General features: G+C 34.1%; 2 protein-coding genes and 1 pseudogene across 2 annotated transcripts; all 3 read right to left on the minus strand.

Annotated features, from left to right (window-relative positions):
• Positions 1-31,467: 31,467 nt before the first annotated feature.
• On the minus strand, positions 31,468-32,053 carry LOC105793180 (uncharacterized). Its single transcript, XM_012622107.1, has 2 exons — positions 31,792-32,053; positions 31,468-31,607 (listed from the first exon to the last, which is right to left on the minus strand). Exons 1-2 carry the CDS (start codon positions 32,051-32,053, stop codon positions 31,468-31,470), a joined length of 402 nt encoding a protein of 133 aa, XP_012477561.1.
• A 3,452-nt stretch (positions 32,054-35,505) lies between these two features.
• Positions 35,506-43,215, minus strand: LOC105793181 (protein REVEILLE 7-like; annotated as a pseudogene).
• A 3,903-nt stretch (positions 43,216-47,118) lies between these two features.
• Positions 47,119-55,634, minus strand: LOC105790976 (E3 ubiquitin-protein ligase XBAT32). The gene is made up of 10 exons (XM_012618794.2): positions 54,692-55,634; positions 54,545-54,604; positions 54,294-54,365; positions 54,004-54,179; positions 53,756-53,916; positions 53,002-53,060; positions 52,813-52,859; positions 50,682-50,822; positions 48,263-48,354; positions 47,119-47,739 (listed from the first exon to the last, which is right to left on the minus strand). The coding sequence occupies exons 1-10, from the start codon at positions 54,884-54,886 to the stop codon at positions 47,249-47,251; spliced, it is 1,494 nt and encodes a 497-aa protein (XP_012474248.1). The 5' UTR covers positions 54,887-55,634; the 3' UTR covers positions 47,119-47,248.
• Positions 55,635-72,089: the final 16,455 nt, after the last annotated feature.

Genomic DNA, 72,089 nt, shown 5'->3' on the forward strand with positions numbered 1-72,089 from the left:
CTAAAAGCACCTAATTGTTGTTGTCTTTTTAAATGGGAGGTTTAAATATGAAATTAGACCAAAAATCAAGATAGTGGGTGGCTAAGGACTAATATAACCTTAGTATATATATTTTGTTTATTAACTATTAAAGGTTATGTAGTAAATTAATAAATAAATAATATATGTTAAGTTATTGCATAAATTGTTAAGTTAAAAAAAAAGTTGATATTATCTTCCTTCCTTGGCCGAAACTAGCAAAGAAGAAAACCATAAAAACATACTTAGGGTTCGGCAATCTTCAAGCTTGGTTTAAGGTTAGTTTTGTTTCGATTTTTTATAATTTTTATGTTTTTGAGATCATTGCTGTTAAGTATGACTCCTATTTTTAGTCAAATTTGATAAATAATCTTTTAGTTAAACTCTGTTTATTTGTTTCAATCAAATACTGATTAGTTTAGATTATTTTATTATTATTTGACATATGAATTTAGCCTATAAATAGCCTCTTTTACAACCTTAGATAATACACCCATTAGAGATTAGAACTCATAACACATTTAGAAAATTTTGTGTTTACGTTTTGAGAGTTCTTTATTTTTGAGTTTTCGGGGTTTAGTTTTTATCTCCATCTTTTGTACTATTCGTTCTTTTGTCATTATAGTAAAATTATATTTGCCCGTGGTTTTTTATCTTCTTTGGAGGGGTTTTTCCACATTAAATTTGTGTGTTCAATTTCTCAATTTATTCCGCTATTTTTTGTTACTTGTTGCTTAATCGGGTCGATTCCTAACAAATGGTATCAGAACTAGTTCAATTTTCATAAACCAGCCCATTCAAATATGGCAACAACAAGGTTTGAAATTGAGAAGTTCGATGGTGAGACAAATTTCAATCTGTGGCAAGTTCGGATGATGGCAATTCTAGTTCAATTCGGTTTGAAAAAGGTTGTTACCGGGAAAAAGCCTGAGAGTCTAAATAAAATAGAATGGGAAGGGCTTGATGAAAAGGCCTTGTCTACAATCCAGTTGTGCCTCATGAATATGGTATTGCAGAGGTATTGATAGAGAAGACCTCATCCGCCTTGTGGAAAAGGTTAGAAACTCTTTATGCGACTAAGTCTCTGGCTAACCGTTTAGTGTTGAAACAACGTCTATTTACGTTTCACATGAATGAAGGTGAGCTTCTTAGAGATCACATCAGTCAATTCATTACTCTTTTAAATGATTTAAAGAACGTTGAGGTTCATATTGATGATGAAGATCAAACTATGCTATTATTGTGCTCTTTACCCCTTTCATACAAGTCTTTCAGGGAGACCCTGATTTATGGCAGAGAAAAAATATCGTTCGAAGATGTGAAGGGTCATTTGTTGAGTAGACACAAACTCGACAATGAGCTTCATTTGGATAGCAAGGCAAATAGGCAAGCTTCCGTTTTAGTAGCATCAAAGAAACGAGACAAAAGGTGTCGCTATTGTAAAAAGTTAGGTCACGTCAAAGTAGATTGTTATAAACTGCGAAATAAAATAGTTGTTGAGAGTAACGAGGAAGATGTAGCTGGTGCTAATTTGGCCGATAAAAGCGGTGATGATTTCTTGTTATGTCAACGAGCGATAAATCCAAGCTCACGTCCAAGTGGATCCTAGATTTGGGATGCTCTTTCCACATGTGTCCCAATAGAAAATGGTTCTCTACATACAGTTTGGTTGAAGATGGAGTTGTGCGCATGGGAAACGATTCATCTAGTAAGGTAGTTGGTATTGGAACTGTTAAAATCAGGACACACGATGGGACAATTAGAACACTCTCAGATGTCAGGTATGTACCTGATTTACGAAAGAATCTCATCTCCTTGAGTATTCTAGACTTGAAAGGATGCAGAATCAACATCGAGTCGAGCGGTATTAAAGTATCTCGTGGAGCTCTCGTTTTGTTAAAAGGTAAAAGAACTGGCAGTCTTTATATTCTGGAAGGTTCTACAGTGACCGGTAAAATCAGACGTCCCTCATCTATTATAGAGTCGAAGTCAACTCGTTTGGAGCGGAGGCAACTTGGTCATAGTTGGAAAAATGTATGGCCGTTTCATTGAAGAGAGGTTCTCTTTTGGATGCAGGTTTTGAAAAGTTAGGGCACTGTGTTCATGAAAATCAGACTCGGGTTAGTTTTGATTTGGCAGTGTACAAGTCGAAGGCTAGAAGTCTTCCAGTTTCTAAGCATAGATTTGACTCAGTTAATTCCCTGCATAGTTCAAGATAGGCTTGTGGCGGGCTTTGGCAAAGATGGCGTTGTAGAAATATGAGTCAAGGTGGAGATTTGTTAAGTATGACTCCTAGTTTTAGTCAAATTTGATAAATAATCTTTTAGTTAAACTCTGTTTATTTGTTTCAATCAAATACTGATTAATTTAGATTATTTTATTATTATTTGACATATGAATTTAGCCTATAAATAGGCTCTTTTACAACCTTAGATAATACACCCATTAGAGATTAGAACTCATAACACATTTAGAGAATTTTGTGTTTACGTTTTGAGAGTTCTTTATTTTCGGGTTTTCGGGGTTTAGTTTTTATCTCCATCTTTTGTACTCTTCGTTATTTGGCCATTATAGTAAAATTATCTTTGCCCGTGGTTTTTTATCCTCTTTGGAGTGGTTGCTCCACTTTAAATTTGTGTGTTCAATTTCTCAATTTATTCCGCTATTTTTTGTTACTTGTTGCTTAATCGAGTCGATTCCTAACAATTGCTTCGAATACTTCAAAACCCATGTCTTAATTTTGTGAATTGTTGATGATTTTGAAATGTGTCATTGGTGAATGTTTGAGCTTTGTGATGTTAGTTGATAAAATATGAAAGATAGGTGTTAGATTAACATGTTTTGTCTTTGAATTTTTGGTGAAATTAAGTAAATAGAACTAAATTGTGAAAATAAATTTTTGAGGGACTAAAATGTGAAATAAATGAAATGAGTGGACTTGTATGAAGTCTATGAACATTCGGCCCTAGCATAGTGTGGGAAAATTTTTTATATTTTGTGTTTTATGCAATAGGGACTAAATTGAAAAAAATGTAAATGTTAGGGGCAAAATGGTAATTTTCCCATTTATGTGTTTTTGGACTAAATTGAATGTGATAATATTTAAATTAGCTCATTTTGAATATATTTAGATCAAGAACCAAAGAAAAGGGAGTTAGATCGGGGAAAAGCTAAAGTCGTCGAATAATCGTCCGATTTCGATTTTTCATCATCCGAGGTAAGTCTATTAGCAATCTAATGTTATTAAAATAGCATATTTACATGTATATTTATTGTATTCTTAATGTGCTGTGATAAAAAGTATATAGATACAACTTGATTAAAGTGTGAATGTTATACTTATATCTATACATAATGTTCAAACACATATATAGGTTATTGAATTTGGTTGAGTATGGAAAGTTATAAATATATATAAAGGTCCTAATATGTATATGTATATATATTTGTACAAATTCTTGGAATTGATTTAAAGGTACATATGTTATAACGTATCGTGAATTTGAATATATATATATGTATATACATATATAGGTTATTGAATTTGGTTAAGGTATGGAAGATTATATATATATAAATGTGAGTGGTTCGAATGGATCGAATATATATGTAATTACTTGAAAAAAAATTAAAAGTATAATTTATTTTAAATACCTATATAGTTCGAATATGATTTGCATATTCCTTGAAGTCAGGTTGATGTTATATGAATTATTCATAAACGTTTCGAACATGTGTATTGTTAGTAAGAATTACGTGAGGAATTATATTCGTATTTGTGATAATCAGGTTCTGTTTCTAGCAGGCTTATTGCCAGTGAAATTTTCACACTTAATGTCTAGTAGGCTTAATGCCGATGTCCTAATTCAGGCTTCAAGCCTAGTAAGCTATATGTTGGTGATTCAGTTAAAATATGTGTTTAGTAAGTTCTTTATCAAAGGAACAACTAATGAATTATATACATTTGGTTATACACATATGATGTGTATATGTGTTCTGTTAATTGTATTAATGAATATATGCATACAACCAGTTAATTGCATTGATTTACTTAATATTTGGTTATCAAATGATCTTAGGATAGCGATTGTTAAGTAGAAATTTTTTTGTGATATTATGATTTCAATTAAAAATTTAATTAGAAATTGTTATAATTTATATATATTAGTTATGCTAAAGATTTACTAAGCTATACATAAGCTTACTTTGTTTGTTTATGTCTCTCTGTTTTATAGACTAAAAAAACTCAAGCTACAAGCTCGGGGGTCGTTAACAAAGCTCATCACACTATCTATTGTTTCGGTATTTAAAAATTTAAACTCAACTTATGGCATGTATATGCTGGTCGATGTTTTAAATGTTAATCTTGAATTTTGTACATGTATATAATGGCCATGTGAAAGTGGTCTATAAGTTTATGGTTGAATTTGGTTTAAATACATATATGTTTTAAATGACCAAAAACAAAAATATATATAAAATGAATTATATGTTTATATTAAATTATGTGAATTATATGGTTAAGTCATAAATGTAACTTGTATTCGGTTTTGGTATTTATATGCATTTAATCGTTAAATCCAATTATAGTGTTTTTATTATATTATGCTTGTAATTTTAGCATATAGTTAAATGGATGAGTTTGGTATTATTGAAATTTGTATTTTAGAAGGTTATAAATTTGTGAATATATATATGTGTTTGGTTTTAATATAAGTTGATGATAAGTTATTCGATTATAAAATGAAGTTATTGGTAGTTACATTATGACCATTTAATGAGGAAGTAGGAATGAGTGTTTTACTTTAAACTATTTGATCTTAGATGAACAAGTATTGAATCTGTGATTTTAATTTGTGTGTGTCTTAATTTAAAATATGTTTGAACTATATAAGTATTTGAACATATTGTATATATATTTAGGGTATATTGAAATATGTTTAATTCAATTATGCATGTGGTATCGAGAGTTGATTTGTAACTTGTTTTATTAATATATATGTAATCGGTCTCAATTGATATGTCGATGTTTTTGAGAAATGTTTAAGATTTGCTATGAGAGGTATCAGAGCTATGGTTTAGTCAGTTCTAGGACTAACGTAGCCCGTGTGAGTCTTGCTATACATGCGATATATTATAGTTCGATAGTGTGATGACTTCTGGCATTTGAAAATATGTTTTCATATAGTAATGGATCTCGATTGAGCTGAAGCTGATGACGTTGAAAGTATAGCGCCTGCTCCTGCACAAGGGGCAATGCCAGTTGACTCTCGGCCTACCTCGAGTAGCCAAGAGGGGGAGGCAAAACAAGCTTCCTACGAAATGATGAATGATTGGTTTACACAATATATTCGAACCAATCCTGCTGTGCAACAACTCTCATCTCAGAATAATCCATCTCCTATACCTGTGATACCTTCGATGATTGATCCAATGAGGTTAAGTAGGCCCCCTGTTCATAAAATTAGAAAATACGAGGCTGAAGAGTTTAGGGCCACAGTTAATGATGATGCTGAACAGGCTAAATTTTGCTTTATAACACTATCCGTGTAATTGAAGAACTGTCATGTACACTCGAAGAATGTTTGAAATGTGCTATATCCTTATTACGTGACTCTGCTTATCATTGGTGGAATACTCTAGGGTCTGTAGTACTGAGAGATCGTGTTCCCTGGGAATTCTTTCAGATGGAGTTTCGCAAGAAATATATCAGTCAGAGAATCATTGATCAGAAACGTAAAGAATTTCTTGAACTTAAACAGGGTCATATGTCTGTTACTGAATATGAGCGGGAATTTGTGCGACTTAGTAGATATGCCCAAGAGTGTGTGTTGATTGAAGCTGTTATGTGTAAGAGATTTGAAGATGGGCTGAATGAAAACATTAAATTATTAGTTGGTATACTTGAGATAAAAGAGTTGTTGTCGTTTTTGAACGAGCTTGCAAAGCCGAAGAACTCGGGAAAGAAAAGAGGAAGGCTAACTTTGAAGCTAGAGATTCTCGTAAAAGAACATCCAGTAAATCATTTCAGTCAACTTCAAAGAAATTCAAAGAAGATCACAGCCGATCTAAAGCTACTGTAGGGTTTTCTAGACGGGATCCAGATCGACCTCCTATGAGTTCACAAGCTACTTCAGTTGCTAGTGTTGGTAATGTTTGACAAAATAGATCAGAGTGCAAGCATTATGGTAAATGGCATCCTAGAGATTGCAGATTACATGACCGGTCTTATTTTAAATGTGGATCAAAGGATCATTTTATTCGAGAGTGTTCGATGATGACTGAGCAAAACACTGTTCAGAGTACAAGACCGAGTAATGTACCAGTGCGAGGTAGACCACCTAGATATGCAGGTAATGTAAGTGGCAGTCAGAGAGGGACAAAAGACACAACAGTTCGATCTGAGGCTCATGCACCTGCCAGAGCATATGCCATCCACGCTCATGAGGAGCCTTCTTCCCCAGATGCATTATTGGTACTTTCACTCTCCATTGATTGACCCTGGTTCGACTCATTCATATGTGTGTAAGACTTTAGTATCCAGTAAGACTTTGCCTGTTGAGTCTACTGAGTTTGTGATTAGAGTATCAAACCCCCTGGGCTGGTGTGTTTTGGTTGACAAAGTGTGTAAGAATTGTCCGTTGATGATTCGAGATTTGTGTTTTCCAGCTGATTTGATGTTGTTGCCATTTGACGAGTTCGATATAATTTTGGGTATGGACTGGTTAATTTCACACGATGCTTGGTTAATTGTAAAAGAAAGACTATTAATTTAAGATGCCAGAATGACGAGATTATTCGGATTGAATCTAATGATCTGAATGGTTTATCGGCAGTGATATCCTCGATGTTGGCTCAGAAGTATGTAAGAAAAGGTTGTGAAGCTTACTTTGCATATGTTCTTGATAGTAAAGTGACTGAAAGAATATTGAATTCGTACCAGTTTTCATGGATTTGATGAATCCAATCTTTAGACAGTAGCTGGATCGGTTTGTGGTAGTATTCATTGATGACATTTTGATTTACTCCCGTGATGAGACTGAGCATGTCGAGCATTTGAGACTTGTGTTACAGATTTTACGGGCTAAACAATTATATGTAAAGTTCAGTAAATGTGAGTTCTGGTTACGTGAAGTCAGTTTTCTGGGCCATGTTGTATCAGCATCGGGTATTCGGGTTGATCCGAGTAAAATTTTAGCTATACTTGATTGGAAAGGTCCGAGAAATGTCTCTGAAGTTCGAAGCTTTATAGGGATCGCTGGTTACTATAGATGATTTGTGAAAGGATTCTTTATGATTGCAACCCCGATGATGAAGTTATTACAAAAAGATGTTAAGTTCGAGTGGTCAGAAAAGTGTCAGAAAAGCTTTGATTAGTTGAAAGCCCTTTTGACCGAAGCTCCGGTACTAGTTCAGCCAGAGACGGGTAAAGAATTTGTTATTTTTAGCGATGCATATTTGAACGGTTTAAGCTGTGTTTTGATGCAGAAAGGCAAATTTTTAGCTTATTCCTTGAGACAGTTAAAGCCACATGAAAAGAACTATCTGACAAATGATCTCGAATTGGCCACTATTGTGTTTGCTTTCAAAATATGGTGCCACTATTTATTCGGTGAAAAATGTCATGTTTATTCTGATCACAAAAGCCTGAAATATTTGATTACTCAGATGGATCTGAATTTGAGACAGCGACGGTGGTTAGAGTTGCTAAAAGATTACGAACTTGTGATTGATTATCATCCGAGAAAGGCTAATGTTGTTGCTGATGCCCTAAGTCAAAAATCACTGTTTGCTTTGCGTGCAATAAACATGCATATAGCTATGTCTAATGATGGTGCGATAGTAGCTGAGTTAATAGCAAAACCGTTATTTGTGAAGCTCAGATTTGTGGCATGTATAGGCTGGTCAATGTTTTGAATGTTAATCATGAATTTTGTACATGTATATAGTGGCCATGCGAAAATGGTCTATAAGTTTATGGTTGAATTTGGTTTAAATACATATATGTTTTAAATGACTAAAAACAAAAATATATATAAAATGAATTATATGTTTATATTAAATTATGTGAATTATATTGTTAAGTCATAAATGTAACTTGTATTCGGTTTTGGTATGTATATTCATTTAATCGTTAAATTCGATTATAGTGTTTTTATTATATTATGCTTGTAATTTTAGCATATAGTTAAATGGATGAGTTTGGTATTATTGAAATTTGTATTTTAGAAGGTTATAAAGTTGTGAATATATATATGTGGTTGGTTTTAATATAAGTTGATGATAAGTTATTCGATTATAAAATGAAGTTATTGGTAGTTACATTATGACCATTTAATGAGGAAGTAGGAATGAGTGTTTTACTTTAACTATTTGATCTTAGATGAACAAGTATTGAATCTGTGATTTTAATTTGTGGGTGTCTTAATTTAAAATATGTTTGAACTATATAAGTATTTGAACATATTGTATATATATTTAGGGTGTATTGAAATATGTTTAATTCAATTATGCATGTGGTATCGAGAGTTGATTTGTATCTTGTTTTATTCATATATATTTAATTGGTCTCAATTGATATAGCAATGTTTTTGAGAAATGTTTAAGATTTGCTATGATAGGTAATGCCTCGTAGTCCTTAATTCGGCAACGAACATGGGTTAGCGGTGTTACAAAAGGCATACTCAAGAAGGTAGTTTACCCAAACCGACGAGATTGATCCAAAAGACTGGATGATGCTTTATGGGGCTACAGGACAGCATACAAGACACCTTTAGGGATGTCACCCTATAGGTTGATCTTTAGGAAAGCCTGTCATCTACCCTTGGAGTTAGAGCACAAAGCTTACTGGCCTCTCCAACAACTCAACTTGGATCTTAAGCTTGCTAAACAGAAACGGATGCTTCAACTCAACGAGACGAGAATGTCAAATTACTCAAGGAAAGACTTAAGAGATGGCATGACAAGTACCTTTGAGTTCGAGAATTTGAAGTAGGTCAGCAAGTCTTGTTATTCAATTCCAAATTAAGGTTCTTTTTAGGTAAGTTAAAATCACGTTGGTCTGCTTCATTTACAATTCACCAAGTTTATCCATACGGAGTTGTCGAACTTCAAAGTAAGGGAGGTAATTTTCGAGTCAATGCTTAGTGCTTAAAATATTACTGGGGAGATAAAATTGAACGGGATCAGATCTCGTTCATTTTATTAGATATTTAATTTTTCTTGTTTTTCTTTTTCAATAAATGATTTCGGGTATATTTTTTATATTAGTATGTTTAAATAAATTCTGTCTAGGAGATTGGAACTTAAGCGGGACCGCTTGTGACCCCTCCAATATTTCTTGGGAATTGATTTTAACATAATCTTCCAAGAAATTATTCCCTAAATGGAAAACTAAATTTTTAAATTTATTTTCTCCCATCTTCAGGAATGTGTCCCAAGACAACACCTCGACCACACTCCCACTGTCCACAAGTATTCTTTTAAATTTGAAACCTGCAACTGTCACCGAAACAACTATCGGATCATTGCCCTCTTCATCATAAATTAACACCTTATCATCACTATCGAATTCCACACTCTACTTTTCCTACTGACTCGACCTATTGGGGGCAGTGACTGACATCATACTTCTATTGTGCGCCCTCCTCTCTGCTTGGAATTCGTCTTTTCTTCATCCATGCCTACAATAACGTGGATGGTACCTCAAACTTGTTGCTTGCCCTTAGGATCATTACGTGAGCCTTGACCCTATTAAGGACCACTCTGGTTTACAAACTCTACGAACTCACTGTTTCGCACTGCTTCTTCTATAACATCCTTTAGCCTGAATAAATCCTTGGTTTTGTGCTCCATGTCATCGTGGAAGGCACTCTTGTCCCTTGAATTCAATCTTCTCGCGGTGCTTCACATCAGGGGTGACTTGGTTAAGATACCAAGGCTCTTGATTTGGCTAAGAATGTAGGTATGGGTGGCATTTAAAGGGGTGTAAGCTTCAAACCTACTCTAAGGTGTACCTCCTAGTGTGATATGGCTGAGATCCTTGCGGGGCCCTGAGAGGGTTACCTTAAGCCTATCCTCTTTGTTTCCTATCATTTCTAACTCGCAATGATTGGTTAGGAGGGCCCTGCCTACTGTGACGCCCTTCCCTATTTCTTAACTATCCATCCTCTTTCTGAAAGGTGCCACGTGACGCAATCTTTATTTCTTCTACTTTCACGAACTTGTGGGCTTGCTCGTATAAGTCAGCCAGACTTTGTGATCTGTTATCGGTAAAGGAGTACTGCACGTAGTCATTTCCAACTCCCATTACAAAGGTATCTAAGGCCCATTGGTCCTTTTATGTTGAAGGTCGCTACATGGAATCTCTTCACGTAGTCCTAGAAGGACTCACCCTCTATCTGCTTTACCAACATTAACCCAAAAGGTGTGTTCATGATTGTTCGGTGGGCCCTAAATATTCCCAAAAACATCTGCCATAATTATGAGAAGCTCCTAACCAAGCTCTAGGGAAGGGACAAATACCGATCCTTGGCATTACCCTTAAGAGTCATTGAGAAGGCCTTGCACTTTAATGCGTCTAATGTCCCTAGTACATTCATATAGTCATTGTACTACATCAAATATGCTCGCAAGTCCCTCCTTCCCTCAAACATATCCTTTGGGACCGTGAAGTCACGCAGCAAGTTCTCTGCTGCAGTTTTAGGAGCCAATGGGTTGTTCAAGAAGAATAACCAATCCATGTCCCAAGATTTATGGTGCAACAGCCTCACATCTCTTCGTAGCTCACCCATCTTATTCTGCCATTCTTTCGCATGTACACCAGGGGCCTTGTCCTGCATGGTTATGTTGTCTTGAGAACCAGAGTTGTCAAAATGGAGCTTCTTCCTCAACTTATCATTTTACTTCAATAGCTCTTGCTGGAAAACCTGTTGTTGCTTGAATCACGCCTCTTGAGTGACCCTCTTCTCCTTCATGAGTCTCATTTTTTCTTGACGGGAAAAGAGTTGCTACTAGGGTGCCGCTTGGGCAGGAGGAAACAATAACCTCGAGGGTGCCGCTTAGGCAGGAGGAAACAACAACCCTTGGCCGGCAAAAAGATTCAGGTCTAGAGGGTCAAACACTCCTTCCTTAAATACATTGTCGAAGTTCTGTAGTCTATCTACAAACCACCTGACAAAAAAGTCTACTTTGTTAAGCTGATCATTAGAGATTAAGGCTTTGGCCTATCCTCACGAAAGGTTGAAAGGGAGGTTCTCATTTGAGTGAGCCTTTTTTATTCAAACACTAAAGAGAAGAAAATAAAACTTGTTGAAATCTGATTTCCGGAAGTCTGTCCACATTCACCACACCAATTGTTGAGTAATTTTGTGTTTTGTCTTCTCTCTTATTAATGGAGTATTCGAGTATTTATACATGCTATTACAGCTCACAATATGACCCCCACTATTTTGTCTTCACTCCGCCATTCCTAATATTTGCATTCCGTGTGGGCTTCAGACCTGTTAGAGTCTTGTCTCACTCTAGGTCACCTATGGAGCACGCGGTCCCTTTTGTTCCTAGTACTAATATTCTGTATAGGCTTCAGGCATGCTAGACACGTGTTTCATCCTAAGTCTGTAACACTCCTAACCCGTATCCGTTGTCAGAATAGGATTATGAAGCATTGCCGAATAAACGTCACCTAAAATCATTCACTTTCAAACATTTCATTAAATATAGCATTATCCATTTATAAACATGCATATCATCCCTTAATCGAGCCCTCAAGGCCTTAGAATCACTTTAGAAATAATTTGGGACTAAATCAAGATCATTTGAATCATTGATGAAAAAGATTAAAATTTTTAAACTGCAGGGGTCACACGGGCCATGTGGCCAAGCCGTGTGACACATACGGCTAAGACACACCGTGTAACAATCGAAATTGGGACACACAACCATGTCCCAGCCCATGCCTGTGCCCGTGTAACTCTTTGAATTGGGTCACACGGCCAAGCCACACGCTCGTGTGTCAAGTCGTGTAACACTCGGAATGGCCCCTCACGCCCTTATGCCAGACCATGTGCTAGGCCATGTAACTGCCTGACTTGCAACCTTTAAAACATACAGGTGACACACAGCCATGTGTCACACACAACTAAGACACACACATGTGTCTTATCCAGTGTGGACAAGAAATTGGCCACAATCAAGCCATTCCTTTTACCCAATTCAAGCATGTCCCTAAACACAATATGCATATATGACCAAGACATTAAAACATGCCTAAAACATGCATAAAATGACCAATTCACTATACCATTAATCCATACACCCAATATGCCAATAAGGCACCTCAATCACAAACCATCCAACATATCTAAACTTATGCATTACTGCACTAAAAACATACACTACTAATTCAATATCATCTTAAAGCATACCACAATTAAGATCACAAGCAACTTAACATAACTTGCCATTTTAATAAACTAAAAACAATCAACCAATGTTCCTTCATAGACACCACAATTAAATTCAACATGAACATCTAAAACATATAAACCTTGATCCATTTCTATCATAACACATAATTCACTTACAAGTGTGCAATTTCATACCATTCAAACTATACAAAAAGATACCTATCAACTTGGTTACGATATTTTCATATTGTACCAAAACAACCTACATAACCACATATACATGCCACGACCCTAAGGGACACAAGAACTACCAACATCAAAAGATAGTGTGAGCCGTGGATACGATTTATCCAAACATCAGCAACAACGATCTACAAAACAATTCACAAAACGAATAGACTTATAGAGCTTAGTAAGAGCATATTTTATAATTAAACTTAACAAAAATTGAATACAACTCATATTTTACTCGATTCAAAGTTACCGGAGTGTAAACAGACATGTAGGTGCTGTTTAGGGTACCAAAGTATAGACAAGAGCACGTATCTGCAATTCAGGGAATAATTAAGTATAAGCAATTAATTACATAACTATATTGTACATATACAAGTAGAAATTCAATTATGTACAAAAATACTATGAACTTACCTTGATAGTTAGAGCGTAAAAGTACAATCGAGCTAATTCGTGATTTTTGCCTTTCCTCGGTTTAGATCCGGTTGAGATTTATCATGATCTAAATAAATAATTATATTTAATTCAATGTTTCAATCAATCTCATACATTCAATTAAATCCATAATCCACATTTATACATAATTACATTTCTACCCCTAACACTTTTACCTTAAACTCGTAAATTGAAATCTAAGCATTTTCATCCCTAACTCATGCTAGTTGAATTTGTTATGAACCCATATCAACTCATACAAATCATCATTTCACAATTTAACCATGATATGTTTCTACTTTTGCAAATAAATCCCTAAATGACATTTTCATCAAAAATGACTTTACAAAACTTGTTTATTTAACAACAAGGACTCATAATCTTTCATTAAACTTCATGAAACATGCAAACATGTTCATGGTAAATCTCTAAACCTTTAACATTTTTGCAAATTAGTCCCTGGGCTAGGTAGATTCAGCTACAACGATCCCAAAAACATAAAAATCATTAAAAACGGGATAAACTTCACTTACATGCAAGCATTAGAAGTTGTTGAACCAAGAACCCTAGCTATGGCCTTTCTCTCCTTTAATTTTCGGTGGAAATTTCACTTGAAGAAGATGATACATTGTCTTTTACATATTTTACTTTACTTATTTATCAAATTACTTAATTGGCCTTTACTTAAACTAATTAAAACATCTATCTCATACCCATCTTTGTCCAGTACTGATAATAATGGTCTAATTACCATTTAAATCCACTCATTTTAAAATTTCATAGCAATTTAACACCTTTAACTTATAAAACTCTACTTTTGCACCTTTTTCGATGTAGTCCTTTTCACTTAATTAAGCATGCAAACATCCAACATTATTAATAAAATTTTTATACAACCTTAATAACATACCGTAAACATTAAAATAATAATAAAATAATATTTACTCATCGTATTTATGGTTCTAAAACCACTATTTTGATTTCACTGAAAACAAGTTATTACATCTCTCCCCCTAAAGGAATTTTTATCCCTGAAAATCTTACTAGAAAAATGGTTCGGGTATTGCACTTTCATGGTTTCTTCCGATTCCCAGGTGGCTTCTTCTATATCATGATGTTGCCACAGAACTTTTACTAAAGCTATACTTTTATTTCTCAATTCTTTAACGTCTTGAGATATAATTTTGATCGATTTTTCATTCTGGCTATATCTTGATATCTAAAGGTGAAATCACGTGTGAAGGATCTAATCGATATCGTCGTAACATCGATACGTGAAAAACATTGTGAATCTTTTCTAACTTAGACTACAAAGCTAATCTGTAAGCTACTAGCCCAATTCTCTCAATGATCTCGTACGACTCTATAAACCACAGACTTTGCTTTCCTTTACGACCAAACTGAAAAACTTTCTTCCAGGGCGGTACCTTCAAAAACACTTTGTCACCGACTCAAAATTCTATGTCTTTTCTTTTCAAATCTGCATAAGATTTCTGTCGATCTGGAGCTACTTTCAAGCTCTCTCACATTACTTTAACCTTTTATTCAGTTTCTCGTATCAAATCAATACCAAACAACTTTTTCTCATTGAGCTCGGTCCAGTACAACAGAGTTCTACACTTTCATCCATACAAAGCTTCGTACAGGGTCATTTTAATGCTCGATTGATAACTATAGTTTTATCCAAATTCAACCAATGACAAAAATCTTTCCCAATTACCTTCTAACTCCAAAACACAACATCGAAGCATGTCTTTGAGTATCTGAATTACTCGCTTAGATTGACCGTCGGTCTGAGAATGAAATGTGTTACTAAAGTGCAAACGAGTACCTAGAGCTTCATGTAACTTGCTCTAGAATCGAGATGTAAACAGCCGATCCCTATCAGAAATAATAGAAACTAGCACCCCGTGCAATCTGACAATCTCAGCAACATATAACTCTGCCAATCTCTCGAGTGAATAATCTGTACGCACTGGAATGAAATGCGTGAATTTCTTCAAATGATCAAAAATAACCCAAACGACATCTTTCTTTCTTTGAGATAAAGGCAATCTGGATACAAAGTCCATCGTGACACGTTCCCACCTCCACTTTAGAATCATTACTAGTTGTAATAAACCAGAAGGTACCTGATGCTCGGCTTTCACTTGCTGACAAACTAAACATCTTGACACAAACTCTGAAATTTCTCGTTTCATGTCTGACCACCAATACATCTATTTCAAATCATCGTACATTTTATACCAAGGTGGAAAGAAAAACTACCACAATGAGCTTCCTATAAAATCTTCTGAATGAGATCAGAATTTCTTGGAACACAAATTCTGCCTTTGAAGTACAAACTACCATCAGAACAACATGAAAATCTAAATCAGGTGTCGTTTAAATCTATTTTCGTTTAGCTATCAATATACCGTCACATTTCTGAGCTTTGTATATTTGTTTTAAAAATATCAGTCTAGCTTTTAACTCAGCTAAAATCAAACCATCATCAATCAACGTCAATCTCGTATTCAAAGTTCACAAAGCAAATAGAGACTTTCTACTCAAAGCATCAGAAACAACATTAGTCTTAACCAGATGATAATCAATGATCAAATCGTAGTCTTTCAATAACTCGAGCCATCTGCGCTGTCTCAAATTCAAATCTTTCTGTGACATCAAGTACTTCAGACTTTTATAATCTGTGAAGATATGATATTTTTCCCCGTACAAATGGTGTCACCAAATCTTCAAAGCAAATACAATCGCTGCAAGCTCTAAATTGTGCGTTAGATAATTCTTTTCATGCGATTTCAATTATCTAGAGGCATATGCTACACCTTGCCCTCAAGCATCACTATAAATCACAAATTTTTTACCCGACTCTGGCTGGAATAACACATGTGACTCAGTTAGGAATGCTTTCAATTGAATAAAGCTTTGCTGACATTTCTTAAACCACTCAAACTTAACATCTTTTTGCAACAATCTCGTCAATGGTGTAGCAATCATCGGGAATCCCTTAATGAATCTCCTATAATATCCCGCTAAACTCAAAAAACTTTTAACTTCAGATACTTTTCTCAAAGGCTTCCAATCTACGACAGCTAAATTTTTTCTTAGATCAAACCTAATGCCATCAACCGATACAACATGTCTCAGAAATCTAACTTTCCAAAGCCAAAACTCACATTTGCTAAACTTTGTGAATAATTATTTTTCGCGCAAAGTTTGCAAAACATTTTTCAAATGATCAGCATGCTCTGTCTCATCTCATAAGTAAACCAGAATATCGTCAATGAATACCACAACAAATCTATCTAAATACGGTCTGAAGATTCTATTCATTAAATCCATAAATACAATAGGTGCGTTAGTCAAACTAAATGGCATCACAAGAAATTCATAATGTCCATACCTGGTCTTGAGCATAGTTTTCGGCACATCTGAGCCTTTAACTCGTAGCTGATAATAACCAGAACGAAGATCAATCTTTGAAAACATTGTTGCACCTTTCAACTGATCAAACATATCATGAATATGTGGCAATTGATACTTGTTGTTGATCGTCACCTTGTTGAGCTATCTATAATCTATACATAACAGCATAGATCCATCATTTTCCTTAACAAATAACACAGAAAGACCCCAATGAGAAAAACTGGGCCGAGCAAAGCACCTATCTATCAACTCTTGCAACTGTGCTTCAACTCTTTCAATTCTGTAGGTGCCATTCTGTATGGAGCTATCGATATCGAGGATGTTCCTGGTAACAATTCGATAGCAAACTCAACCTGTCAGGTTAGAGGTGACTTTGGTAACTTCTTTAGAAACACATCTGAGAACTCACATACAATCAAAAGTGATTCTAATTTTAATTCTGAAACCCTGGAATCAACTATGTAAGTGAGATACACTTCACACCCTTTTCTAACATGTTTCTGTGCTGACATAGTTGATATAACATTAGATATACTATCCAGTCTATCTGACTCAATATGAAGCTTTTCACCATTCTGACATTTCAACACAATATGCTTTCGTTTATAGTTCACAACAGCATCGTACAAAATTAACCAATCCATATCCAAAATCACATCAAACTCATCAAAGGGTAACAACACCAAACTAGCGGGGAATTTGTAACCCTTAATTTTCAGTGGACAAGATCTACATAACTGATTAACTAGAACACACTGACCCAATGGATTTGTAACTTTAATAGTATACTCAGTGAATTCGACAGGCATTTTCTTATTGTTTACTAATGTAGTGCAGATATACGAATGACTTGATCCAAGAACAATCAAACCATATACATTAATATCAAAGAGAGAAAAAGTACCCGCAATAACATCTGGAGTAGTAGCTTTCTCTCAAGCTCGGATTGCATAAGCCCTAGCTGGTGTTCTAGCTTCAGACTTTTCATTCATCTCGCTGTTCTTTCTTTGATCAGGAGTACTATTTCTAATGTTTCCAGATCGTCTACCCCTCTAAAAAGTTGCTTCAGGCTTATTTGATTGATTTCCAAAATCATTTTACTTTTTAGATAGTTATGAAGAAAATGGTCAATAGACCCACAATGGAAACAAGCTCCCAATTTTGATTGACACCCCTCAAAATGTCTTTTATTACATTCATCACACACTGGAACGTTTCTCTCCATATTTCTTACACTTTCAACACTCATCGTTGGATAATAGACTGACTGGAAATTACTTTGGCTCAATTTCTCTCTATTAACAAACTCTAAAGGAGCAGTTGATCGACTGGTGTCACTTCTAAATTTCTTCGAAGGAGATGTTTGAGCAGGCTTAAATGACCCTCTCTTGTTATAATCTCTAAATCTCAAATTTTACTGTCGTTTGCTTTTACAAATCTCTTCAACCTTTTGAACCTGCTCTGAAAGTTCTATAAATTCCCGTAACTTTAAAGTTGCTAGAGTCATACAGATCTCATCATTCAACCCATCTTCAAATCTGCTACACATTTCTTCCTCATTTGATACAATATTATGAGTATACTTGCTTAACTACACAAACTCACATTCATATTCAGCTACAGTCTGATTTCTTTATTTTAACTCAAGAAACTCTTTCTTTTTTCGATCAATGAACAACTGACTAACATACTTTTTCTTGAATTCATTCTAAAAGAAGTCCCAATTAACCCTATCATCTGATACCATCATGGTCAAAGTATCCCACCATAGATAAGCCTCTTCTTTCAGTAAGGACACCGTACACCTCAAGCAATCTTCAAGAGTGGACAATAACTTCGCAAAAACTCTCCTTGCGTTCAATAACCAATACTCGACTTTTGAAAGATCATCATCTACTGTACCTTTAAACTGTTCCACTCCACATTTCAGAATTTTGTCTATAAATACCCGGGTAACCGTTATAAGTACAGGGTTTGGAGTATTCAAGGGTACCAAAGAAGGTACAACAGGGGGTGGAGGTGGCGGAGTTGCAAGATTGGCTTGTTTAAAATCGTTGAACCATTGGTTCATCATTCCAACAATACATTTTTCATCTCATCACCCACGGATTGTGGAATAGGCATATTGTTGCTTCCATCAAGATTCAAAGCTTAAACATTACTTTTAGCTTCATTAACTATAGCTCGATTTGATTCAGCTGACATGTTCAATCTATAAGAATTAAAATGTTAGATTAGATCAAAAGCATCACACTATCACAGGGTATATGTGGCATGTATATACTAAACCTTACTTTGCTACGTTAGTTCTGTTAGAGTATGCCCAAAGATCACTCATGAGATGGTTGTAATAACATACTTGATTTATCATGTTTATTAATATAAAGCGTTACCATTATTATTTCAGTTTCTTTTCTGTGTGTATAAATAAACTGTTTTATAATAATGTCCTAAGAATAATATGATTATTCTTAAAAGGTCCTTAGTCAAGTATTATTGTTGGATAGGACAACGATAATGCATTAAGACTAACGTGTAGTTGATTGATGATAAAGAGTTGTCATTGATATGGAATGTCAGAATCGATGCATGAATATGTGTGTTAGAGAAAAACATATTGGACTGACCCGTTATGAGTATGTTTCTTGGATTATTATGTAATTGTCACGACATTACTCATAGTGATTAATATGTATATAATCCTCAGACTTGAGATCATCATAATCCCAACATCGTGAGTTGTATATTTTGATATAGTCAAATGTACACCGTAACTGGTTGTTCTATAAAGGATGATGCTGGATATACCACAATCTATGTAGAGGGATATGGTTGATCGATATAGGATAAGTCGCTCCTATATAATGGGAGTAATATCTTAGGCCACTTGATTGAGTGAGACTAGAAATGCATGGCCATGCTCAAATAAGCTGATATGAGATGTCATACTTATTTGTATATCATAGTCTACTTAAGATATCAAGGAACATGGAATGGACTATACAAGTGTGACTATTCCATGACTTGTGTTCAATCCAGAGATAAATGACTTAAGGATTAGTGCATGAAAAGATTAACCATAAAAAGGTTATGTTGAATCATGATTTCTTGTGACTTAGGTAGCAATGATGCATTACTAGGTGCCACTCATTGTTTGTAACATTGGAATCGTTCTAACATTACTGCTAACATTACAAAAACCTACAGGGTCACACCCTATAGTTGAAATGAACGGAATAAAACATAATTGGTATGGTGTTTGGTTGTCACATGAATTAAATTAATTATAGAATTAATTTAATTGGGTAATCAAATATTGAACATATTATATGTACAAGGTTATTGTACACATAATGAGAATATGATTTTGGTTCGTATATAAATAAATATAGTTTACCGAAATCTTTATTATAATTAATGTAATTATAATTTTTGGTTTTTTAAACATTATTATATTTATTTAATTTTGAGAAACCCTAAAAAATAATAAGATATAGAATCTCATTTTTCCTTGCTTGGTGAGTCTAGTAGCCGTCAAAGCAAAGTCTTCTCCAAAACTGTTTGGGGATTCCTTCCGTTCATAGTCAACTGGGTGGATTACGTAGAGGTCGGAGTCATCAAAAATTGTGGTTTGGTTCGATAGTAGATCAAATTACTCATTGCCGAGGCGTCGCTGTCTACTCAAAATCACCATTCGGTAATTTCGAAACCCTTTTTTACCCTGATTCGTTCCTCACACATGGATCCATGGTTAGGATCGCCGGGTGTTTTATTTTTTCGCTGCACTGTAGGGGTGCCGACATTCCAACAAGTTATAAAATTGACTAAATCGCAGCTCTGATACCACTAAATGTAACACCCTTGACCCATATCTATTGCCAAAATAGGGTTACAGAGCCTTACCAAATAAACGTAACCTAAAATCATTCAATTTCAAACATTTCATTGAACATAGCATTATCCATTTATAAACATGCATATCGTCCCTTAATCGAGCCCTCGAGGCCTTAGAATCATTTTAGAAATAATTCGAGACTAAACCGAGATCATTTAAAACATTAATGAAAAAGTTAGAAATTTTTAAACTGAAGGGGTCACACGGCCGTGTGGCTAGGCCGTGTGACTCACACAACTAAGAGCATGTTTGGTTTGGTGTAATGGATTAGCCATTACACCCCTATTCTGTGGGCCCTACTAATCCCCACTTAATCCCGTGTTTGGTTTGATGTATTGCCTATTACAGGCCTATTACAACACAGATGTATTCCTCATTTTCTCTGCTTCAACAACGATTAGCCATTCCGTTCCAAAAGTAAGGATTAGCTAATCGTTTACATTTTACCCTCCCACCAAAATCTGCTGCTCCACCCCACCCTCTCCTCCCAACATCAACAGCAGTTTCTTGAACCAAATCACCACCGTCTTAGATCGCTGTGAGTAATCCCAACAGCGTTGCCGGTGAAAATTGCCCTTTCTTCAAAAACCCATTTCTAAATCCTTCTCCTCTTTCAATACTCCATTCGAGCAGGTTGTGGCAACAAAGAACCGAATGTAGACCATATCACGAGAATAAAATCCGGAAGAGTTACGTGTTTTCGAGGGGAAGCTTCACGGTCCTCTTAGGCAACTTCAAATAGATTTGAGAAAATTGATGCTTCCTTATCTTGCTCTCAAACTCAAGGTAATTCCTTTCCCTCTTTTTGTTTAAAAAATGAAATTTTGTTGTTTTATAAGTTGTCCCTTTAACTAGATTTATTGTTTGTCGTTGTTTAATGGTTACGGGAGAAGAAAAGGAACAATCTGAAAGACTTTTGAATGTTGCGGGGCCAATGGGTGTAACCCATTTCCTCGTTTATCTAAAATCGAAACTTTGCTCGTCCTTAGGGTTGCAAAGACCCTCAAGGCCCTACTCTCAATTGCGCCCTAGTTGCCCGTAGGATCTTTTCAAGAATCCTCCTTCGTAATTTCTTCTACTCACACTTGTCTCAAATGGAACTTGTTAGGTTATTGTAATTCTTAGTGCTTGTATAACTTAGAAATGGATGTCTTTTTATGAGCCAAATATTGTGGTGTTTTTGTATTAAAACATAACTAAAGAGAGATTGAAACCTCGTGCTTTCTTTGAGTTTATGCCTTAACTTGTATGGAACCTTCATGGTAGTAATTCTAAATATATCTTTGGGCGATTGTTCTGCTTTGGTTTCTGAGCAGCAGATGAACAATTAAGGCTCACGACTATGGTGTTCAAGAACATCTTTCCGGATATTGATATCAACACTTTGTGAGTTCACTTAGACAGTTAAATTATAGTATCCAAAGTGATCTCATTTCTTTTCTTCTTCCCTCTTTAACATTGTTTGGACATGAAATGTTACAGGTTAAACTTTCTTCTTGCCAAAGGATTGTGTTGCTTAACTACAATAAAAAGGTTTCCTCCCTTCATGTATATTCAAGAAATATTTGCTATTCCATTCAAGTTTATGCATACTGAATTGGAGCTATCTTTTTCTCTCTTAGTTTCAAAGATATGTCGTCTATCAACAACACATGATGCCCTTTTTCTGTCTTGATGTTTATAGTTTAGTGTTAATATCTAAAATATGGACTTGAAAGATCGTAGTGTTGGAGAGCGGGGACATCGCATTATTGGATGATTCATGGTTTTCTTCGATAGCTTTACTGCCTTTGCTTTTGCAAGGTAGTTTCATGATTTTTAGATGTGTAGTTGTGTTGTTGATTGTTAGTATGATTATTTTTCCTTGAAATAGTTGAAACCTGCATCTTTTGTCAAGTTCGGCATTTAGTTAGAAATAGGATCACCGACTTATTGTTTCATTTGTACCTAACTTTAAATTAACCATTTTTAGTAACATTAGCCTACACCAAAATTGATAAGTAGTTTGATGGTGGAATCACGAGATTTCTTTTCGTTAGTGCAAGATGCTTGATTGTTGATGGAAATCTTCTCTCATGGGTATGTGTTCTAAGCCTGGCTTTTCTACGTTTCAATTCTTACCAATTTTATACTTGCCAAAACATGTTACGAACTAGGAAGGTTTTTACACTTCACCTATTTCTTCCGTATAGTTATCCCTTTCCTTTTTTTTTCCTCCTCTTAAAAGGAGTCAATGGTGACAAATGGAGACTAGGCTTATTATTCATATAGTACTTTTTATCTTCAATCTTTAACTAATTAAACCTGATTGTTAGATATAAAGACCGCTGAACTATGTGTATATGAAAACCCTTAAAATCCTTGGGTGATTTGGCTAGTATCGATGGGAGAATGTGGATGACTTTTAGTCCCTGCAATTATTTATTTGCAAGCGGCGGTATAAGTAAATTATGTGAAGTGAAAATCCACGAGTTTCAATATATGTGAATTTTGCAGACAAGGAAATTAAAAGAGTCGCTTGAAAATAGTTTAGGATGGGAGTTCCAGCAGAAAAGTGCAGTTGATGGAATCTACTTTGAAGAGAATGATGAGGTCTCTCTCGATTTTTCATCTCCATGAACTTCAATCTCTCTCTATATATATGTATATAAACAATATCATCCCTCACCATTCTTGCTTTTAACTTGTGCGGTATGCTCTGTGGTTGAGATGTTGGATGGTAGAAGCGGTAGCGAACCCACATCTTAGATAGTTACATCATGTCTTATTATTTTTGTTAATACATTAACTATTGTGAGGTAGTTTTCAACTTTGGAAATAGCAAGTCTATGGTATATCGACCTATAGGATCGAGGTAAACAACACTTGAAATTAATTCTATGTATAAATCAATTATCTAAACTACAATGAACTTCCAATCTTATCTCAAAATTGTGTGATCATGGATGGGACATATGCTTAATTTAAGCCACGAAATGCGATGTTCGATAGATCTGACTATTTTTTACTTGCTGTTCTTTTGTTCCATTCTGTTTATCCCGCTTTGGTTAGAGAACTAGACAAGGGTGATGCATTTATGATGAACTCCTTTCTCAAAATAAAAATTGTCTAAAATTCAAGACAATATTAGGAAGATAATAGTAATGGTTATTGAATTTATGTTTATTAAAAATTAATCAATAATTGAGTTAAAGTAAACCGTGAAATGCTTACAAATAAATATTCTTTTAAGTTTGGATTCAATCTTTAAAATTGCATATAAAAATACCAAAAGATGAGAACACCGTTATATAAATATTTAATTATTTTATTAAAATAATTAACTTAGAAACAAATATTATATTTTTGTTCATGTAAATAATTCTTAAATTTGAATCTAGATAATTATTTTAAATTTTATTAAATCATATATTTTAATTAAAATATATTTAATATTAATTATTTTAAATTATATTTTATAGTATCATATATTATGATTTTAGTAAATTCATATAAGAATATTGATTATTAGAATTTTATTAAATTATATATTTTAATTAAAATATATTTAATAATAATTATGTTAAATTATCTTTTATAGTATCATATATTATGATTTGAGTAAATTCATATAAGATTATTAATTATTAAGAATTTTATTAAATTATAGATTTTAATTATAACATATTTAATAATAATTATGTTAATTTATATTTTATAGTATCATATATTATGATTTGAGTAAATTCATATAAGAATATTGACTATTAAGAATTTTATTAAATTATATATTTTAATTATAATATATTTAATAATAATTATGTTTAAATATGATTAAATTATTTATTATTGATATTAACAATCTTATTAAAATTTAGATAACAATAACAATAATCATTTACCCAAACAAATTTATGCTAAGGGTATTCTAGTCATTTTAGTTTTTTCCATTATGCTATTACACCTCTATTCCATTCAACCAAACACAAGATTACTATTACGCCTCTATTCCATTACATTTAACCAAACAATTGATTTGCTATTACGCATCTATTCCATTACGCCTCTATTCTAATACAGCGAACCAAACGTGCTGTAAGACACACGCCCGTGTGGCACGTCGTGTAACAATCAAAATAGGGACACACGGTCGTGTCTCAACCCGTGTTCATGCCCGTGTAACTCTCTGACTTGGGTCACATGGCCAAGCCACACACCCATGTGCCAGGCCGTGTAACACTCGAAATGGTTTCACACACTATTGTACTATGCCCTGTGCTAGGCCGTGTACTTGTGTAACTTGCAACCTTTAAAACCTACAGGGGACACATAGTCGTGTGTCACACATGGCTGAGACACATGCTCGTGTCATAGCCCGTGTGGACAAGAAATTAGCCAAAATCAAGCCATTCCTTTCACCCAATTCAAGCATGTACCTAAACACAATTTGCATATATGACCAAGACATTAAAATATGCCCAAAACATGAATAAAATGACCAATTAACTATACCATTAATCCATACAACCAATACTCCAATAAGACACCTCAATCACAAATTATCCAACATATCTAAACTTATGTATTACTACACTAAAAACATACACTACTAATTCAATATCATCTTAAAGCATACCACAATTGAGACCACAAACAACTTAACATAACTTACCATTTTAATGATCTAAAAACAATCAACCAATGTGCCTTCACAGACAGCACAATTAAATTCAACATGAACATCTAAAACATATAAACCTTGATCCAATTCTATCATATCACTGAATTCACTCACAAACCAAAACAATTTACAAGTGTACAATTTCATACCCTTCAAACTACACAAAAAGATACCTATCAACTTGGTTAGGATGTTGTCATATTGTACCAAAACAACCTATATAGCCACATATACATGTCATGACCCTAAGGGACACAAGAAATACCAACATCGAAGGATAGTGTAAGCCATAGATTCGATCCGTCCAAACGTCAGCAGCAACGATCTACAAAACAATTCACAAAACAAATAAGCTTATAGAGCTTAGTAAGAGCATAGTTTACCATTAAACTTAACAACAATTGAATACAAATCATATTTTACTTGATTCAAAGTTACCGAAGTGTAAGTCGGCATGTGAGTGCTATTCAGGGGTACTGAAGAACAAACAGGGGACGTATGTGTAATTCAGGGGTATCGAAGTACAAACAGGGGCACGTATGTGTAATTTAAGGGTACTGAAGTACAAATAAGGGCACGTATGTGTAATTTAGGGAATAATTAAGTATAATCAATTAATTCCATAATTATATTGTACATATGCAAGTAGAAATTCAATTATGTACAGAAATACTATGAACTTAATTTGACAACTAGAGCATAAAAGTATGATCTAGCTAATCAATGATTTTCATCTTTCTCCAGTTTAGATCCGGTTGAGATTTTTCTTGATCTAAATAAATAATTATATTCAATTAAGTGTTTCAATCAATCTCAAACATTCTATTCAATCCATAATCTATATTTATACATAATTACAATTTTACCCTAACACTTTACCCTTTTTACAATTTAATCCTTAAACTCGTAAATTGAAATCTAAGCATTTTCATCCCTAACTCATGCTAGCCGAATTTATTATGAACCCATATCAACTGGTACAAATCATCATTTCACAATTTAACCATGATATTTTACTACTTTTGCAAATAATCCCTAAATGACATTTTCATAAAAAATGACTTTACAAAACTTGTTTATTTAACAACAATGACTCATAATCTTTCATTAAACTTTAAGAAGCATGTAAACATGTTCATGCTAAAACTCTAAACCTTTAACATTTTTTCAAATTAGTCCCTGGGCTAGCTAGGCTAAGCTACAATGATCCCGAAAACATAAAAATCATTAAAAATGAGACAAATTTCACTTACATGCAAGCGTTAGAAGTTGTCAAACCTAAAACCCTAGCAATGGCCTTTCTCTCCTCTAATTTTCGGTGAAAAATTCACTTGAAGAAGATGATACCTTGTCTTTTACATATTTTACTTTACTTATTTATCAAATTACTTAACTAACCTTTACTTAAACTAATTAAAACATCTATCTCATGCCCATCTTTGTCCACTACTAATAATAATGGTCTAATTACCATTTAATTCCACTCATTTAAAAATTCATAACAATTTGACGCCTTTAACTTATAGAACTCTACTTTTGCACCTTTTTCGATTTAGTCCTTTTCACTTAATTAAGCATGCAAACGTCTAAAAATCTTAACGAAATTTTTATACAACATTACTAACATACCATAGACATTAAAATAATAATAAAATAATAATTTCCTCATAAAATTTGTGGTCCCGAAACCACTGTTCTAATTTCACTGAAAATGGGTTGTTATACCCGCCTACAGAGCACGTGGTCTCCTTTCTGCGAGCTTCTTGAACGCATGTGAACTGAGACCGTGGCCTTCTCTTGGTTCAAGTGAGGTAGATCCGTGAGCTGGGTCTGTGAACTCCCTTTTTTGTCCTTTCGTGGTTTACGTCGCACTCAACCATCTAATAGGACCTATCCGGGTCGTGGGTAGCTGACCCGGATCCTATCTTAGACTCGGGTTGGTGATCACTGATGTATAACAAGTTTAACATCTTCTCCTTGGCATCGACTCTTTTTTAAAAAAATTATATTTATATTCTATGTTTGTTTTTAACTCACAAGAATTCTGTAAATAAAAAATAATATTGCGTGAGGATGATAGTCCACAGTCTATTTCCTTAAAATCACAACATTGGCAAAAAAATAACAAAAATATATAATATTGCATTTCTTCACATACATTCCCCTAAATATGCGAATAATTACAAGAATGTCACATCTTATCAAATATCAATCAAACAATATTGTGAGAGAGATTCGGTCTCGGTTTACATTATAAACATAACACAACCTGGCTCTGATACTAATTGTTGGAAAGATTCTGATTTGAAAACAGTTTTCCTGTATAGTAGAAAATTATAATTTCTAAAACTGACTTGATTTGTGATATTTATAGCAATAAACCCAAACGATCTTCTCCACTATTCTCATACCACAAATTGCTTCAAGTGTGGGTTCGAACAAATTGAATCGAAACACAGATCTAGAAAAAGTTTTCTCTCCTTCTAGGGTGAAAACAAAAATTCTCTCTTCTTAATAGAAACCAATAGAATTGTTATTCTAGAAAAATATATGTAATAGTTAAGAATAAATTCTCTCTATTTTTCAGCAGAATAACAATCTCTCAAAGTTGTGTTAATAGCTCTATCGGTGCCTTCTATTTATAGGAAGAAAAGGTAAAACCCTTGTTGAGTAGTGGTTTATTTCAAATAGAAAAACAGCTTACTTAGAATAGGACTTCAATGGACGACACCTGCTTAGAATCCATGAGGGGTTTTTTGGCCTTTCTCACATCGAGTACAATTATGAGTACTACCTGGGACTTTTGGACCCAATACTCTGTAATGTTACCTGACTCGATTCAGTATTTCTATTTCCAAAAATAAACTTTAATATTTAAATATAAAAAATTTTCTCATCCCTATTTTACCCAAAATAAAATTTTGATGATTTTACCCCTAGTAAAATTTTGACAATTTTAACCATGATAAATTTTCAGGAAAATATGTTCAATAATTCACAAATCAACATATTCACTATGACCAAATGATTTGTTTTCATTTTCGAGCATCAAAACAATCGAAAAACATAAACTCATTCTTTCGATCATATTTTATGTAGTCCATATATGATTGCAAATGGATCATTTTCATTTCCATTTCTATTTTGGAAACCTACATTTATTTCCAAATGATTCCATTTTTCCATTTCAGAGGAAACCATAGTCATTCCTAAATTTTTCCCATTTTTCTTTTCCTATTCATTCCGTTCATTTCTATTCAAACACACAATTCATTTCTGGTTTCAACGAGATAGCGGAGGGACTGATTGGACATATGTAGTTAAGGCTCAAATGATTTATAATTAAGTTTAAGCTTTTTTCCTATTAATTATAAACTCATTTAGTCACGAATTCATTCCACTATAGTATGTGACTGACCTTTCCCCAACGACATACCATTATGAAAGCAACTATCAGTGCTTGTCCAATGACCTTGTCATAAGTGTGTTACCCTCATAGGATATCATTGATCTCTTTTGGATAATATTCGTTCTCCCAATATGATCCTATTTTATCTCATGGTAACCATTACATCTTCTGTCGATTGTGAATATGATGTGCGAATTGTGGAAGTGTACACGTCGAATCAAGTAATAAAGTGATTAGTGATTATTATTCCCATGAAGATTGGATTACTGCTCTTTTTCTAAGTTATCACAATTGAATAGAAAAGATAAATGTATCAAGTGATGTTTAATGAAATTAAAATGGGATTAACACATTAGAAGTGAGAGTAATGAAGTATACTAGCAGAGATTACCATTACAACAAATCAAACAAAAGTACTAAGGACTTCAGCAAGGTTGGAATACTGGTTATGAAGGTTAGGATTACTAAGGGATCTATTCTAAGCCGTGAACAATGCCGTCGAAAAACTATGATAAACTTACTGTTCGATATGGTACTACTGTGGTTTACCTCTGTTGAAAGCAAGACCTAGGGTTAATCACCCCTAATGCACTATATGTCTATAGGCTTGGGATTAGAAACTACTATTGAAGCTCAACCCTCTAAATTGTATAAGGTAAGGCTCTATGTTTAGCATTTACATGAGTATTTCACTCAACACTCACTTATATTACCCAACTTTCGTCCAAGTAACCTAATCTTGTCGGTGTCAAGCTACCTTAAGACTTATTAAGCATTCATCAACACTTTCTTAAGCATTTAAACAAAAACAACCATTGGGTAAAGTAGTACAATGAACCATATTAATCCATAAGCATTAATCAAAGTTAAAACATCATCCAAAGCAAACCCCAACTATATTAAGTTGGCTCATGGCTGGGCTATACAAATTCAAGTTGTTTCTGTATCATCCATATCCCAAACTAGCAGTTTAGAACAGAAGAATTGGAACAAAATGTAGAGGAAGAAATCTGGGTTTCAAAACTCCAATCCCCTAACTCGGTGTCTTGTTGCTCATCTTCACCAAAGTTCACAGTCAGCTCAACTTAGCCTTTTGCCACAATGAGACCTCTATTCAAGCTCAGAAAAATTTCCTTCCTTGTTTCCCCCTTTTTATTTCCTTTTATACTTGGGTTGTCCTCTAGGGTAAAAGGCGTCAGCCAATGATTGTTTTTTTCCATAATTTTGAGGTGAATATTCTCCATTACACGTGCATATGGGAGACCAAATGCTGAGTGCTCTCATTACAAACTGGGTGTTTCTTGTTTTCTTCACCAGCATTGTCATGGCAACCAGTCATAATGCCTCGACAAACCTCTATCCTCTACTATCCTTCTCCCTTCTCCCTTAGACCTGCCATTTAGCCATAACAAGACCATTCCACAAGCAATTAAAAGTAAAGATGCAATAAAGTAATCACCATCTCATGTTCTTAGATGCACTGCTCGATTGACTAGAAATGATCATGCAATTACCTAAAATAAAGCTAATTTTACTTAAGTAAAAAAATTAATTAAGTCTAAACGAGTGAATTATAACTATTTTCAAGAGTTATCACCCCCAAACCTTAATTATTGATTTTCCTCAAGCAATGCAATGCAACCTAACAACTAATGCATGCTCTAATGCACTTCATTGACTGCATTTATTCTATTGAGTTGACTAAACATTGCCAAATTTAAGTCTTCAGAATACCCTACACTCAAGAAAATGTGCATTCTGTCCAATAAAAACTCATCAAATCCATAAATGCAAGAACCTTTCCCTAAAATCAGAATTTCCTAAAGTGCAACTGTGTGCATTCAATTGTATATAGTCAATTCTTAAACAACTTAAGAATTCTTAGTCTAACTCACTTATTGTGGCGCTCAACTTGACTTTAGCTAATACTTCTCCCATTTATTGCTTCACTCTTTGTTTTTGGAAATTCATCTCATCACACATGCCTTTCTAGTTGGAGTTGCAGATGGAGCACACACGAAACTCCCAAGCTACTTAGCATAACCATGATTTGAAGTTATTTTCTTCACTCATGTTTCCAAACACCTTTCTACTTAAAAGTGAAGATGGAGCAAACACCAAACTCCCAAGCTACTTAATAGTCTTCTACAATGAAGTGTCCCAAAATTACTTTATGGTACTCTTATTAGAAACTTTTTTTGACCCAAACACCAAACTCTTGTGTTGCTTAATGAGCAGAACTTGGAGTCTTTATACAAAACTTAGCTTACCAATTTATGCTTTTGGGAGTTTAAATTTAGCCTTTCATTTGCTACATTTGTGCATTTCAGCTTAATGATTTTTATAAGAAACTGTGAGTTTTAGTCCAAAAATTCCTAAGCTCATTAAGGATTGAATGAATACAATATAAGTGTCATAGATATGATAGAGAATCCTAACATTAGGAGTCGATTCTATTCGTTTCCTTTCTATATCTTGCAAAAAAAAATTAATGACTATTTTCATCATTAGAGTTCACTAAATTAGCTATCATGCAATCAACTCAATAATGCTATAACAAACTATTATTTATTCCAGAATGCATGAAATGTTATGGTAATTAAGTATGTCTATAAGGATAAGATATAACAACAAATGATGCAATGTGAAACTAAAATCTAAAATACGTGCTACACCCCCAAACCTAAGGGATGTATTGTCCTCAATGCATGAGACTTAAATTTAAAAAAATGCAGTGTAATTTATTTATTTAACAGAGGGTAAAAGAAACTCACTAACAGCTTGTGGTGATGGTATTTCACTGCCTGTGGGTTGATTTTCTTGCTATACGCTTGTATCTTAGCTTTATTTCAAATGATTAAATAGGTGGTTCCTTTTCTTCCTTGTCAAACTTGGTAATCTTATCAATGATTCGATGGATTTCACAGTCTTATTCGGGCAGGGCTTCTAATGGCAGAGATGGGATAGCTTCAGTACTATCCTTTTATGGTACAAGTGTAGGGGTGGTTCCATTTTGTTCTTCTTCCTTGCCTCCAGTATTCACTGACTTTGTTTTCTCTGGTTCCTCCTCAACTGCTTTCCCTTTTTCAGGATTTTCTTTGTAATTCTTGTAAAATCTGTAAACTAATAAAAAATAACCAGAATTGGAAATAACATCAAGTAATTAAAGATGAAAACTATGAAAACAAAATTAAAGTAAAGCAACTAAAGAAAATAAAGACATGAAAGAGATGTTGAGCTTAAACATTTTTAAGGTCAATGGATTATTTGTCTCGATTTACATGAGCACCCCAATAGTGCTTTTAACGTTGTCCACTGACTTTAAGTGTGATCCCCGTCTGTATATCCTTGACATCCACTGCTCCATGAGGGTATACTTTGGCTACTTCAAAGGAACCTGACCAACAAGATTTCAGTTTGCTAGGGAATATTTTCAACCTTGAGTTGAAAAACAACACATGTTGTCCTGGTTCAAATTGTCGTGGCATAATTCTCTTATCATGCCAACACTTGGTCTTCTCCTTATAAAGTTTAGCACTCTCATACGTTTGTGCCCTGAATTCTTCCATTACATTTAATTCAAGCATTCTTCTAGTACTAGCAGCTTTTCAAATCATGTTCAATTGCTTTACAGCCCAGTATGCCCTATGCTCTGACTCAACCAAGAAATGGCTTGGTTTTCCGTAGACGAGCTTGAATGGTGACATTCCTAATGGGGTTTTGTAAGAAGTGAGATACACCCATAAAACTTCATCCACTCTTAAGGACCAATCCTTATGATTTGGATTAATAACTTTCTCTCTGGTTAATTTCCCTGTTGGAAATTTCAACTTGCACGTTCATTTATGGATGATATGTCGTGGAAATCTTTTGTTTTACTCAGTACCTTTTTAGGGCATTGGCAACTAGCTTGCAATTGAAGTGAGATCCCTCATCACTAATGATGGCTCTAGGCGTACCGAATCTCATGAAGAGGTTCTTGTGTAGGAACTTCATCACTGACCTGGCATCATTTCTAAGTAGAGCTATGGTTTCTACCTATTTGGAGACATAATCTACTACCATAAGTATGTATAAATTATCGAACGAGGGTGGAAACAGACCCATAAATTCTATCTCCCAAACATCGAACAACTCAATTTCCATAATATTTTACAGTGGCATTTCATGTCTCCTTGATAGGTTGCATGTTCTCGGACAACGATTGCATGTCTTATAAAATCCATGGGCGTCTTTGAACAAATTCAGCTAATAGAACCCAGATTGGAGTACCTTTGCTACGGTTCTTACTCCTCCAAAATACCCTTTATACGTTGCTGAATCACAATGTTGTAATACACTATTCATTTCTTCATTAGGAATACATCTTTGAATTATTTGATCAATACATTGCTTATATAGATAAGGCTCATCCCAATAGTAGAATCTTCCATCATTCAAGAATTTTCATTTGCCCTAGCTATTCAGATTAGGTGGAAACAGTCCACTAACTAAGAAGTTTACAATATCGATACCAAGGCAATGTCATGCCAATTAACAACTGCTCGTCTGGGAAATCGTCCTTAGTAAGCTTGATATTACCGTCTTCATTTCTATCTTTTAATCTTATAGATGATCTGTCACTTGATTTTCAGTTCCCTTTTTGTCTCGAATCTCCAAATCAAACTCTTGCAGCAAGAGTATCCACCGAATCAGTCTTGGCTTTACATCTTTCTTAGTTACTAAATACTTAATGGCAGAATGGTCTGTGTAAACCGTGACTTTGATACCAGGTAAATATGACCATAATTTATTGAATGCAAATACCACAACCAAGAATTCCTTTTTCAATGGTGGTGCAATTAAGCTACGCATCAGTTAGAGTCTGACTGGCATAATAGATTGCATGAAATATTTTTTCTTTCCTTTGCCCCAATACTACTCCCACAGCATAATCACTGGCATCACACATGAGCTCGAATGACAATGTCCACTTAGGAGCTATTACAATTGGTGCAGCCACCAGTCACTTTTTTAACTCCTCGAAAGCTAACAGACAAGGTTCACCAAAGATGAAAGGTTTATTTTGTTCCAACAAGGCACAGAAGGGTTTAGAGATCTTAGAAAACTCTTTCATAAGTCTCTTATAGAATCCAACATGCCCTAAGAAACTCCCCATTCCCTTAACACTCATTGGAGGTAGCAGCTTCTCAATCACTTCGATTTTTGCCTTATCAACTTCGTTTCCTTTATGGGAAACCTTATACCCTAGGACAATGCCTTCTCTTACCATAAAATGACACTTCTCCCAGTTTAAGACGAGGTTAGTCTTCTCGCAGTTTTGAAGTACCAATTATAAGTTGTGCAAACAACCTTCAAAGTCATTCCCAAATACCGAGAAATCATCTATAAACACTTTGAAGAAATTCTAAACCATATCCGAGAATATGGAAATCATGCACCATTGGAATGTTGCTAGTGCATTACATAGACCAAAAGGCATTCTTCTGAAGGTGAATGTACTATATGGATAGGTGAATGTTGTCTTTTCTTGATCCTCTAGGGAAATTGTAATCTAATTGTACCTAGAGTATACATCTAAGAAATGGTAGAAGTCCTTTCCAGCTAATTGGTCTAACATTTGGTCATTGAAGGGTAGTGGGAAATGGTCCTTCCTTGTGGCTTTGTTGAGCTGGTGATAGTCCATGCAGACTCACCATCTTGTGTCAGTTCATGTAGGTATAAGCTCATTATTGTCATTATTGACCATGGTGACACCTCCCTTCTTTGGCATACATTAGACTGGACTCACCGAAGAGCTGTAGAGATTGGGTAGATAATGCCAACATTCAACCATTGATTATCTCCTTCTTCACCCCCTCTATCATAATGGGTTCAACCTCTTTTGCTGCTCAATAAAATCGCCATGGCAGTCTTCCAGCAGAATTTTAAGCATGCAGAGTGTGGGGCTGATTCCTTTAATATCTGTAATTGTCCAACCTAATGTCTTTCTAAATTTCTTATGCATGGCTAACAACTTAACCTCTTACACATCAGTCAACCTAGCAGCCACAACCACGGGTAGCGTGTTATCCTTTCCTAAATATGCGTACTTTAACTATGAAGGTAGATGTTTTAACTCTAAGGTAGGTGGTTCTTCTATGGACAATTTAGAAAGGCTGAAAGTTCGAACAGATAAATCTATCACTACAGCAAAATAGGTTTTTAGTGGCCTTTTTTTGGGCTTATAGCGGCGCTTATAAGCGCCTCTAAAACAATTTGCGCTGTTTTAATAAGCGCCGTAAAAAATGTTGCTATAGATAATGCAACTAAATTTTATGCCATTTATGTGGAAAAATGCCGCTAAAGAACATGACCTTTAGAGGTGCTTTCCCCACAAACGTCGCTAAAGAACAGGACCTTTAGCGGCGCGTTCCCCACAAACGCCACTAAAGAACATGACATTTAGCGGTGCTTTCCCCACAAACGCCGCTAAATTACATGTTCTTTAGCAGTGCTTTTCCTAAAAATGCCAGTAAAGGTCAACGGCATTTGTGGTAAAAGCGCCGCTAAAAGTCAAATTCTGTTGCGACATTTATGGAAAAACACCACTAACTTCTTTGCTGTTTGAAGTGGGATATCCACCACTATCTAGTTGCTTCTTTGCTTTTAACGTTCTTTCATATTTTACATTGAATGTTCCTCATAATTTGTAGTTCTGGTGATTTTTCTTCATCATTTACCTTTACTTTTTGTTCGTATAGTAATATCAACTGTAGCACTCCCTATGAAATTAGTTTTGTTTATAAGAATTATAAATAATGTGTTGAAATTCAATTTATTATGACAGTTTAAATAAAATTCAGTTTAAAATTTTTCTACCAATCAAAAACAGCAAACAGTAAATACCAACTTTCTTCCTTTCACTGAAAAATGATGTTCAAAATTGTTACATTGAACTAAAAAAATGCAAATCTCATATATCACCAGGATCTTAAGGATTTTTAAATAATTAATCAACAACGAAAATAAGCATTCTACTCTAAACAGGTTCATCATTGCTACGATGGAGATTTGATACCTTATTCGGTTTCCCTTCAACATCTGCTTCAGTAGCTGTATCCTAACATAATCAACGAACCCGACATATTAGCATACAAAATATAAAGAACAAGAAAGTGTTCCATTACTAATACTAGTGGTAAATTTTATGCACTTATGGAAGGTTTAGGGGAATCTTTCACCTGAACTATTTTCCCAAAAAGCTTAATACTTGTGGAAGGTATAACAGGTGTTGCATTGCCTTCACCAAAAACAAAGTCCTTGAAATCTGCATTGAGGTTATGGATCATACATGAAAGAAAAAGAAATTAGAGTCATAAAGGTTAGAAATAGTAGTTTACAAAATAAAGGCAGAGATTTAACCCTATAATTTTACCATGGACAGAATGTTCTCCGCATCTGATTGACCAAATATTTTCATAGATGACAAAAAGGGTTTCTCTTCTTCAACAGCCAAGTTAGAGGTTGCATAGTCAGTTTCCTTTTTAAAGGGGATGTATTGATTGACTGCAAATTCGTAGTACAAGAAGTTGGAAAAGAACATCCTTTCTGTTGCTCCAAGGCAGAAGACCCCATTGCATCAGATAAAACTGACGTTGGTGATTTGTTATCTTGTTCTCTAAAAAATTGGTTAGGGGATGGAGATCTCTCTGGTTGAGATGCTGGTGGCTTTCCTTTCACCAAATCCACAGATTTGAGGGGATATGGATGTACTGGCTTTCTTTTAGGACGAGGAGGCGGTATCACTATTGGTTTAATGGAACCATCAAAGCCACCATTTGACTATCGGACAACCTAGAACCACAATCAGAAAGTACGCATATGAGAAACAGACTGACTAGGAGAACCTGCCTATGATTATACACTTTGCAAGGTAATAAAACATACAATGCATTTTCTTAATCAAGATATAAAACATTTACTTAATCAAGGAAATCTTGTAATGAACTCAAAGCAATGAACCTTAGAGAAAAACTTTTGAGCATAGCTTCAAATTTGAACTGCAGATTTGGTGCCTACATGCTCTGGATGAAAATAAGAGTAACTTAAACTGTTCAAACCATAGTGAACATGACAAATATAAGTAAATCAGTTCAACTCATTGTGCACTTACCTTCTATTTGGTGCCAGCCACAACCATACAACCTTAAAGCTTCAAGAAACCTCTAATGCTCTTCCTCAGTCCATTTCTCATTTTGTTTAGTTATAGTGTAGGGTTTTCTACCTTATTTTAACAGGAAAGAATGAATGTGAGATATGAGTATATATCCATGAAAAGACTAACAATAATATGTTGGAAGTAGTCTTGAAAGGAAAGTATAATTAAACAGGTAACATGAAGAATGGAACCTTGGGTGTGTGCTCATGATTAAATGTGTATAACTCCTGCAACTGGTTCAATATCTTAGATTAGGCGCATATGCCAAATTTAAAAGCATTGGGCGATGTTTTGTCTTCAATTTGGTCCTACATCAGAATTTCCAATAGTAATTAAACAAGGAAAGATCTCACTTTCAAGTAACAATTTTTTGTACTAAAACCTATGATAATTCACATTGAACCATATTCACTTCTACAAAGATATATTTACGTATAAAAAAGAAAACACACCATTCAAAAGAACAGGAAAATCATGTGATTCCAAAACTTGCAATAATCCATAAAACATGGAGCAGTTCCATTACTAATCATGTTAGATTCAGAAGTGCAAACCTGAATTATCCATGGGGTTCCTAACAAGCACGGGCTCGGGTTCCTTTATTTCCATAACCACACAATCGGACATCAAGAATGTCTTGGCCACTGATGTTGCATGCTCCAAGCAACATCTGGCTACCTATAACAAGAAAAATATAATCATCAAAAACTGGGATTTGAACACAAATCCTTTCCTTGAATTCCCTCTAGGCTTCCTTTTTACCGAATATTCTTGCAATCCATGGATATAAAAATTTTATTTTAGTCCCACTAGCTTTAAAAACACTAGGGGTTAAAATTGTAAACTAGGGACAAAGGTATTTGGCAGGCGAGCATTCAATTAAAATGGAGCCAAGCACTTAACAAGGGAACTAACCTTGGTTTAGGGTTATTGACCTTAACTTTTATTGACCTTAGGGACTGAATGAGGCCTAAGGGTGAGCTAATGAACTTTATAAGTGTATAGGAGACCATGAAAAGGCATACTAAATATATACCGATCGCTATGTCGCAACATAAGGAGCAGAATAGAGAAATCATGAAACTGCCTTCGATGTCGTGACACAGCCTAAGGGTGTCGCAACATACCCATAAAGATATTCCAAACAGGAGTATACTGACTCCTATGTTGCGACACAGGTCTTGGTGTTTCGTGACATCGACTCTGAACGATAAATAATACGAGCCAAGGGGCATTTTGGTTCGCACAATCAAACTTAAAGCTCAAGAATGTCAGCTAAACTTAGGGTTAAGCAAGACGGCCACCTAAGATCTATAAATAGGCTCATTTTTCACTTGTAAAAGACACCAATTACTTAGCTTACTTTTCTGCTTTTAATTTCAGTTTAGCTTTTCTTCCTTTTTAGGTTTTAGATTTATTTTTCAAGTTGTTCTCATTTATCTTGAGATATCTGATTTGTGGAGAAAGTCAAACTTTATGGATTCGATTAATTCTTAATACAAATCAGGCATTTTCTTAAATTCTACACTTCAATTCATTTATCATGTTTTCTCTTTACATCAATTTCATATTGTTTATGAAAACCATGAGGAACTAATCCTTCTATGGGGAATTAACGAGTAGAGGTATGATCCATTAACTGTTTTGTAGGTTTACTCAATGTATCTTCTATTTGGGAAAGGAAAAACTTAAAAACATAAGCCTGACAACCCTAGGAAGTAATCAAGGTAGGAATTAATCCAAAATTGGTATGGCCTATCCATGAACACCTTCACCCCAAATTGAGTGGAAGATCGGAAGGTCCTGTTGGGATAGCAGCTAGTTGATTGATGAGGAACTCAGAGCGACAGTTGATGGGAAATACCGGAGCAAGCTAATCACCCATAATCAGATTTGATTTATCCTATTTTTTGGTCTCTTGAATTTTACTTGTTTATGTTATTTTTTTTTATTATTATAAAAATCTTAAAAACTCTCTTTTATTACCATCATACTATAACTAAATTAAAGTACAAATTAGATCTTTCGGTGTTTAGGTTAAAATTAATCTAGCACTTGCCTCCCTTAGGTACGGTCCTCGGAGTACTCACCTACTCTGTTGTAACTATATTATAACTGGACCCGTATACTTGCAAATACCATCTTATATATCTATATCTTTTGCTGTAGTATTCACACTCTAGAGCTTAGTACGTCCGAAGGTAGTCAATGATCTATTATGCTTGGGTCATGTCTAATGTACTGTTAGTCCAGTCAACCACATCTATGTCTCTATCTTCTTGGAATCATTCACTCCGATGCCCAAGACAATACATCTCCCCAATTGCAATTGATAGACAACATATTAAACTTTCAATCGCTTTGCTCAATTTTGATTAGACTAAGGACATTTTTAGGTTCGTCTATTAATACAAGTTGTATTTCTGTACTACGATCTGACCACGTAATACTGCTTAGTATTAGTTAAACATTTAAATGAGCAACATTTGTTTCTATTTTGCTTTACATGCAAAAACTATGTGAGGACAATAATACAAAGTATATTAATTTAATTCATGAATAATTTTATTAATCAATCAATTCAAAAAAATTACAAGTTTACAAAAGAATATACTACACTAACGTCACCAGATCCAACAACCAGAGGCAAAATAAGGTAGAAGGAAAGGAAGGAAGATCCCCTACACAACAATAGTCTCACCAATATTTATAGCTCATATCTCTGATAATAACTTGCACGTGGCTATCATGCAAAGCTGACTCACCACCTTATTATGGCCAACATAATAATTTCTAGACAAATCCTACATTAAATATCCATTGCACTTTAGTTAACTTTTAACTAGATCTTAATAAGAAACTAACTAAAACTGTACAATATACTCACGTGCTCATACAAAAGACTATCAGATCCACAACCTATCAATCCGTCAATGGCAGATACTAGCATGAAGGTCACACACAAAACATACCCAGAGAATCTGCTGATTGGTGGTTCCCTATTTCAACCACGCCAAGACATAAAGACATGAAACCTATACTTTACCAAAAGACAGATCCTTCATCCAAGTTATTACAGACCTACTTGGTTAGCTAAATAGTTTGCCAATCATGGCACGACAACAAAAACTTAACACAACACTAGTGGATAGGGTATAAATCAGCCATCTCTGGCTTATACTTAGCCAAAAATCCACCACAACAAAGACTACACTGGGCAGGATGCTAAACCCTCCCACCCTCAAAAAGAATCTCATCCACGGAATTTTGACCATCAAGCATAACATCTTCAAGAATTCTCAAATCACAAGCATTGATCGATACTCTCGAGCCGATCTTAGCAAAATTTATACTTGGAATTCCTTAGGCAGATTTCTTTCTTACAGTAGCCCTTGCTCTCACATCACGTTGATTCCTACTAATTACTTGAACTAATCGTTCAAATTGGCCTCCAATCCTTGCTAGACAATCTCAAGCTAAATGGTCAAACGACCCATATTCATAATAGAATTTTTTCTCATTCCAGCAAATTCCCACATGGTTTCTTTCACAAGTATTACAAACAAGGGTCTTCATCTTTTTCGACCCACTAAAACTTGCCTTAGATGTAGTTTGATATTCATTACTACTATAGTGAATTCCCATCATTTGAGACTCTCTTACTGGCTCATGGGAGAAATTTCTCATATCTATAGGTTTCTTAAAACTTGTAATAGAGAGCGGTTCAACATTTTCACACTCATTTCTTTCTCTCTCCTACCTTGAACAATCGTTTCCATCTTGTGAATACTTATCCAACAATCCACCCACACATAACACCAACAAGGACTAAGCTGAATAGGATTTTACACGAATAGTCTCTTGCCTAGCTTCGTCAGTCATATAAAACTTCTTCTCAGCAAATTGTTGAGCTCTCAGGGACTATCTCTACATGGGAGTCTAAATACAAATCCTTGGGGACCCGAGTAAAGGAATTGGAAGAGACAGTTCACCAGTTAAACTCCATAGAGAAGTAGTACCTAACTAATATAGAACATATTTAGATGGAGAATGCTAAAGCCTTGAAGAAGTATAAGGTGGACACTCAGCAAGGCATTCAGGACTTTCTCCCTAGGTTAAGAGCTAATCAGATCCTGCACACACAGGTCGTTCCGGGTCCCCTTAATTTAAGCCAAGTGGACTTCAATTGCCTGTGCCAGTTTACCAACACAACCCTTGGCTTCGATATTTACAACCTTTTAGGAGTTAACTAGGAGGGACTTCAGAGGGAGTGGAGGGAATTTGGAGAACTCATTCATGCTCAAAACTTAGAAGCATCTGGTCTGGAGCCTCAAAAAGGATTCACTCCAGGGGAAAGTTAATTGTTCTTATATTTTGTAAAAATCTTTCTATTCTTTTCAATAAAGTTTTTCCTTATTCTATTTCTTCATATTTTACGCTCCGCCTTGCTTATCCTTCCTTAGACTATAGCACTCCCAATATCGACTTAATGATTCACACGTCTGCATCTACACGTCTGCATCCATTTCCATAATACATATTAATTTTATATAATAACCTGAGGGACTAAGCCAAACCTTTCATTACATGCCTATAGGGGTTTTCCATAACTTCTTATGTCTAGAGGATCAGCTAAATTGCAGCTCTAATACTTACTAAATTTGTAGCACCCTATACTTGACCCAATCCATGGGTTTGGGTACCAAATGTCACAAACCACGTATAATTCAATAAACTCTTTAACTTTTGTAGTTACATATTTTGGTTTCAACATTTCTCAAAATGTAAAATCATTTCTAATCTACTTCAAACAAACTTTTAGAATTCTTACAATTTCACTATGATGGTAAATTCCTGACATTATTCGGCATTTTGATTTATGTCTACTACTTTAATACATCTGATCCAGCTTTTGAGGCGTAGCCTCTAAGGAGTGCCCTTTTAGACACATGAACGATAATCATGCCCTTCTCACAATATGATGATGTCTGGTTTGGTCCCTCCACTTGATTCTCAAGCCAAAGCTTTATCATGTGAAGAAGTAGTAAATTTGTAAGTTCAAATGAACTTAATGAGAATCTACATGACTGGACTATAGTAATAATTCAAAAACTTTAAGGAACAAGTTTTAAGCAGATATTTCAACTCCCTAATCATCCTTGGCCTTCCCCAAATTCACTGGCGAGGTTGATGTCTCCCACTTTCCCCACAGCTTACCGTTAACGGTCTACTTCTCTATCTGATACATGGACATGTTCGTTTATGGTGACTGTCCTCTTTTAGTAAAGACCTAATTTTGCCTCATCCCAACTTCCTTTACTACCTAACAAACTCATCTTCCCTTATTCTCAAAACCTTTTATGTGAATTCCACTATTTACCATTGGTTGTCATCCATTCAATACCTCAGAATTCAATTCTTTATCCTCCGATATTCTTGAAGGTTCATCTGTCCCCGATTTGTCCCTACCGAACACTCATCTTGTTAGTTCCACACGGCCTATTCGGTATTATTTAGTCTTGGTCAAACATCCTTCATTTCTATAGGTTTAGATAAACTTTACCAGTCAGACCATTGTGCTATCGTTGTTCCCAAGTGAAACCCTAATAGACTTATCCGTCCAAGCAGACTTTTGCCCACGGACCCCTTAGACTTAAGTTTCACTTTATCTAGTTTCACCCTTGACTCGAGTTTACTTGCCAATACATGCAAAGTCATAAGTTCATACTCGTTTTTCTTAACTTTCTAATTTGGCAGATCCTTGGGCTATCCCATCTACCCGCATTCTTGGATAAGTTGTATTCATCCTTTTGTGTTACTCTCCAAGTAGATCATACTTCGATCTCTCTCTTACCTTGTACTATCATTTTTCCTTGACAAACGTTCTAGAAAACTTCACCTAACACCATAGCCAAGCTATGGCTTACCCAATCTGAATTCATGTTTAATGTCCTAGTGAACTTCCCCGTGTTTATTATCCTGGCAAGCTACCCCGTGTTTACTACCCTGACGGGCTACCCCGTGTTTACTATCCCAGTGGACTCTCCATTGGTTGCCATAGTCGAGCTATGTTCTTACACTTTATAGCTTTCTTGAAGTGTCGCCCCGAAGGGCCTTACCGTCATCGCGATGTTGCCCCATAGAGCCTGCTAACCACTGTCGCGATGTTGCTCTCTAGAACCTAAATACCGTCATCACGATGTTTCCTCTAAAAACTAGTCAATATCATTCCTTTTCACATTTTACCTTGATCCTCGAACACCGAAGTGTCCCTCCCCTCTCCCTTCCCGGAAGGCCCAGAGCTTCGCACATCACGGTTTGCACTAAGCAACCTTGTACGGCAGTATCATAACTATTCATCTACCCATTCTTCCATTTCGTCATTCCTATACCTTGATACTCCAACACCGTAGTGTCCCCTTTACAAGGCCCGAATCTTCGCACATCACAGTTTGCACTCAGCAACACCATATGGTGGTATCTAATAGAAACTCCCATTCCCCAAATCCTAGCTACATCTATCCCATCCATACTTTTCCCTTCATGCCCCAAATTTCATAAACACGCAGGCTTGGTCAAGTAATTTATCATTTAACATTCATCATGCACATTAACTAATCATCAATAATCAACCATTAACGGCGTCAATCATCTAGCAAGAGTTCACACAATTGTTGTATAAACATAACCTACTCTTTCACCTAGCACTCACAAATTATGAACTCAGGCCATCTTAATACATTTTCTGTTAGAGTATGCCCAAAGACCAGTCATGAGATGATTGTAACAACATAATTATTTTAACTCGTTTATTAATATAAGGCATAGCCATTATTATTTCAGTTTATTTTCTGTGTATATAAATAAATTATTTTATAATAATGTCTTGAAAATAATATGATTATTCTTAAAATTTCCTTAGTCGAGTATTATTGTGGGCTTGGACAACAATAATGCATTAAGACTAACGTGTACTTGATTGATGACAAAGTGTTGTCATTGATATAAGATGTAAAAATCAATACATGAGTATGTGTGTTAGAGAACAACATATTAGACTGACTCACTATGAGTATGTTTCTTGAATTATTATGTAATAGTCACAACATTACTCATAGTGACTACTATGTATACGATCCTCAAACTTGAGATCATCATTATCCGACATCGTGAGTCGTATATTTCGATACAGTCAAATGTTCACCGTAACTGGTTGTTCTATAAAAGCTGATGTTGGATATGCCATAATCTATGTAGTAGGATATGGTTGATCAATATAAAATTTGTCCCTCCTACGTAATGGGAGCAATATCCTAGGCCACTTGATTGAGTGAGACTAGAAATGCATGGCTATGGTCGAATAAGTTGATATTAGTTATCATACTTGCTTTTCATAGTCTACACAGGATATCAATAAACATTAGATGGACTATGCAAGTGTTACTATTCCATGACTTGTGCCCATTCCAGATATAAAGGACAAAAGGATTTAATACATGAAGGGTTAATCACAGAGAGGTTATGTCGAATCATGACTTCTTGTAACTTAGGTAGCAATGATGCATTACTAGATGCCACTCATTGTTTGTAATATTAGAGTTGTTCTAGTATTACTGCTAATATTACAAGAATCTACAAGGTCACACCCTATGGTTGAAACAAACAGAATCCAAACATAGTTGGTATTGTGTTTAGCTATCACACGAATTAAATTGATTATAGAATTAATTTAATTGGGTAGTTAAATATCGAACGAATTATGTGTATATGTTGTACACATAATGAAAAATATGGCTAAATTAATATATGAATTTGATTCGTATAAAATTTAACTAAAAATAATTTCCGAAATCCTTGTTATAATTATTGTAATTATAATTTAGGATTGAATATTATTATAATTATTGTAATTGTAATTTTGGTCAAACATTATTATAATTATGGTAATTATAATTATTATATTTAGTTAATTATTATAATTTGATTTATATAAAAATATCAATTATTCCCGAATTAGGAAATATAGGATTTTTAGAAAAAACCTAATATACCCTAAATAAGGTGTGTGTGAGGTCTAATAGTCGTTAAGAGATTTTTCTCTCTCTGAAAAAGTTTTAGAGAGAGCTTACCATTCGTTGTCATACTGGATGGATTACGTAGAGGTCGAAATGTTTCCTGGCGGCTTGGAATCGACATACAATTGTGTAATCTATTTCTTCGATTCTTTAAACGATTAAAAGTAATCATTCATACCCTTTTCACCCTAATTCGTTCCTTGCACATGGATCCCTGGATGTGATTGCCAAACTTAATTTTTTGCTACGCGGGGTGTATCGATGATCCAACATTTTCAATGTGGTTCATGTAAGCAACATAACAACACTTTATCACCCAAAAGCAAGGTACAGAAACTCACCTCGCTTCCTTTTTCCTTAACAACTCAGCTTGTCCGAATGCCAAAGCCTTCCTCGTCCTAACAGCTAAGCATGACAACCAATTATTCGTTAACCTAATGGTGGTAAGCCTTTAGAAACCCATAAGCTTTAAATTTTACAAAAGCTTTGAGAGTCCTTAGTTTACTCCTTCCTCTAATCCATGAGTACAGAGGGATAGGAAGCTTACCATTTTCTCCCAATTTCCCCACTTCCAGACCTCAATTCATACAACAACTACAACATGTAAAGCATCCTTCAGCTATGAAGAGAAAAATTTGTAAACAGAATTGAGAAAATTCTGTCTCGACACATACACATATATATACTCCTTTAGCATGATCTTCACCGACCGTCATAACCATTCATCCTTAATCATTTTGTCTCCCACATGGAACCAACTAGTTCCATCCTAACCGAACTAGAATTGAGATCCAACTAATCGCAATTCAGTTGTTAAAATTTTTGAATCTCCCAGCGGAGTCCGACAATTTGCCAATCCTTTCAATTTAATCCTAAATATTTGTAAATTTCGGGTCAATTAAGATAACAGGGTGTTACATCGGTAAGGAGGTCACGTAAATGACTAATGTGATGTTTCGAATTCCGGTCAGTTTGTCTCGGCCGGGTTTGGGGTGCCTCAGGATCAAAATTTATTCCAATAATATAATATCTCACTATTTAATATTTCCAATATAATTTTCATGTGAAATGACCAAAATGCTCTTTTTTGCGAAAAAACTACACTTTAGCCCCTTATTACTTATTACCTTTCGCTAATTCCATTTTCGGCACTTACCTTTTGCTAATTCCATTTTCGGCACTTAGTACTTGAAAATTTTCATAATCCACACTTATCATTCTCAATCATTAATGGTTCGTGCAAAAATTTACATTTATGAACTTTCTCGATAAAATATAAAAAATTATAATTTAATCCCTATGCCATTTACTTCAATTCAATATAACTCAATTGGAAACTCCTTAACCTTAATACACACTCATCATCATTTCCATGACAAATAATCATTATTATCAAAAACAATTTGTTTGTTCAAATTTCATTTTGTCCCTATACTTTTCTATCCTTTTCAATTTAGTCATATTTTCAATATTTCAAGTTCCGCTCATACTTATTAAAAATTGAATTAACTCTACTAATATTCATTTAATATCTCCTTTTGGGTTTCCTCAAATTTTGTTGTGTACTTTCTTGAAATAGTACTATTCAGCTTACCAAAATTTTGGGACGTTACAACCACAATTAGACATCAAGGTAAAAAAAGATGTCATTACCTTAAATAAATAAGAAAATTTGTATATTCTAATTTACAAAAATCGATGCCTCTAAGTTTGAGTGGTAATTGGGAGACAAGATTAAATTGAATTGAGATGAATCAATTGCATTGATCATAGGGTCATTAGGATTGACCTTAGTAGGAGGAGCAACTATAGGAGATATGGATTTCTTGACCAATTTGAAAAGGAAAAAGGAAAAAGGACGGATATTATATAAAAAAGGTCATTTTTTAAAAATTGTTAACAATGAGGCAAATTGAAAATAATGTTTCAAAATTAAATCTAAGCTATGATTCTATATAAAATAACAAAATGATGAAAAGAAGTGCTTTCTATTATTGAATTGCATCAAATAATTTATACAAGCGATATGAAAAGGATAGCTCTAATACCATAATAGGAAACAAACTCAAATAATAAGATAGCTAGAAATTAAAAATTGGAAATAAGAATAAAGTAATAGAAATATATTGCAACAAAGCCACACGGAGAAGTCTAGCTCTCAAACATTGCACTGTAATTAATTATTTCTTCGATACATATAAACACCGTCAATTGAAGTTGGGATATAAAAATTATGTTTTTTCTTTATCCCTAATTTTTCTTAAGATTAAAAAAGAAAACATTTCCAAATTACATAGCATGTCCTTGCCAAGGGCATAACCAGGGGGGCTGGCAGGTAACATGCCCTCCCCCTTTAAAATTTTCTAGCTCTTTACACAACCAAGAATCATTATAAACATGAAATTTCAATTACAATTATGGGCAAAATTAGAGGGGGCAATCAACCATATCAGATAGGAAAAGAACGGAGGAGAAAAGCACAAAAAATGTCAGCAACCATTGCCTGTAGTTACACATTGATTAAGAGTTGAGAACCATGATCTTCTGCCCTCTGTAGCCGAGCGTCTTAAGCCGCGCAAATTCTGGTCGGCAGGGCAGCGAGTTAAAGGACTAGAATTCGGAACACCAATGCAAAGGCTAGAGTGGATTTTCATCGACAGGGAACTCTGACCACTTATGCTGCAGAATGAAGATCCAGGGGGAGAAATGCGAGCGCAATGGACCACAGGCTTGCAAAGCGGGGTTGTCATTGAAGTTGGCTCCAACATCTCACTAGAACATGTGCAGAAAGACAGGGACAAACTTGTTCTTGCAACAGCCTTAACTATTGGTTTTGCTCCAGGGAGCTTGACAAATGATACTATTCCGTGCCGACAAAGAGGACAGGCAATTGAGCCAGTTGGACCTTTAGCTACATTTGTTGTGTGATTTGTAGAACAGAGGTATAAGGCACAGTGTGTGCAGAACTCATGATCACAACCTGCACCATGGGCAATATATCTGTGAATTCTGATTTTCGTAACATCTAGTCACATATATCCCATGATCATCAATGTCAAACATGAATTCCTACACTTTGTGATGAAAATTCAGGGTGTGGATATAATGAAGAAACGGATTTTGAGGTATGCATATACGTATCAAAATGCCCATAACAGAAGGAATTTTATTGTATTATTAGCACTTCTAACCTGATTTAGAACATCTCAAAATCGGCACTTATTTCCTCTCAACCTCACCACTAAAAATAATGACCGCACCTAATTCTGTTTGTGCATGAAGAAAAAAGTTTCTATGAATGTGTCTCTGTGATAAAAAATGAGTTACGTGTGTGATAATGTCATTCTAATATTAGAATCTTAGGTGGAAGATTTCATTTCCTCATCCCTTTCAATGAATATCCATATCGATTCTTATAATCCTATAGACTACACTGATACCAGTAATTATAACTGAGATAAATAAGCTCTAGCAGGATTTGTTACATGGAATGAATAAGTTACCTTCTGCAGCTACTGTACACTGCCTGTCCAGACATACAGCACATGGATCTTGGCATGAGAACAAGGAATCACCAGTCCTCCATCCACATTCTCTTTATAAGACAAATGAAGGTGAAAAGATTTAGTTCATATGATACGAATCTCAGTTTTTAGCACAAAAATTGATGCGGAGACCCGGTAGCCATCATGTTCATAAATTTATAATTATTGCTTGCATATACTCACAAATGGATGTCCATGCATATATCCAGTTTCCTGTTTTAATATTTCTGTGAATATATGAGAAATTGTTAATACAAAGATTTCAGGATAAAGCTGAATATAAGGTCTTTATCCCGTTGTTGTTCTACTCTCTTGGTAATTGCATGAAGCAGCAATTTAAAGTTGTTTATTTCAATGTTTAATTTAATTGAACAGCACAGTTAAGAAACTATAAAAAATTGGATCAGTTAATGAGAACAGAAAGCATAATCCTCTGCACTCAGGTATTTACTAACATTTTAATATAACGTAGCAGAAAACTCTAAAGGACCTGAAGTTTAATTTGCACCACAACCCAGTCTGTTGATTTCTTCAACTTGAGGAACTATCTTCTTTTTGCTGTTTGATGAGCTCATTTAACTGACACAACTAGGAGTGGTTATGTGAATTTTTAGTTTAAATGATTATATGGATTTTAACCAATAAAATATGTAGGCTATATAAAAGGAAATATGCAAGGTTGACTTGAAAATTCCATTTCACTATAGGAGTCTAGCACCATAAAAAAGAAACTTTTTACAAAGTTTTCTTAAATTGGAAGTATACAATTTAATACAAAATAAAGCCAGAAACTGAAAACACATTGATTTAATTTATCCAAAACCTGATGGAAATCTAAATTCAACTAATGCAAAATCTGGAGACAACAAGCTTAGATGTTTCTTTCCTGACTAAAAAAAAATTTAATAGTACTTTGGGAATAAAACAAAAACAACAATGACAATTTTACAATAAACTTTGAATCCACTTAATTGGGAATGAAAGTATAATCTAATACTGCCTCAAAACTAATAAAATTATACCACAGAATAAGGCAAAATGAAACTTGTCAATCTTTTTCTTTTGTTCCTTTTCCTTTTCCATCTTATGTGGCTAGACATTAAAGCAAAAATGAATCACTCTAAAGCGAGAGATTATTTGTCAGCTAACTTTGGGAAGAGAAATGCTAAAGCCTTCCTACAAATCTAGTTTGCTTGTTGATCAAATTGGATTCTAAATGGCTTGAAAATTGAAAGGGAAATTAGGGGAGAAGAAAGGACTAGGCAGTAAATAAATTAAGTGAAAGAAACACTTCAAAGTACGAGGTAAAAATGGACAATCAACAAGATTTTGTTCTGAAAGTTCCACTAAAGAAGTTGGTTGATGGTTTGACAGTCAATCTTCTAGACAATGTAATGCAGATTTAGCTATGGCATGGACCTTAACCCTATAGGTAGACTCTAAAATCTAATTGTAATTGCTGAAAGGGAAAATTATGCTGCTAATAAAAAATATTTTCCAGAAATGTGTTGGTTGTCACCAGTTTTCACAATTGAATAACGCTGATTCACTTTCCTGGGCTAGTAAGGTTTAGACTATAGATACAAAGTGTTGAAATATGTGAAACCCATAAATTTTGGGGATATATTTTAAAGTTATTTAGGTAGATAAATCTTAGAATAAATCATTTGAGATATTCTAGGATTATTTTATTTTATCTTTTAGTAGTTGATTAGAATAAGGTAATTATTTTCCTTATCTTTTAGTAGTTTATTAGAATAAGGGAATTATTTTTCCAATTAGGTTATGACTCTTTTCTCTATTTAAATTCAGTTCTTTAGTTAATAAAATACAGAACAGTTTTATTAAATGCTCTCTTGAAAACTTTCACAAAGTACATCTGCTTTAGTTTCACTCTCCAACTCTTATTGTTCTGCCATTCCTAAGCATCACCCGGGACCTCCCTTCCACCTCAATAAAAGATACATACTCTGCCAGATTTTCTCTCTCCCAAATAAACAGCATGATGTTAGCACTTAACAGAATGTCTAGAAGCAGACTCCTGCAAGTTTTAAGCCTTCAATTCTAACAGTTTTCACAGAGTAAAACTCCTGACTACCAGATATAAACGAATCTGAAAACATACACCAATATCCAGCGGTGTAGTTTGAGTGATTAGTGATAGCAAATACCTTGTTTCTATTTCCAACTAAGTACGCACACTTCAACCTAATTTGCCAGAAAATTAACAAACTGCAGTATTATAAATTTGATAAAAGTTCATGGATAAGCACATCACATGCAAAAACTAAAACTCTGAAGGTTATACAAAAGCCTATGGCAAAGAGAATTGATGCAACAACACAAAATAAGGAAAGACAGTGCAGATTTCACTCACCTAGCAATTCTAATAATGCTCATAAGGGGAAGAGACAGAAAGGGTGAAGGAAGAGCTTGCGACTGGCCTTCAGGCTGACTGCTAAGGATTTCCTCAAGCCAACTTTTGCGCCATGAACGGGCAACCATTAAAGGACTCCACCTTGAAGAAACAATTTAAAAACAAGGATAGATCACATCTGATTATTCATCAAGACAGGGTTTAGAAAACAAATAGCAACAAATAGAAAAGGTTATGTCAATGAATTTCATGATGAAACAAAAATAATATGATATCCAGGCATCTTACTTAGTATATAATAAAGGTTAACTTTATAACAGGATTTCTGCTATTGATTGACCACAGTTGTGCCTGAACTACCATTTCTTCACCAAAATATATGAAAAATTTCTACCATGCCATAAGTGATATGATGTAGTCATAAGATGATAGGGTTAACCATTGAAATGTCACAAAGTAAATCCTTTTAGTCAGATTAAATATGGCATGAAGCGTTCCTTTCTAATGAATTGTAGCTTTACCCAAAATATGAAAAATGGTGACCACATAAAATATGCATCCATCAGGAGCAATTTTAACAATGAAACATGTTTAAAAGGAACAAGCATTATCACACAAGATGAACCATGGATCCTTTTCCTCCTTAATCAGAATGCATCTTTCCTCAATATAGCAATGGAACAAAACCCCACCACATGGATAAGTTTGACAGGCATGGGCAAATTTATATGTTATCGACTTAGCTTTTTTTCTGTTAACAGGTTGTAAATATGATGTACTGTAAATATCTTGTATTGAGAGATTCTACTTGACATGGTGAACTATTTGGAATCCTGAGAAATATAGAAGATAGGTAGGGAAGTTGAACTATCTCACAGTAACTCGATATTGCATATGCAGTTTGTATTGTCAGTCAATTTATGTTGTCTCCAACCATCCATCATTGGGCAGCTCTTGAACAGATCTTGTGCTGCTTAAAAGAGCTCCTGGACAAGGTATATTGTACAAGAATCATGGACACAGTAGAGTGTTTTATAGAAGCAGACTGGACAGGATCGAAAGTTGACTAAAGGTCCACTACAGGATATTGTGTATTCATTGGAGGAAATTTGGTGTCGTGGAAGAGTAACAAACATAATGATGTATCCCGATCCAGTGCAAAATCAGAATATATAGTCAGGGCTCAGTTTGTTTGTGAAATCATGCGGATACATGATCTCATGATTGAAATAGGCCTGAAGTCTTCATTACCAGCAAAATTATGGTGCAATAATCAGGCTGATCTCCATATTGCCTCAAATCCAATATTTCATGAACCAACAGAACGCATAGAAGTTGATTGGCATTTCATTAATGAAAAAATGCAAGAGCTGGTATCTACCAGTTACCTAAAAACTGAAAATCAACTTCGTGACATTTTCACAGAAGCTCTCTTCGAGAATCGGTTTCAATTTCTTTGTAACAAGCTAGGCATGATTACTATTTATGCTCCAGCTTGAGGGGGAGAGTTAACAGGTTGTAAATATGTTGTACTGTAAGTATCTTATATTTAGGGATTCTAGCAGATAATTAGGATTAAATTTTGTACTCTTTCCTTTATAGTATTTTCAATATCAGTACAAATACTCACATCAATGGATAAAGAGAAATGATCTTCTCCTTACTTTTTACATTTTCTAGCATCTTGTCTTAGTCTTATTCTTAGTCTTGCTTCTTTCTATACCTCATTTCGTTTTAACCCATAAATGCAAAAAAATGGTCTGCAGGTCAGAAAGGGAGATTTAGAAAAATGGTAAATGAAATTTCTTAAGGAGGGGAAGGAGCAGAAAGAAAACTAAACAGCGAAAACCTTCAGTGTATCTATTAAAGACCATTCAAAAGTGAAATTGATTTTATAATTACATGCTCCGAAATTCCAATCAAGAAGGCAGTTAACTGATAGCAGCCTGTGCTTAAGGACTCTGTGCGCCCTTTTTACTAACCACTCTTATCAAAGCAGCATCTTAGTTGATTTCTTTTTCTAACTTCGTGCTTTTGAGGTGAAAACATATTATTAGTAATACATTTTAGCAGAAGTTAATGTAACAATGATGCATGGCATTTAAACATGATAAGAGTCACAGTAACATACCCATTTACAGTAGTGGTAGTAATACTGGCACCCCTGGCTATCAAAATCTGAAAGATCATACATCAAGATTATAAGTTAGAAATTGAATAGAGAGAGAGAAAAAATCAGTCATGAATGATATTAGTACGTGATTGAATTTCTTCTAGTTCCCTGTTTCTGGTTGTGATGCTGCAGAGAGCAAGGACATACCTGACAACATTGTGCATTTCCACCACAAGCAGCATAGTGAAGAGCAGTGCTCCCAGCACCTGCAAAGGTAACAAATTTAATGAGGCTACTATTTTAGGAGAAAAATAAGTCTAATATCAAGAGAACATAAAGGAGAAAACACAGATTGTTGGGGAGAAGACTTATTAGCTCAATAGCATTTGAAGTTTTCCTACCTATGCTATGAACCATAACATTCTAAATGATCACCTAAAAGGCCCTCAAGTCTGATCGGATTGTAAAGGCTTTACTAATGAATATATAAATGACAGACACTTGAGAAGAGAAGTCAGTCTGCAGTTTCAAAGCCTCAAAAACATTTAGAAACGGACAAGTGGGGGAGTTTTAGCCATCCAGGGACTAACTGCTTTTGTATTTATGTACAGCTTCTTATCAGATTGGAAGAAGTGTACTAAATTACCAATAAACAGGAACTCCACCTATATATTGTAATTTTGATGTGCATTGGTGGCCTGGAAACCGGAAAGGCAAAATGGAAAAGAAGGGAAAGAGAAAGTGACATTGAAGAACAATAATTATTGAACAAAGAAAACCAAGGCAGAGGATAAAAAGAGGATAAAGAGGGGATCCCTGATGAACATGAAAAAAGTGCAATGCAGAATTAATTTGCCGCTTAATAATGATTTTGCTGTTATTGCTCAATGACAAAAAGCTGCAAAACAATAGACTGAATCAAGCGAGACTGGACAAAATGAATGTTTGAATTCTGAATTACCTATTAGATCAATCGTCGTTCCATCTTCTACAGTGACCTCAGCAACAGAAGCTCCCAAATCCAGGAGCAGCTGAACACTTTCAACATGTCCATTCAAGGCTGCCATATGAAGAGCAGTGACACCGCCATCAGCAGGTTTATTGATAACCTCGCGAAGAGCACTGGAAGGTCAAGATGAAACTGAGAATGAATGAATGAAAACAGAAAGTAGACATAAGAAGCAATAACGAGGATTAATATATATTTACCTCTCATCAAAATCTGAAGTAGATTCTTTATCTTTTGATTTGTTTGTTAATATATTCCAACAATCAGGAATGCTAGGAATATAATCTGCAAGAAGGAGCCTTATGCACCGGGAATGACCATTCAAGGCAGCCAAGTGGAGTGCAGTACCCCCATTAAGATAATCTGCTCTGTGAATCTAAGAACCATTTCAGCACAAACTTCACTTGTCATAATCAAATTCCAATCAAGTTTGAAAACCATACAGATCTATAGCAATAGAGGAAACTAAACTTTCAAGTAACAATCTTACATTGGCCCCAAAAAGAATCAAAATTTGAACAACCTCCCAGTGTCCATATTGACAAGCTTGCATCAGAGCAGTCTGTAGATCACAGTTATTAAGCAAAACTTAAAACAAACAATAGTAACCCAGGAAACCTAAACTAAATTATGTCTGAGAAACCCAAAAGCCACATGAATAATAACTGGTTGGCAAATTTAGAAATGGACTCAAATAATGGATGAGAGAAAAAAGAAACAGAGAATACAAAATTGAATTACCTGACCCCGATAGTTCCTGAGGTTAATATCTACTCCAGACTCAAGCAAGAGCGAAACTATCTGATATAAAAATGAAAAGAAAAAAAATCAGCATTACGGTTAATTTGGAAGAAACGTTTCCAGGCAGAAATTTAAGGTATTGAATACCTCATGGTGACCCTGAGCAGCAGAGTAATGGAGAGGCGAATTGCGAGCTCCAAAAGTTGAATACCTTGCAAGTCTTGGATTGTATTCCAATAAAGCCTTGGCTTCTTGAAGATCTCCATCTCTTGCTGCGGAAACTAGGCGTTCCCCAGATGCGGAACATCCAAAGGAGTTCCCCACAAAGCTTAGAAATCTCATTGATGAGCTTCTCTGTCTGTTCTAAATGCCTAAAAAACGGTGCACCACAAAACCTCTCCTAAATCATAATCCTCAAACCATCCAAATCTTGCGAAATAGACCAAACCAATAACAATGAAGCCTTCCAAAATACATCTAAGAGAAGTTCTAACAGTCAATGTTTCATTTCCTTAAATGGATTGCCACCTTTTTAATTTTGACATCAGAAGAAGAACCTTGCCTGCAATTACTTTAAAAAAGAAAAAAAAATCAGGATGTGACTGTTTTATGGATTAATAAATTGTCTCGTGCTTTTCAAGATGGAACCAAACAAACAAAAAGTTATAAATTCTTCTGACTCTAAGAAAGAAATAAAGATTCCTATCTTTCAAAGTCAAATCCCCATCAAATAAACATCTACAATCTCTAGAATCTCCATTGCGGTCAGATTCCCACTAACAAATACCCAGCTTCAAAATTATCAGGATGACCCAAAATCTGCAAAACCCAATTCCAGATACTCCTAAAAGAATCGGAATTTAAAAGACCCTGATCAAAATAGCATCCTCTCTCTCTCTCTCCCCCCTTTAACAATTGATCAACGTTGAAGCCCTTTAGAAAAGGACTTGACCAAATGGAAGACACGTTTGTACTTAAATGTGGAATAATGGGATGCGGATATAATGTAACCGAAATTGAAATTTGCTACAAATAAGAGAAAGAAAGATCTAAACGGGAGATAAAAATGGGAAATGTTTTTATGAAGACAGCAACCTTTTACTGCAACCTCAACCACTAAATTGACCCGTAAGAACACTTCAAAAATAAAAAATAAATAAAAGCGTGTCCCTATGATTGGCTATTATTGGCCAATTGGCAGTCAACGTTGCTAGTAAGTTCAGGGGTTTTTCTCATTTCTCGGTGAAAGGAAAGTTTATTTCATTGTCAATTATAACTTACAACAAGGTACTAATAAAAGTCAGCTCATCTAGTTGCCAAATCCCATGGTTTTTGTTAACTTTTGGGGGTGTTTAAGATATGAAAATTATATAAAACCTCTTTCGAAACAAAATAGCTAGCGAAAGATAGATGACTGAATGACTTGCAGTCAAATTGATCCAACTATTAATGTTATGGGTGACCATGTAAGACTTGAGTTGGATTTCTGGTTGAAGATACTTCATGCGTTTGAGGCCTGAAGCAATGGCGGTGCCTTCAATTGGACTCCATTTGGATTTTAGAAATTTTAGATTAGTGGTTTCTAACAATGTGGATAGAAAGAATTGTACGGCCTAGGTTTCATTGTAAGTTACACAACCCTGCGGAGAATGGCATGCTGCAGCTGTACGACATCATACATGGGATGGGATGGGAGGCACCTAATTTCATTTGGGTACCAGTTTTTCTTAAGATTATGATTCCATAATAAGTGATAACTTTTAAATTTTAAAGTTTGATATATAAAAAAATTATTTTCTTTAGAATCTAATTTTTATTTAAAAAATATTATAAACAAAATTAAACTTATTTATTTTTATTAGAGTTGTATAATCCAAATTCCTATTAAATAAAATAAGATATTGCTTGCAAGTTAAATTAAAATATATATATATTTTTCTAGAAAATTTAGTATTTATTAGTATAATATATTTAACATTTATTAGTATAATTTATTTAACCTACAATTTAGATTATAAAGAGACTATTTTACAACCTTAGAAAATACATCCATTAAATATTAGAACTTATAACAGCTTTTAGAGAATTTTGTATTTACGTTTTAAGGGTTCTTTATTTTCGAGTTTTGGGATTTAGTTTTTATCTTCATCTTTTGTACTCTTCGTTCTTTTACCATTATAGTAAAATTATATTTACTCGTGACTTTTTATCCTCTTTGGAAGGGTTTTTCCACGTTAAATTTGTGTTCAATTTCTCAATTTCTTTTGCTATTTTTACTTATTCATTACATAATTGGGTTGGTCCTCAACAAGTGATATCAAAGCTAGATCAATTTTCATATATCAACCCGTTCAGATATGGCAGCAGCAGGGTTTGACACTGAGAAGTTCGATGGTATCACAAATTTCAATCTATGTCAAGTTTGGATGATAACAATTCTAGTTCAGACCGGCCTGAAAAAGGTCGTTACTGAGAAAAAGCCTGAGAATCTAGATTAGACAGAATGGGAAGAGCTTGATGAAAAGGCCTTATCTGCAATCCAGTTGTGCCTCGCGAATAGGGTATTGCAGGAGGTATTGATGGAGAAAACCTCATCTGGCTTGTGAAAAAGGTTAGAAACTCTTTATGCGACTAAGTCTTTGGCTAACCATTTAGTGTCGAAACAACGTCTATTTACTTCTCGAATGAACAAATGTGAGCTTCTTAGAGATCACATTAGTCAATTTATTACTCTTTTGAATGATTTAAAGAATGTTGAGGTTCATATTGATTATGAAGATCAGGTTATGCTATTATTATACTCTTTACCCTCTTCATACAAGTCTTTTAGTGAGACCCTGAGTTATGGCAAAAACGAACTCTCTTTCGAGGATGTGAATGTTCATTTCTTGAGTAAAGACAAACTTGACAATGAGTTTGGTTCGGATAGCAAGGCAAATAGGCAAGCTTCCATTTTGATAGCATCAAAGAAGCGAGACAAAATGTGTCACTATTGCAAGAAGTTAGGTCAAGTCAAAGTAGATTTTTATAAACAACGAAATAAAAGGGTTGTTGATAGTAACGAAGAAGATGTAGCTGGTGCTAATTTTGTCGATGAAAGTAGTGATGGTTTCTTGTTAGTGTCAACAAGCGATAGCTCCGAGCTTACGTCCGAGTGGATCCTAGATTCGAGATGTTCTTTCCACATGTGTTCCAACAGAGAATGGTTCTCCGCATACAGTTCCACTGAAGGTGAAGTTTTCGGATGGAAAATGATTCATCCAGTAAGTAATTGGTATTTGTATTATTAAAATTATGATGCATGATAGGACAATTAGGACACTATCAGATGTCAGGTATGTACTTGATTTACGAAAGAATCCCATCTCCTTGAGTATTTTAGACTTGAAAAGTCATAGAATCAGCATCGAGTCGAGCGACATTAAGGTGTCTCATGTGGCTCTCGTTTTGTTAAAAGGTGAAAGGACCAACAATCTTTATATTCTGGAAGGTTCTGTAGTGTCTGGTGAAATCGAACATCCCTTGCCCGTTACAAAGTCGAAGTCAACTCGTTTGAAGCGGAGGCAACTTGGTCATAGGAAGGAAAAATGTATGACTATTTCATTAAAGAGAGGCTATCTTTTGGATGTAGATTTTAAAAAGTTAAGGCACTATGTTCATGAAAATCAAACCCGGGTTAGTTTTGATTTGACAGTGCACAAGTCGAAGGCTAGAAGTCTTCCAGCTTCTAAGCACATATTCGACTTAGTTAATTCCCTGCATAGTTCAAGATAGGCTCATGGCGGACTTTGGTAAAGATGGCGTTGTGTGAATTTGTATCAAGGTGGAGATTATTAGAGTTGTGTGACCCAAATTTCTGTTAAATAAAATAAGAGATTGCTTGCAAGTCAAGTTAAAGAAAATATATTTTCTTTCTAGAAGATTTCGTATTTATTAGTATTGTAACATCCCAAAAATTGGGGGTTAGTAGAATAGGGTTTGTGAATCGAGAAAGAGTGGTCATGCCTTAATTTTTAAGATTATTTATGTATTTTTAGGAATTAAATGAGGTATTGGTTTGTTGGTTAAGTGTTAGTGAAATGTTCTTTGAAACCCAAGTTCAAATCCCTTCTCTCTCACCATTTTTATTATTTTGCAAATTTTGCCTTAGACCCTAGTATGTGACATGCCTTGTTTTTAAAATAAATATTGCAAAAATTATTTCAAGAATGAGGAAGAAACCTAATGGTCAAAATAAATATGAGAAAGAATGAAAATTAAATGAGGTCCCAAGTTCGAATCCTTTCCTTTACAAAATAATTAAATTTTACAAAATCACTTGTTTTTTTTAATGTGTGTCATGCATACCCTTGAACCCTAAGTATAAATACAACTTTGTATTATATTTTTCAGCCTTTAATTCAAAATTTCCCTACCCTAGCCGTTCACCCTCTTCCTCTCCTCTTTTCTCTCCTCTTTTCTTTCTTTCTCCTATTGTTGTCATCACCTACACCTACCATTTCACCATATCTTTCTTTTTCTTTTTGCATCAAGATTGTGCGCCATCTCCGCCATCTCCTTTACTCTATTTATACCATTTATCCTCATCTAAATTAGCCTCAAATCTGAAATCTTGAACCTCAATATCGATCCCGAACATTTCCACGAAACTGCCATTGCCGTTTCTCTCAACTAGCTTGGGTAAGATCTCTTTTCTCTTCAATTATTTTATTAATATTTTCAATTAAAAACCAAAATTTCTAGATCTGGAATTTTTTGGATTTTAAATTATTTCAAAGGTATTTTTACAAATTTTAATGAGATGTCAAACTGTTTTAAAATTCAACCCCAATTTTGGCAATCATGGGTGGTGGTGCGTGCGCCTATGTACAAGAAAGGAAGTTGTTTTGTTTCTTGGGTCTTACCCATATTTTCCCAGCCTTAATTTGAGTTATTGAATCCTCCTAATCAGCTTTTAAACCCATTTCAATTAGGGAAAATGTTTTTGATCGATTGGTCATTCGAAACCCACAAATCTTGAAGCGTAAATGCAATTAAGGGTAACTAGTTTGTTATTTCGACATAGTTGTTGGGTAAAGTTTATGAATTGATTAAATGAAGAAATTTAATCATTAATTAGATACTGAGTTTCCAGTATATTCTTGAATTAGGTGCTGACCTAAATGCCCCAAATCATCTGTGAAGGCAAAGAACGATTGTACGTACGGTTCGTATCAATATAGTGTAAGGTATCTAACTAGCTTAGATTCATAAAATAGTTATAATTTAAATGATTGATTTGAACTCATAAGTGAGTGTTTGGGGGCTGGTTTAATGGTAAACTGATTAAATTTACACTGAATTTTGGTTTTGGTTCGTTTAAGAAATTATTAAGGAAAATTAGAAGATTCACTAGTGTGCTACGAGAAAATGAAAAATAAGGTGTCGATCCTAAACTCATAAAATCGTTTGAAAATGTTAAATATCATGTTATATGTGATAAATTAGCTTGCTGATTGGATTAGCTTAATAGCCAAATTATTGATTTTGTGAGTGGCCGAACCAAGTATGTTTCGAGCCTTAAAAGATTGACATGTTGGCAAAATTGCTATTTTGATAGTATGAATGTTTGATTGAGCTTGTAATTGCATATTTGAGTTATGAGATATTAGAATATTTGACTGAATGATATAATGTGTTGAGATATTAAACTTATGTATGATTTAAATGCATGAGATATTTATTATATTGTGTACTGTAAAAGGTGTTATTTATGCACAATGAAAATCCATAAATTATTTGAAATTGAACAATATTGATTGATACCAAATCAATGGTAATTTGAAAGACTGGAACACTGTTTTCATTTACTGAAAGTATGTGATTATTGAGGACATGCTGAGCATGTCAAATGAATGTGAAAAGTATAGAGATATGATTATGTATAAGATTTTGTGACATATTGCATATGCATTGGGTTTGGATTTTGTGGTTGACGGAGGAGTTCCTGGAGTACCGGCGGCATATTAAGTCCGTATTATTCGTAGTCAGTGCACTGCACTTGGAGTACCGAGAGCAATGGTGATTTATCACATTTTTACTGGCAGCTTGTCTACATTTTTACTGGTAGAATTTTCTGCATATTGTTATCGGTGGTTTTAACCATAATAGGCTTAAGCCCATAATGCTTTTGAGTTTGGATGACGAGTTCTCGGGAACTCGTGGTGTGTAGCGGATGGGATGGGTAGGAACCTTTTTGCATTGCATCATCTCACGACATATTCGAATGTTATTGATTTATGCTATGTTTTGTATTGTGTTGTATTGAATGGTATCGAAATTAATGATTGTTACTTGAATGAATGATGACCCATGCTCATACACCGTTTGACATCAATATGATAATGGCTATGTAATGATACAAAATTTCAATGATGGTTTTGTATTCTTCTGTTAATGTTAATATGTTTCACTGTATTTGATATTTAAGTTTTTGTCCATTTAAATAATTATTCGACTCACACTGAGCTTTTCATAAGCTCACCCCCCAATAGTGCTTAACTTTTCGGGTAAACCTTAAAATTAGGACTGGACTCGGCATTCGAAGAATCACCTTGGACATCGGATTATTTTTTTTATAAGTATTAACCAGTCTCTATTGGTTTTGGTTTGTAATTTTTAATGACTTCTGGTCTGTGGCTTGATAACTTTTCTTCTGGGATTTTTGCATGCATGGATTACTCAGGCATAATAACCGAATAATGTATGATATCGGAATTAAGTAAAATTTGACATTGTTCCCTACTTTTCACTGCATTGTAAAGGAACCGTTTTTGAAAAATAAATCGATAAGGCAACTAAATTTCCAAAATGACTTGAAAAATGGTTTTTCTGCTGCATTAGTTTAACATCGAGTTCTTTTTTTTAAAAAAGAGCGACATGCAAACTGTTTTTCTAAAACAACACTATCAACAATAAAATGAATCCTAAGTATACACGACCTAATGAATGAATGCTTTTAAGTTAACTCAAAGTACAACTATGGTTTTCTCTAAAATGAGTTTATTTAAGGTTTTTAGAAGTAACGTAAGTTAGCTTAGCCATTTCGGTGGCTAATGTAGCCTTCTCAATCTAGCCGTAATGTCTAGGCTGGGGTTGGGAGATTACAAGTATAATATATTTAGCATTTATTAGCATAATTTATTTGACCTACGAATTTAGCCTATAAATAGGCTCTTTTACAACCTTAGAAAACACACCCATTAAAGGTTAGAACTCATAACACTTTTGGAGATTTTTGTGTTTACGTTTTAAGGGTTCATTATTTTTGGGTTTCAAGGTTTAGTTTTTATCTCTATCTTTTGTACTCTTCATTCTTTTGTCATTATAGTAAAATTATCTTTGCCCGTGATTTTTTATCCTCTTTGGAGGGGTTTTTCCACGTTAAATTTGTATGTTCAATTTCTTAATTTCTTCAATTATTTTTTACTTGTTCGTTGCTTAATCATGTCGATGCCCAACAATTACAATTTAGGGTATTGATCTATTAAACATAAAATAAATTTATTAGCTCATTTCCACACAAACTCTCTTCTTATTTCCATCGATTCTTCAAAAGTAAGTTTTTTTTTTCTAATTTTATTTTTGATATGGATATTTAATCTTCTACATCCTATATTGTTTATATTTTATTTTTATTTTTATTGCTTTCATCTCTTTCCTATTTGGTATATTGATTGAAATTTCAATTTCATATTCATTCCAAAAACAAGTTTTATAAATGCATTGCTATATTTAGAAAATGGGGAGGATCCACTTACATAGTGTTAAATCTAAAGTAGTTTTACACACTTCCATAGCTATTTATATGATTAATATTTTAACGATGAATTTTTCAATATAATTGTACTTGTCATGCATGTAAATTTTCAAATCAATCCAATATATCTATCATATCAATCTAAAACACTCTATATACTAATATATATATTCAACGAATGTATTTTTTGCATAAAACAAATAGTTAGAAATTTGAAATTTATATCAAATTTTACATGCATGATTTACATGAATAGACCATGAAATATAATGATTAGATTGATAAAATATTAATCATATAAATAGTTCTGAAGTGTGTAAAACTATTTTAGTATTTACACTGTAACTGGATCCTTCCTTAGAAAATACATGCAGGATAAAATTGAAATAAATTTTTAATTAAAATTATCAATTAAACTATGATTATTAAATATTTAATCTAAAGATTTATTACTAATAAAATTTATTGTAAAATACTAAATACATCAATATTACATTCCCAAGAAAGTATTAAATGAACCAAATGTGATGATGCAACTCTCTATGGATTTTAATCAGTACTTTCTAACGTACACCAAATGTTGCAAAGTAACTTTCCTAGCAATCACATTTCCATTAATGACATTCCGTTGAAATTATAACATAAGAAATGACCCAATGCTACTTCTTAGCGAAAATTCTAAAGCCCTGATGGGTTTTATAAGTATCTCTAACTTTAAAATAATTACATAAATTATCTTATACTAATTATTGGTTAAACTACACTAGTAGTCACCCAATTATTAGTAAGTTTATTTTCTTGTCACCTAACTGTGAAAATTCTAGTCACCTAACTAAGAAAAGTTAAAAATTATAACATAAGAAATGACCCAATGCTACTTCTTAGCGAAAATTCTAAAGCCACGATGGGTTTTATAAGTATCTCTAACTTTAAAATAATTACATAAATTATCTTATACTAATTATTGGTTAAACTACACTAGTAGTCACCCAATTATTAGTAAGTTTATTTTCTTGTCACCTAACTAAGAAAAGTTAAAAATGATTACCCCTAGCTATTCAATTTTCTTTTTCTTTTTATTCACCAATTGTTAAATTGCTAACGAAAAGTTGACGTAGTAGCTTTTAAAATTAGCATAATAAAAACTTTAACCTTTAACATATATACATTATTCCAATTTACTTTTGATTCTAAAACATTGAACCCTAACATTTACACATTTTATAATTTGATCCTTTTGAATTTTATTGTTCTTTGTGACCCTTTCCAGCATTGTCCTTGAAAGAAAATTGAAAAACAACAAGAAACAAAACAAGCTAAATTTTGAAAACATAGCAAATTCAATCGCTTAAAAGTAAAAAAATATGTGCTTCATTAATTCAATCCAATTGTAAGTCTAATGGCCTAAAAAATTAAAAATTCTTTTTTGAGCTTTGATTTGCTCAACTCAAGCTTATAAAAATTGAATTAATTATTATTGAGAGATATCAAGTTCTTACTCATTTGAAGTATAAGAAAAGCAATGCATTTGAGGATTATCAATTTTAATAGTAAAAGGAACTTTTAAAAATTGCAATTTAATTTTAATTTACACTACGTGTATTAAATTATTTTTCATGTAAAAATAGGATAAAATTGTTGAAAAAAATCAATTTAAAATAATGTTTTTAGGCACATCGAAAATTTTAATTTAAAAAAAAAAATAAGTTATGTGATATTTATAGTAATAAACTCTTAACTGAATTATTACCTGTGCTTTGTGTGAGACAGTTTAGGTCGTTTCTCAGCTTTCTACCAAATTATCTTCTCCACTATTCTTGAACCAGGAATTGCTTTGGGTGTGAGCTCAAACAAAACGAACCAAGTGCATAGATTGAATATTTTTATTAACTTTCAGTAGGAAAGCTAATGTCTCTCTATGGGAACCGAAAAACTTTAAGCTTTTCAAAAAATAGAAAATTTTCTTGTAAATAAATTACCACTATTTTCTGATAAAGTAACGATGCTCGACAACAGGTGTAATTAGATCATCTCATAGTTCCTATTTATAAGAAAATGGTTCAAGAGTTTTACTTGAACTAGGGATAATGAAATAATAATGTAGGGCATAAACTCGATTAAACAACAAACAAAGTGAAGAAAATAAGAATTGAAAAGATCAAACACACAAACTTTATGTGGAAAAACTCATCAAAAGAAGATAAAAAATCATAGGCAAAAGGAGATTTCACTATAAAAAGGAGAGTACAAAAGATGGAGAGAATTAAAAGAAAACTTGAAGCCCTACAAGAAAAACCCTTCGAAACAAAAAACAAAATTCTTTCAACCTAAATATTTTTTGTTGTGTAAAACCTAGAGTAACTAAGGCCTATTTATAGGCTGAAATTCGTAGCATATATGACTACAACAACTCTAGGTTAATTCGAGTTTAAGTGGGAAACTAAAAACATAGTTTAACTAGGAGAAGAAAAGCCAAAATAAATTTTTGGTCAAAATAAGAGGCATTCTCCTACAAATCTCCACCTTGACTCGTATTTAGTCCAACTCCCTTGCCGAGCCCTATTCCAGGCTTAATTGATTCTTCGTTGGATACTTACCAAGTCCAAGCAATGCTCGAACTTTGGAACTAGAAGGCTTTTTGTGAACATGTCGGTCGGATTGTGTTCTGTGTCAATTTTAAGAATCTGAGTATCCCCTTGAATGATCACCTCTTAAACAAAATGATAACAAATGTCTATCTACTTTGTTCTCTTGTGATGCATTTGATCTTTGGTGAGATGTATGGTACTTTAACTATCACAATATACGACAGTTTCCCCTTTTTCACTTACCAGTTCACTGAACAGGTCCTTAAACAAATTTATTATTTTACTACTTTTGTAATTGTCATGTATTCTGCTTCAATAGTCGACAAAGCCACTGTAGCTTGAAGTGTCTCTTTCCAAGTAATGGCACAATTCCCAAAAGCAAATAGGTAACCTGTGAGAGACCTTCTTTGATCTAAGTCTCATGCATAATCAAAATCAACATATCCAACAAGGCCTTTTTGAGTTCTTCCAAACTCTAAGCACATGTTAGAAGTACCTTGTAAATATCTGAAAATCCACTTAACTACATGCCAGTGTACCTTACCAGGATTTGCCATGTATCAGCTAACAACACTAACAACATGTGAAATATCGGGACGAGTGCATACCATTGCATACATCAAGCTTCCAACTACACTTGAATAAGGTACTTTTTACATGTACCTTTCATCTTCTTCATTCTGTGGGGAATCTGAAATTGATAGTTTAAAGTGTGTAGCTAAAGGGGTACTTACTGGTTTTGCATCTTGCATCTCAAATTACCCAAGAGTCTTCTTAATGTACCTTTGTTGCGATAAAAACAATTTCCCGAATTGTCTATCTCTCAAAATTTCCATCCCCAAAATTTTATTTGTTGCACCTAAATCCTTCATCTTATACTTAGAGTTAAGCATGTTTTTAATACAATAAATTTCAGATAGATTCTTATCCACAATTAACATATCATCAATATAAAGCAACAAATATATAAAAAATATCATTAAGACATTGTAGATAAACACAACTGTCATACTTACTTCAAGAAAAACCAATCCTCAACATGAAGGACTAAAACTTTTTATACCACTACCGAGGAGACTGCTTCAAACCGTACAAAAAATTTTGTAAGAGACAAACATAATCTTCTTTATCTTCAAATTTGACGCCATCTGGTTGTTTCATGTAGATGTCCTCCTCAAGGTCACTGTGAAGGAAAGTAGTCTTTACATCTAACTACTCTAACTCAAGATTATTTGATGTAGCAAAGGCCAAAAGTGCTCGAATGGATGTATGCTTCACAAAGGGAGAGAAAATATATATGAAAATCAACTCCCTCCACTTGACTGTAGCCCTTTGCAAATAGTCTTGCCTTGTACCTAGTTTCGTTAGGGTTGGAAAAACGAGTTTAGAAAATGCAACGGAAAATAAATTTAGGGAAAAACCAGAGTTTTAAAATTTTTTCCAAAACAAGATCTTGGTTGTGATATCTAAAGTAATAAACACTTAATCAAAATTGTACCTTTTTGATTCATCTAGGATGAGTTCTTTGACCGAGTAGTCTTCTCCGCTATCCTCAAGCTCACGCCTGTCGAGTGTGGGCTTGCTTCGAATAAGAAAATTTTTCACAAAAAATTACCAGTGGGGTAATTTTGTAATTTCTCTAAACTTTTGGGTCAAGTTATAAATTAGAAAAATATGTCTAGAATTTTTTTGGAATAATCTCTTCAGAGAATTTTCTCTCTACAACTTTCTCTTGAATTCAAGTGTGTGTAAATAATGACCCAAGGCTCACTTTATATAGGGACAATTTAGAGAACTCAACTATGATTAAACTTAACCACTTTAATATTAAATTAATATAATATTTATTAAGATAAATATTAGATTAAATTTAATATTAAATCTTATTAAAATAATAGAATATTTATCTATAAGATAAACATTTTTAATTTAATATTAAACTAATAAAATAATATTATTTTTAGAATAATTAATCTGAAATCAAATTCTCTTATAGAGTTCTAGTAGGTGTTTAACTCTTTCACTGCTCAACCACCGTCGACCAACTGTCGTCAGCTACCAAGACGCCGTCGTCGTAGCCATCGACACTACCATCTTTGGTGATGTAGGTGTGACACCCTTACAACACGTCTAGCTGGTTCAGCTGCTGTCGGTTTGGTCCGGGTCAATGATGACCCGACCAGTCCAGTTTAGCCACCGGTTGGATCGTCGGTCGGGTTTCACATACCAAGCCTGGTTCGACCAATTTTTGGGTCTTAGTCTCGGTTTTGGGCTCCCGGGCCCAACTTACGATCTCAGATCCAATTTTTAAGTTCAATTACCCATTGGGACAATTGTCTGACTTGAAAAATTAACTTCCAAAAATATCATATTCATTTTAATTGATTTGATTAATTTAATTTTACTTGATCAAAAATAATTTTTCCAAAAATAATTTAAATTTTCCAAATTAAAAATTTAAGAAAATTCTTTAACCAAATTCTATAGTTGAACAATTCTCACAACCACCTAATTTAATTCCACATCGAATAAATCAACTCAATTAAAATTTTCCCAAAGTCGTAGAATTTTCTTCTGATTCAAATGCAGTTTGATCGAGCTTTTGTTTAACTAGCAGAGGGACCAATCAAACATATACAATTAGGCTCTAGTGATTGCAATTATATCCAGAAGTATCGTTCCGATAATTCACAATTACTTAATCATGGAGTCAGTCCACAAAAAGTACCAAGATTGAAAACTCCTTATTGTATACTCTTTACGAAAGCAATTCATCCAACTACTTTTTTCAATGATCTTGTCATGTGTGTGTTACTCTTATATGATATCCTTGATTCCTTTGAGTTAAATTTGTTCACTCAATACAATCCTATTTTATCTCATTGCCACCATTGTGTCTTCTTAATGATTAATATGATCACTGTTAACAAATGACTATGATAAATTGCTAGTTTGAATACAAGCAATCCGTGGCCACGTTTCATATTTATAAATCCATATTAGGCCAATGAGAGGATATCATTAACTTTTTAATTGAGCTACGAATTCCACTGTTGCTAGTAAAGCCATGCCATACACAAGTCATGTACCCAACATACCGACTATGGGCTCGATCATCTTTAGAGCATAAGCCTCCACTTATATCAAAGCACTTGAGTTGCATGCGCATGGTCAGTGACTAACTCAAGATTTAGGTAAATCACACCAGGAACATCACAAGTGAATTAATTCACAAATAGGTTGAAAATTAATTCATCTTAGGTCCAGTCCAATGTATCATTCTACCAATGAATACATTTATGTCTCTACTCGTGGAGTCAACTACTCCGATAGCCATGACTAGCCATCTCCCAATTGGAATTGTAGACGATGTAATAATCCTTCTTAGTATTTGAATCAAATGCTTACTTTGATTCTTTTATGGGATTACAGACTCATTTAGATTATCTACTGAAGTAAGTTGTCTTTCTAAAAATGTAAACGTTCTTTACAATGCCACTTATTTTCAGTTTGAAATTTAGACAATCAATGAGCTAATATTTGCTTGTCACAATTTCGCTATGCATGCAAAATATAAAAGACATAAATACAAAAGACATAATAGTGAAATGTGAAATTAAATTTATTTATTTATTCATTATTCAAATAAATATAAAACAATTACATGTTTACTACAATATGGAAACATTTCCCAACAATCTTCCATTGCCCTAGTGAAGTAAATGTGTCATGTTTTGCATTTTTATATCCTCAATGTGTTTGTTAAAACTCCTAGTTATAAGAGTCTTAGTTAATGAATTCGTAAGGTTACATTCAGAAGCTACTTTCATTACATCTACGATTCCTTCGGCTACTGTCTCTCATATCAAGTGATACTTCCAATCAATGTGTTTCGTCCTATTGTGACTTCTCATTTCCTTGGTATTTGCTATTGCAGCATTGTTATTACAATACAGTGTTATAGCTTTTTCATACCAGGAATAACTTCAAGTTCAGTTAAGAACTTTTGAAGTCATATTGCTTCTTTAGTTGCCTCAAAAGTAGCCACATACTCTGTCTCTATAGTAAAGTAAGCAGTGTAATTTTTTTTTACATTTCTCCATACTATGGCTCCATGGCCTAGAACGAATACATTTCCCGACATTGATTTACTCGAACCTTTACAGGTTTGAAAGTTTGAGTCTGTGTATCCAACAGGAGTAAGGTCCTCCCCAGAATACACAAGCATATAATCTTTGGTTCTTTTAAGATACCTTAATATATGTTTACAACTTGCCAATGCCTGAGACTTGGATTCTCCTAATATCAACTAACCATTCCTACTACGAAATAGATATCTAGAAGTGTGTAAAGCATCGCATACATAAGGCTTCCAAATTTTGAAGCATATAGAACCTTACTAATATGCTCTCTTTCTTCTGCTGTCAGGATAGTCATCTAAAGAAAGATGAAAACCTGATGCAGTCAGTTGAATGCCTGGCTTTGCATCGGTCATTGCAAAATGTTCCAGTACCTTATCTGTAACACCCCTAGCTCAAATCCGTCGTTGGAACAGGGTTACAGAGTATTACCGATGTTTACAATTTAAATGGATAGAAAAATTCAAACATTTCATAACATATAGCATTCATGTCAGGAACCAATCATAGATATGCATGTTGTCCCTATTACGAGCCCTCGAGGCCCAAAATACACCTTAGAAGCAAATAGAGACTAAATCGGAGATTCAGAGAATTTTTCAGAAACTTATAAAATTTTCAAAACTACAGGGGTCACACTGCCAAAAGACACACTTGTGTCTTAGGCCGTGTGGGCATTCAAAATAGGGACACATGGTCGTGTCCTAGGCCGTGTCCATGCCCATGTAACTCAATGAGTTGTGCCACATGGCCAAGCCACATGCCTGTGTCCTAGGCCATGTAAGCATACTGACTTGCACTCTTTAAAAGTTACAGGGGACACACAACAGTGTCACTTGGCCGTGTGTCACACACGGCTAAGACACACGCTCGTGTCTCTGCCCGTGTGGACGAAAATAGGTCATTTTATAAGCCACACTTCTCACCCAATTTGGCATCCACCTACACTCAACATTTTCCATATACGCAAGTCATAATTAAGCAATCAAAACAAGCCAAAATCACGCTTTAAACATGTAAAATCATCATATACAACCAATATGCCTTTAGGCACCTCAAATGACAATATGCAAACATGTCAACCATGTATCCAAATTTATCTAAGTGACTAAATACATATATACATAATTGTACCAAAACCTATCATGTAGGTCACTTATCAAGTTCACCCATTTGGTACTCAAAATACCAATTCACAAGGTAAATAATTTGGCATCATTTCTTGTCACTTAAATAACTTAGCAAAACATACCAATATTTCCAAATGGTACCAAATATACCATTCCAACCAACACCAATATACCTATAAGTTTTCCATAACAAAGCACTAAATCCCACCAAGGTATATAACATATCTTATATACATATTCAAACCACATTTTACTTTCCATCATTCTACCATATAAAACACATATAAAATATGATAAGGCCACATATATATACACATCAAAATATACCAAACACAAGCCATAAAAATGGCTAATCTCAACAAAACACTTATATGCCAACATTGGCCAAAAGCCTAATAGATATTCACCAACCATATTAGCCATATAATTCATATAAAAATCGAGAATCATGTATGAGTTCAACAATTATTCAAACTCCAAATACATGTAACATCAATATCATGTACCCATATATCATATACAAACCATTTCCATGTAATTCATGTAAATACCTATACTAGTTCGTATTGAACTCATATAATCTCATAACCATTTTGCCCTTATACTTTTAATTCTTTGCAATTTAGTACCTAGGCTCGAAAAATGAAATTCATCCAATTTTATCCCTACCCAAGCCTAGCGGAATTATAAACATGTTTATAGCAGCCCCTTTATTCCACAAATTCACAAATTTACCATACAATTTATCACATTTTTCAATTTAAACCCTAATTGATAATTTCATAAAAAACTCCTTTATGAAAGTTGTTTATCTAACAACAACCATTCATTTTCTACCATTAAACTTCAAAACACTAACATGCTCATCAATGGGAAAACTCAAATACTTTAACAGTTGCACAAATTAGTCCCCGGGCTAGCTAGATTAAGCTACAACGATTCCGGAAACATAGAAATCACTAAAAACGGGACAAAAATCACTTACCAATTGGATTTTCAAGCTTGGCCGAACCCTAGCTCTATTTTCTTCAAGTTAGAATCCGTTATGGTGTTTTAGAGAAGATGAACACAACAAAAATTTGTTTTGTTTTATTAGTATATCATTTAATTACCTAATTTATTTAATTAACCTTTATAATAGTTAAAAATTAGAAAATTGCCATATTAATGGTCTAATTACCATATAAGGACCTCTACTTTAATGTCCTATAGCTATTTAATACCTTTAGCTATTAGAACACAACTTTTGCACTTTACGTGATTTAGTCCTTTTTATCAAATTGAGCATGTAAAAAGTAAAATTTATTAACGAAATTTTTGTATGGTATTTCTATCATGCAGTAGACCATAAAATAATAATAAAATAATTTTTTTGACTTTGGATTTGTAGTCCCCAAACCACTGTTCCAATTTCATTGAAAACAGGCTGTTACATTATCGATGTATAAAGCTTGAGATATAGTTATCATTTTATTCTTTCGATCCCTAAGGATTCGAATTCCAAGAATATAACTAGCTTCACCCAAGTCCTTCATGATAAACTGTTATGCTAACCACAACTTAACCGATGACAATTCTCTTACATCGTTTCTGATAAATAGAATGTAACACCCCTAACCACTCTCTGTGGTTGGATTAGGACTATGAGCATTACTAACAAATCAAAACAAATAATCAATCATAGTTAAAAATGTAAGCTAACCATTAACATTATATTATATAGGGGTAGGTCACGACAATCTAATACTTTCATACTAGAGTCTTATAAAATTGAATGATGAATTATGCTATGCAATGTTAAACTTGATCTTCCACTGTCTACACTCTTATCACTATTTATTTCCTCTTGACAGCTAGAGAGTGGATACATAACAAGACTATTCCAATTAT

Source organism: Gossypium raimondii, chromosome 8 (genome assembly GCF_025698545.1).
Source record: "Gossypium raimondii isolate GPD5lz chromosome 8, ASM2569854v1, whole genome shotgun sequence".
NCBI lineage: Eukaryota > Viridiplantae > Streptophyta > Magnoliopsida > Malvales > Malvaceae > Gossypium > Gossypium raimondii.

What these genes read in the sequence shown, in the direction of transcription:
- LOC105790976 (XM_012618794.2), bottom strand. Translation starts at nt 54,886, where the DNA reads ATGAGATTTCTAAGCTTTGTGGGGAACTCCTTTGGATGTTCCGCATCT. An exon ending in AACGACGATTGATCTAATAG is followed by an intron (nt 53,061 to 53,755) that starts GTAATTCAGAAT and finishes TTACCTTTGCAG; the next exon opens with GTGCTGGGAGCACTGCTCTT. An exon ending in GAAATGCACAATGTTGTCAG is followed by an intron (nt 52,860 to 53,001) that starts GTATGTCCTTGC and finishes ATGATCTTTCAG; the next exon opens with ATTTTGATAGCCAGGGGTGC.
- LOC105793180 (XM_012622107.1), bottom strand. Translation starts at nt 32,053, where the DNA reads ATGGAAGAATTCAGGGCACAAACGTATGAGAGTGCTAAACTTTATAAG. An exon ending in ACTTAAAGTCAGTGGACAAC is followed by an intron (nt 31,608 to 31,791) that starts GTTAAAAGCACT and finishes ATTTTTTATTAG; the next exon opens with TTTACAGATTTTACAAGAAT.